Below are 55588 nucleotides of genomic sequence, written 5' to 3' on the forward strand. Positions count from 1 at the left end.
CACTTTATAGAATCTGAAAAGGCGGGGGGGGGGGGGGGGGGGGGGGACAAAAGGGAGGGGAGGCGGAAAGGGGAACCCAACAACAATACATCATGAGGAAGCATATATCAAAAATGTTTATGTTTCTCCAGGGTAAGAGAAAAGTACCCATTGGCAGACAGTGTGACCATGGGGTAAGTAAGGTAACTCCTTAGAGTTTCCTCCCATGTAAAATTGAAATGCTGCTGCACTACTTAACTCACCTTAGTGCTGGGGCGAAATATGCTTTGTAAAAGTGCTTTACAAGTGGCAGCTCTTTTGTTTCATGGGCCCAGGCCGGGGTTGGGGGTGGAGGGGAGGAACAAAAGGAAGGCTTGCCTGAATGTCTTCCCTTTCTGTTCCCCAGGGATCGAGCCCAAGGGTAAGAATAGAGCTGCAGCTCAGCCTAGCAGCTCCTGCCAACCAGCGACTCAAATCCTCCAGGCAGAATGGGAAATAAGGATCAGGTAACATCCCTCTCCACCCCACTCCCTTATCCCTCATCCCTAACCCTCCTCATACTGAAATATTTAAATCTCCCCTGGGTGAGAGAAAAAGCCTGGCTCCGTATATATTCCTTTTCTCTGATCTTAAAGTCAATGTCCTTCCGTAGTAAAGGTTTAGAACACACAAGGAATCCTGTAGGGCGCCTCTATCTGTTTCAGTCGTAATTGCTTAACACCTACGTTACCTGCCATCTCCAGCTTCTGTGTCAGACATGGAATAGTGGTTTCAGCAAGAGGAAGCTTTTTCTAATGATGTTTTCCTTCTGGGTGTGAGAGTCTGGTTTCCTAGAATGAATACTGGATGTGGAGTCAGGAAAGACCTACATTTGAATCCTGCCCCTAACATCTGTAAAATGGGGGGAAAAGAAAGCAAGCATTTATTAAGGGCCTATTATGTGCTGGGCACTTTGTAAATACTATCTCATTTGGTCCCCACAATAACCCTGAGGCATAAGTACTCTTTACGATTGAGGAAACTGAGGCAAATTGAGGTTAAGTGATTCACCCAGGTTCACACAACTAGTAAGTATGTGAGGCTGAATTCTTCTTGACTTCAAGACCAATGCTCTATCCACAGAGTTCCCTAGCTACCTCTGGGGATCATAATATCTGTTGTACTTACCTTACAGGGTTCTCTGAAGATTAAGTGAGCTCATGTTTACCAAGATCACTTTGTAAACTGTGGAGGAGCACTGCCAGTCTACAGATAAGATCGTTATCGTAGAATCACAAAACAGTCCAGTTGGAAAGGACCTTAGGAGATCGTGTAGACTGATTTTCTCATTTAACTGGTGAGGAAACGGCATCCGTATAGTCATCGGCCAGCTCAGCTAGGTCAAGACGATCTGGTTATTTCCAGGCAATCACAATTAATCTGAACAGAGAAGCTGTGACTCTAGTATGCAGAACATGAGACTAGTCAGTGTTAAGACACAATTCTTGCTAATGTGGGTTTTCTGCCTCAATCTTATTTATCCATTTTTACAACCAACCTTAGTTCCTTCTGAATATTTTGGGATAATGATTTATTCATAGAGTCTACTATAAGATGAGAGCTACCATTTATAGAATGCTTTAAGATTTACAAATGCTTTATGTCAAGTAGTCTCATTTGAACTTTATTTTTTTCCTGTCAACTTAACATCTTCAACAAACACAAACATTTCAAGATAAAAAGAACAAGAAAAAGGATTATAGAAGAAACTGAAGGATTATGCACAGTATCTATGTATATATATTATACATATATACATATATATACACATCTATATCTTACCAAGTTAATCACAAAAGTGCTCTCTCTGTGTCCCCTTCTGTGCTTTTTCTTCAGTGAATTTTCAAAAATGTTTTCATCTCTCAGGTCCCAGCTGTGATGTGTATTAGCCTTGTGATCTTGGGCTAGTCACTGAATCCCTAAGACCCGACCTGAATCCTCATCTGTAAAATGAAGATGGTCACCCTCCTGGCTATTGTCAGGAAAGCACTTTGCAAACCTTGCTGGGTGGTATAAATATGTGCTCTCATTTATTTTCATAATCATTTATGGGCAGCTTTAAGGGTTTAGTCAGAGTTCTATATTATAAAATGCTACAATTAAAATCATTTATGCCAATCCTCTCATTTTACAGATAAAGAAACTGAGACCCCAAGAACTGTTGCCCAAGTGTGAGTTGCCCAAGGTCACCGTGGATGTTTGGGGTTTGTTTTGTTTGGTTTGGTTTTGGTTTTGGTTTATTTTTTTTAAAGTGCAACCATTCTTCTGAATGTCAGCCAGATATGGGTGTTTTATGAAGAACAGCCAGATCTCCCTCAGTCTGAGATGGCATTTACGGAAAGTGAGCTGTAATTTTTTTTTTTTTATTATTGTGACTATTGATTGCCTAGAGTCAGGGGGTCAAGAAGAAGGAACTCTGCACTAATGGAGGTAGGAAAGATCCTACAGTCCATCAGGAGGTTTGACAACCCATAAATGACTGTTCTTTTCTCTTCCAAAGAAATGAGATCAGGGTAACCAAAGCACAGAGGAGAGTATAGAGGAAAAGTCAGTCATGTCAAGCAAGGGCTTATGAGATAAAGTCTATAAGAGTTTGGTTTTTTTTTCCATTTTCATTTTTCCTTAGTTTAAATTTAAGCTATAAGAAATATAATGCTAATTTAAATGACCATATGGGAGAGACTAGGAATATGAGCTGGTCTGGTTGTATATCAGAGCCAGGGAAGGGGACAAAGCCATCAGGCTCTGCGTTCTAAGCTAGGGTTATAGGGTTTTACTGAAATTAATGGAATCAAAAAATAAACTGATTATGTATCCATAGGAAAGGCTGTGCTGAAAGTGAACATAAATGATGATACCCTTTAGGTGCTTTCCTGACAACACTCCTATGAGTTGAGCCATATAGTTAGTATTGTCCACATTTCATAGATTAAGAAATTGAGGGTCTGAAACATGAAAGTGACAAGCCTAAGATCCCAAGGCTAGTAAGGATCAGAGCTGAGATTTGAGAGAGGTCACATCCTTTAACTCCATTGTTTTACAGAGGAGGAAGTGAGACACAGAGAGGGTCAATTAGCCAAGTTATTTGGCCAAATCATCCAAGCTAATAAATGACAGAGACAAGATTAGACCCTCCCACCCACCTCACTCCAATTCAGTCCTCTTTGTATTGTGCCTCTGCCTCTCAACAAAAACAATCAATTTATTTAGTAAGTGACTTTTAAATCAACCAATCAATAAGCATTTATTAAGTACCTACTATGTGCCAGGCATTGTGCTAGGTGCTGAGTTTACAAATAAAAGAATAAGGCAATTCCTGCTTTCAGGGAGTTTACATTCTACCAGGGGAGACTAGACGTGCTTGTATGTATAAGTATATGCAGAATAAGTTTAAAGGAAATAAATACAATATAAGGAGAGAGGGTAAGAGCATTTGGGAAGATCAGAAAAGGCATTGTGTAGAAGGTGGCATTTATACCAGGTCTTGGAAGAAGGAAGGGTTCTGTGAATTGGAGGTGAGGAAGGTATGCATTCCAGGCATTGCAGACAGACAGAACAAAAGCACAGAGACAGATGATGTTGTGTGTAAGGAACAAAGAGAAGAGCGGTTTGGATGAACCAAAGAATACAAGAAGAGGGATAATGTATAATCAGGCTAAGAAAAGAGTCAAGATGTGAAGGCCTTTAAAAGTAAACACAGGAGTTTAGATTTAATCCTTAATGTGATAGGGACCCACTGGAGTTTATCATGTTGGGGGGAAGGGGGGATGTGGTTAGAAAAGTCTTTGCTAGTGTGTGAAAAATCAATTGGAGTAGGGAAAGACATAGGAAGGAGAAAAAATTAGGAGGTCATTGCAATAGTTCAGACAAGAAGTGATGAGGGTGGTGTCTGTGTGGGTAGAGAGAAGAGGTCAAATGCAAGAAATGTTGTGGAGATAGAAATGGCAAGATTTAGCAACTTATTTTGCTATGTGGGGTGAGGAAGAGTGAAGATTTGAGGATTACTCCAAGGTTCCAAGCATGGAGAACCACTAGAATGGTGGTACCCTTAATAGAAATAGGGAAATTCAGTTTTGAACATGTTGATTTTCAGCTGTCTCCAGGACATCATCCACTTTGAAATGTCCATAGGCACATAATGATGTCAGACTGAAGACCAAGAGAGAGTTTGACAAGAAGGAGCCTTAGGAAAAGGCCATTGGATTTAGCAATTAGGAGACCATTGGAAACTTTGGGGAGAGCAGCTTTGGTGGAATGATGAAATCAGAAACCAGTTGTAAAGAGTTGAGGAATGAGTAAGAGAAGGAAAGGAAATTGCTTTTTCAAGGAGTTTGGCTAAGAAAGGGAGCTGAGATGCAGGACAATTGCTTGAGGGGCTGATAGAGTCTAGTGAAGATTTTGTAAGGGTGATGAAGGCTTGAACATGTTGGGAGCTACTGCTTTCAATGAGGAGACTGCATTTGTCCTTTGTTCTTGAAGAGGACCGTGACATCAGGGCAATTGACTTTGATTTGAATGAGGGAGGGCTGTGCAAGGTCACCAGCCTCACGTTCTCCTCCAGAGCTATCTGGGTCCAATGGCCAGATATTCATTAGAATGACTGGAGATGGCCCCCAATGAGGAGACAGGGAAGGTTGAAGATGAGAAGGGGGGAGGGGATGTGTTTGAGGGAGTAATCTTCTGGAAAAGACTCAAAGGGACAGAGTCAAGGGCGCGTATAAAGAAGGTTATCCTTGTCAAGGAGATGTGCTACCTCATTATCAGAGGCTGGAGGAAAGTAGGAGAGAATGGGGGATGGTGTCAGGGGGTTTGGGGATGAATAGAAAGAAAGAAGAGCAAGCTCACAGAGGATGGCCTCCATTTTTTCAATAAAGAGGGGAGGTCCTCAGCAGAAAGGGTGAGGAAGGGGGGAGGTATGGGTGACTGGAGAGGAGAAGGGTATAGATTCCATGGGGAGTAGGCTAGGAAAGCACTTGGAAAGGAATAAAAGGATTGATTGACAGTGAGTGCCCATCAAAGTTGGACAGCATACATTTGTAGTATGCCTAGTGGTGGAAGTAATGCAGGGCTAGGATTTCACAAGGAATGAATAGAAATAGGATAAGGAGGTAGGGGATTCAAGAGTAGAACACATTTTTAGCCATAGGTTTAGGGAATAGGGAACAAAATGTGGGTATTTGTATGGGAGGGTTTTCTATCTAACAGAGAAGTAAAAAATCCCCATGGGGACTTCCAACCAGCGACTGATGCGGCCATCTCTCACTGCCGTCTTGTAGCTTATTAGATAGACTTGGGACCCCTGAACTCTATCTCTCCTGTGTCTTAGCCTTGTAAATGGAAACTGATACTAGTGCCCTTCATCCCCTACCTAATAGCTTATATTTATTGAGTACCTACAATGTGCAAATGGGATCATGAACAATCAGACTCTACTGAACAACAACAAAACAATGTGCTAGCTACTTTTCTAGGAACCGTGGATGTAACCACCCACCCTATGGTCCTTGCCCTCTTGGAATTTAAAATCTAGATAATTATATGGAGGAAAGGGTCAATAAATGTTATGGGGCAAAATCCAAATGAGGAATGTAAAAGTCAAGCACCTCTGAGAGGAGGGAGACTTCACATTTGGGTTGGGGTAGTCAGTGTATGGTGCTCGAGAAGAAGCCAGGAAAAATAGAACAGGTAGGAGATGGTCATAAAGTCATAGAATCATAGATTTAGAGCCGAAAGGGACCTTAGGGGCCACTGACTCCAACTCCCTCATTTTACAGATGGGGAAACTAAGGCCCAGACAGGTTGGTTAAGTGACTTTTCCAGGGTCACACAGCTAGTAAACATTGTCGTAGCATCTAAAAAAAAAAAACCAAAAACTATGCAACACAGTCGCTTGTCAATCAATTTTAACTTACAGCAAAGGAATTTGTGTCTTATGTACAAGTTAATTAGATTTTACCGTAAGATTTACAGAAAAGTGGGGGAGAGGGAAGAAGTGCTCATTAGTCTTCTTTTATGATTGGCTGCACTAACAGGTACAGGGGATGCATGGTAGTTGGAAATAAACTAACCACAGAGATTCAAGAGAATATAAGTGATATATGGTATAGACAGTTAATGGCCGCTAATAACACATATCTTGAAACAGGGTAAAGGGTATGGAATGTTTCTGTAGATAAACATTGTCATACATTGTACTTACTTAGCAAATTATATCAGTTCCACACACTTAAAACCAAGATGAAGTCCACTTAGGCTGAAAGTTAGTTAAACCCTATTGCAAAGTCTAAGCAGGATTCTTACTCAGTTCTTCCTGACTCCAAGTCCAGCACTCTAAGACTGTGCCATTGTCTCTCAGGTAATAGGGAAAATTGGGAATAGTGCCCCAGGAACCCCCTCTTGCAACCAACCTCCTTAACTAGGCGGATCCCATGTCTAACTTTAAAATGGAAAGATATGAGGCCCATCCGTTGCAGAATGGCCAAGCAAATTATGGAATATGAATGTAATCGAATCCTTTTGTGCTGAAGGAAATTACGAAAGAAATGGGATGACCAAATGTAAAGTCTTCTGTTTGGCTTTGAAAGCCCATCACAACCTGATGCCTTCCTACCTTTCCAGACTTCTTATATTTGACTCCCCTCTATGTACTCTGTGATCCAGAAATATTTGTTTTCTTGCTTTTCCTCCAACACTACACTCTGTCTCCTGACTCTTTATGTTACCCCCTTCTCTCTTCCCAACATTTCTGTTACTGTCTAGATGGGTCCAACCCACCTAGGCTCCAAATGTCAGTGCCCACTTCGACTCTTCACTAGCACTCATCTGTTGTCAAATCTAATGTCTACCCTCATATCTCTTGTGTGAGTCCCCTCAATGAAATGTGTTTTCATTCACACAACTGCCATGCTGGTGGTGTTGGTGTTGCTATTCGGTCGTTTCAGTTGGGTCTGACTCTTTGTGACTCCATTTGGGGTTTTCTTGGCAAAGATACTGGAGTAGTTTGCAGGTTCCTTCCCCAGCCCATTTTACAGATGTGGAAACTGAGGCAAACAGAATTAAATGACTGGCCCAGGGTCACACAGCTAGTAAGTGCCTGAGGCCAGATTTGAATTCACAAAGATAAGTCGTCCTGACTCCAGGTCCACTGTGCCACCTAGCTGCCCAATGCTAGTACAAGGCCCTAAAATCACCTCACACTTAGACTGTCCCTGCCTCAGATATCTCCACCCTAATCCATTCTCCACTGAGCTGCCCAAAGGATTTCCCTAAAATGCAATCTTACCATGTCTCACACACCCCTCCTTACTTGATTGACTCCTGTGGCTTTTAATTACCACCAGAATCAAACAAAATGCTCAGTTTGACATTTAAAGCCCTTCCCAACCTGGCCCCTTCCTACCTTTCCAATCTTCTTACACTATCATCCCTTCCAAGTCTTCTACAATTCAGTAACCCTGGCCTTTTTAATGTTTTTCACACAGGACACTCCATCTCCCAACTGTGCCTTTTCACTGTCTGTCCCCCACCCCAGGCCTGCTCCACCTCTGTCTCCTGGCTTCCCCACCTTCTTTCTGAACTCAACCCAAATACCACCCTCTTCGAGAGACCTCTGCCCAGTGACCTGCTAATGCCACACTGCATATATTGTGTGTGTGTGTATGTGTGTGTGTGTATAATTGTTGGCATATTAGAATGTAAAGTCTTATATCTCTGGGGCATTACACAGTGCCTGCATGTAATAAGCACTCAATAAATGCTTGCTAACTTGACTTGTTGACTTTTTTTTTTAGGCAGTTGGGGTTAAGTGACTTGCCCAGGGTCACTCAGCTAATAAGTGTTAAATGTTTAGTCTGAGGCCAGATTTGAACCCAGGTTCTCCTGACTTCACGGCCGGTGCTCTATCCATTGCACCACCTAGCTGCCCCTTGACTTGTTGACTTTCCAAGAAACCTGGGAAGACTTCTAGGAACTGATACAAAATGAGGTGAGCAGAACTGGAAGAACAATTTAGACAATGACAACACTAAAAAAATAAACAACTATGAAAGATGTAAAAACTCTGATCATCCCAATGGCCCACCATGATTCCAGAGTCCTGAAGATGAAGAACATTCATTATTCACCTCCTGACAGAGAGGTGGAGGATTCAGTGATTCCTTCGTGTCTTTTTTAGCTTGGCCAGTGTCTCAGTTTGCTTTACTTGACAGTCATATTGGTTTCAAAAGTTTCATTTTTTGTTTTTGCTTTTTAGAGTAGAGGGAAGGGGAGGAGTAAAGGAGAGAAAATAAATGTTTGTTCATTAAAAAAAAATGAAACAAAGTGGTGGTGGACACCTGTAGTGTCTGAGGAGGCTGAGGCTAGTGGATCACTTCAGTTTGGGAATTAGGAGCTGCAGTAGGGCTACAAGTGATCAGGGTTTCCACGCAAAGTCCAACAATATGGTGAGCCCTTAGAAGCAGAGGGCCACCATGCTGTTAGAAACACAGCAGATCAATGCTTCTATAGCAGCGGGTAGTAGGATCAGGCCAGTAAGTGGCTACTGGACATCTAGCCTAGAGGGATAGGGAGACCCAATTAAAAAAAATAATAATAATAATAATAATTTTTAAAATAGAATTTAACCTTTAAAAAGGAAATAATAAGAAGGAGCAAATTTTCTAGGCTTTCCTGATCATCAGAGCCCTTGCAAATTGTGAAGCTTAAATAAAGCATTGTCCTCTCCCCAAAAAGAGAGTTTGTTTATCATTGCTTAGAATCAAATGCAGAGTCAACTTTCTACCTTTGAGTTGAATTATTGAATAGATTTCCCATCCCACATTGGTAAATGAATTTTGGTTTATATATCCTCAAATATACAACAACCTTATTACTCTAAAGCCTAGGCTTACTTTTTTTATGCCTAGTTTTATCTCTGTAAAATTACACAAGTCTGGAAACATAAATTTGAAATAGATGTTTTTTTTAAAAACACAATTTGTTTTACTATTTTGATTGTCTTTTTTCTTTTTTTTAATCCAGGACTCATTCCAGAGATGAGATTCTAACTTTCTGACTTAGCTGAAACGACATATTTTATTGTCTTTCTCCTCATCTGATAATTATATTTTAGCTGGATTCATTGCTAGGCCCCATTTTCCTGGGCAGCTCCACATCTTTCCGTTAAACCAATTGGGACATTAGTTAGAGAAAAGCCTAACGATTTCCCCCTAATTTTATTAGCTGCCGGCCCCATCCCCCTGCCCCCTCCCATGCCCTTTCACCTTTGTTCCTTTAAACCTGCTCCTCCCTGGTGAGTTTCCAGGACCAGCTGCTCAAGGGACGGAATTGAATTTTGTACTAAAACATTCCTTCTTCACTGAGAAGCCTATATTAGTGTTAGTTGGACCCAAAGTCCACCTGCTCTCTCTCCTACTCAGAGGGTTGTCCATAGACGATGAGCATTGAGAGAAAGAAGGGAGAGCAGAAAGTAATCATATCACCACTGAGCTGAGGCTATGTGACTAATGGGATGAATTGCTTTTGGCTTAAGGTTTCAGGAGTTTTTGGGTTTTGCTGTGTAATGATGATGACCACATTCATTCCCGAAAAAAGGGATGAAAAGAATTCATCTTCCCCCATTCTTTGCACAGGGGAGGACCACAGGTATAGAAAAATTGCACATAATGTGACATGTGGTTGATGCATCGGTTAGTTTTGCTGACCTCCTCTTTTTGCTCCTTTTGTTTGTAATATAGGATAGCTCTCTGGGCGGGAGAAGGAGGAGGGGTACGTTTTGAAATGAATGTGATGTAGAAACAAAAAAATCTATAAAAATGTTCTAAAGCCTTTAGTGGTTTGTCTGATCTTGAAAATAACTTTGCATGAAATAGACCGATTCAATTACATAAAATTTAAAAGCTTTTACATGAACAAAATTAACTTAGAATAAAAGAAACTGTTGAGTAGGAAAAAAACACTGAGAAAAGTCAGATTCCAAAATACATAGTTTTATGTATACATAAATATGTATTTGTGTATGTGCACATTCTTTACATATGTGTTCATTTGTAATATATGTATAATACATATATGTGTTTTATCTATTTTCCTATATTCCCTTCCCAGCTCTGCTCCTGACATTCTGGACTTCAAAACTATGTGTCAGTAGCTATCTCATGTTGAAATTTCCCTCAGCATTTGGGGCCTGCTTACCCTGGAACATCCAAACACTTATGGGGCCTTCAAGCCCTGGAATATCCCTCTGACAGGCCTGTTCCCCTTCTTGGATGGGTGAGTTCTTTTTGGAGCCTTCCATTTTAAGGGGTGGCTCAAGCTAGCTAGTCTTCATTCCATTCCTAGCTCTGCTCTTGACTTCCCAGACTTCAAAACCAGCTTTCTCACAGATACCCTCATCTCCCACTTAACAGCCCCTCCTTGCTTTTCAACTCCCTTTTGCCTATGGTCTTCCCCCATTAGCTTCTTTAGGATGGGGTGGGGGTAATGGTGTCTTAAATCCTTTCTTCCTTCCTTTCTCCCTTCTTTCTTTCTTTTTTTTCCTAAAGGGAATTTACACAAATACATAAGACCAAGAACAATTCCCCAATAGATCAGAGGTCAAAGGATATGAAAAATAGTTTTCAAAAAAACTCCAAACTATCAACAACCTAGTGAAAGAAATATGCTCTAAATCAGAGGGATCAAACGCTCCGCCCACAGACCACCAGGGCCAGCAAAACTCCCACGCGGTGCCCAAACCATATTAAAATATTATGGGACATGTTTGACAAAATAAAAATATAATACGACATAGATAATGTCGATTTGTGGTTTTCTAGATTAATATGTTGTCCTTTTCTATTTGAATTTGATACCTCTGCTCTAAATCAATAAAAGTAAAAGAAATTCAAATCAAAACAGTTCTGAGTTGGAAAGAGTCAGTGTTGAAGGGGCTATAGAAGGACATACACTGTTAGTAGAACTGTGAATTAGTATAGCCATTCTGGAAAGCAATGAAGAGTTATGTTAAAAAAAAAAAAAAGAAGTAACTAAACTGCTCATACCTTTTGACCCAGAAATCCCACTTCTAAGCATATATCCCAAAGAGGTAAATGACTGAAAGGAAAAAAAGATCCAATATATATGAAACTATTAATGGCAACTTTTTTTGTGATTAGCAAGGACTGAGAAATAAAGTAGATGTCCATCTATTAGAAAAGGTCTAAATAAATTGTAGTATATGAATTTAATGAAGAAATTATGAATATGAGACATTCAGAGAAACATCAGTAGAGTTGCACAATTTGGTATAGAGTGAAAAAAGCAGACCAGAATAATAATATGTAATGACTACAGTGATGACAATGGGGATGCTATAATTAAGCCAAATTCTAATTTTACGAACTCATTTTCATCCTAGAGAAAGAACATAATAGGTGCTTAATAAATGTTTGTCAATAGATTGACTCAAGTCTAGTGCATTTTCTACCTATTCTCTCCCTTTACTATAGTCAGGCACAATATAAACGCTGAAAAACAGAAATTATTAAAATTACCCTGAGCTAGAGTAGCATTAAAATGGTAAAAGCCAAAAGAAGCATTCCAAAGTCCAGGGCTTGGAAAGGGAGAAGGGCGTGGGGTAAGTATAGACAAGCGGGCCAGACCAGAGATAAACAAAAGGCTTTGTACAGGACGCTGAGGCCTCTAAGAAAACTTTCCAATTAGTACATTGCCCTGATTCCTCAGCCTCTTATTTCCCTGGGACGTGACCTGGGCTAAGTGTCTATGAGCATTAGCACTGTTCACAGCAAAACCAGTCCATGGTGACCCCCAGCTGACCTCATCCATTGATTGTTGTCTGAGCTGGGTGGTTAGCAAAGCTATAAATACCGAGCTCCATTATCACTATGGGAGGTCAGGAAGAGAACCTTTCTCTGTCTTCCAGAAAACCATTTCTGTTTCTAATGGCATTTCCAGTCTTTTGACTGGTAGCTATTTTGGCAAAAATAAAAAGGAAGTTTCTTTTTATCCCAGTATTGCCAGTTCACCCATGAAGGTCAGAGGCTCTGAAAGGACTCAGGTCGCACACGTCCTACTTTCCATGCCCAGAGTACTGACGCATGTTTTGGAATGTTTGGTAGTTTCTGCTTCTAAAAAGAGAATGTTACAGAATTGGACAGGTTTGAGCAATGGATCTGGTGAGAACCTGACCCTTCTGGGGGATAGGGAGGCTAGTTGAAAAGGACAAGGATTCTCAGAGCAGACAATTACTTCAGTGTCCGGATCATCTGGTGTGAGAGAAGAGTGCTGGGTTTGGAGCCAGAGAACCTAGATTTGAACCAGGCCTCTATCATTTCTTCCCTATGTGACCTTCAACAAAGACATGCCTCTTTGACCTCATTTCACCTTCTATAAAATGAGTATAAAATAATCCCCTCTAACCCTAAATCTATAATCCTACAATCCTACAAGAAGACTATAGCCTTAGATTATGACTACATTAAAAAATAAGATTTTTTTAAAACAGCAATAAAACTATTTTAAGTGCCCAGATAGAAAATTGTTGTTGTCCATCCTTCATACTCGAAGAGGACCAGTGACATCAGGATGCTGGGGTCAAGGGACAGTGTGTTCAACAGGCTCTATCACAAGTCGGGCACAAATAGTCCTCTTGAACTTTTGGGTTGGAGATGTCCCTAGATTGGCACAGCTCACGTTTCTCTTGTGCTGCGGCAATTCTGCTTTGCTTGTGGAGCACAGCACCTTCTTGGGTGCAGGCATGCCATTCTGGAGGTCCTGTGCTGCTGTCTCCCATGTCTCACAATCAGTACTAATGTCTTCAGAGAGATCTTGAAAGTGTCTTTGTTCTACTTCTTCTGACCTCCATGTGAGCGCTGCTCTGTGCGAGTTCTCCATAAAGCAGTCTTTTAGGCAAATGTGTTCAGCATTCAGCCCATCAGACTTGCGCTCTCTGCAGTAGAGTTTAAGTGTTTGGCAGTTCAGATTGAGAGAGGACCTTAGTGTCGAGTACCTTAACAAAATCAGTCAACACCATATTTTAAGCCCTTAATATGTTACAGGCTAAATGCTCAATACAAGCAAAAAGGATGGTCCCTACCCTCAAGGAGTTCTCATGGGTGAAGATAATACATCAGCAGTTCTCAAAATCTGATCCAGAAGAGTCCCTCAATCCATTTTGGGGAGTCCACAATATCAAAACTATTTTCATAACAATAATACTAAGTTGTTCTAATTTCTAATATGGTAAATATTGGTAGATATAACCCCCTTTAAAAAAAAAGCTCTTTGAAGGGTCCTCAATAATTTTTTAAAATGTTGGTGTCAATTCCAAAAGACTCATAATGAAAAAAAGAAAAAAAAATTTAAGGAAAAATAAAAGAATTTTGATCTTGAGACCAAAAAGTTTAAGAACCATTGCAATATATAAAAAAGTTCTGAAAAGGGATTGGGCAGGGGTTAATGGGGGTATAGTGGTGAAGTTCCGAAAGCCAGGAGCAGAGCCAGGAAAAGAATGAAAAATGGCTAGCCTAGGCCTTTCCTCTAAATGGAGATTCCAGGAAGAATTCACCAATGGGAGAAGGGGGTCTAAAGGGTAGAGAGACCTCACTCAAGGCAATGTGAGGTCACAGGCACTGAGGAAACTTCCCTGGTGAGACAGCAGCTAAGGCATTGTGGAGAACAGAGTCAGGAGAGGAAACGAAAACAGATTGACCCTTGCTTTGCAACTTATAGTGGTAGAGTATAAGTGGCTTAAGTCACTGAAAGGTTAAGTTACTTGCCCAAGGTCACACAGAGACTGTAAGTCACAGAGAATGTGTGGACATGCATTGGTAGAGAGAAATTCCTTATCAGGTGCTCCCTGATGCAATCACAGGTTCAACGAAAAAAAATAAAAACAAAAACAGTATTATCTTGAGTGGATGCAATCAGCCATGCATTCTGTGCCTGTTCCTTAAAGAGAGATGAGCACCCCAAAGCAAAACCCTAGTATTTAAAATCCCATGGGCTTCATCAACACAGTAACTTCATTGGTTCATGTTTTGAATTGGTTGAAGGCATGAAATTTTCATGTGACTGTCTATAGGTAATGATAGGGATGATTTTTTTCCTCTTAATGGGGAGCTCTTCCTGTGTTTTTATCTAACCCACTTGCAGTAGATATTATTACTGTTTATGAAGAACTTTCTCAGCTTAGATTCTTAAAATCTAGCCATTGCTGGGATTCTTATAATCTAGCCACTGCTCTGATTCTTAGAATCTAGCAATAGGCCACAGATGTTCTGATTCCTTAAGAGTCTAGCTAATATGGCGAATCTTCAATAAACCTTGTTTTTGGCTGCAAGAAGGCTTCAGTTGAATTCTTTCAGGCAGGACACGCGTGTCATGATCTGGGGGTTCCAGGACCCCTAACCTCTAGATCTCATCCCCTAAACCGCATCATTTTGGTGGCCCATAAGGGGAAACTGCCTAACCCCAAGTTCTTCTCCAGCCAAGACTGGAAGGTATGTAAGCCTACTCCCTCCCCTCCTTTCTTGCTCTGCAGTTGGGGTCACTCTTCAAGCATCAAGGCTTGGAGGTGCTTTTCGGGCAGACAGTTACGAGGCTGTCTCGCACTCGGCCTGACACTCTCTGGCTCTCAGTCCACTGGGTCGGCCGTGGACCTGGGTACACCTTCCGCAGCATAGAGGACAAGGACGTCGCCCTATCGGGAAGTGTATCTGTTAATTCCCTTGGCGCTAGGGAATTGGGGAAAACTGCAGTTGCTCTTTGGTTCCCTGAGGCTTACTTACTCCCTTCCTTCTGCACCTCAGAATCCTCCTTCATGGAGGTTACAGGGAAAGTTAGAACAGCTAAAAATATCTTGGCAGATTTTTGAGGTTTTGTGATTGATCATTAAGGAGTTTTGAAACTCCTCCTTACAACGTTGGTCACTCCTTTCTCCCACTCCCTTCCCTTGAGTCAGGAGGGTATGTTAACTCCACTCATAGAAGAGAGTTTCACCCTTTACCCCTCACCTTTGATTTTGCCCTCCCCCACCTGGGAAAGGAGGGAGGGGGGAGGGGCAGCAGCTACAGTGTGGACCCCCCTGGCAATGGCCTTGGGCTGTAGGACAACCTTTGCCTGGAAGCATCACCCAGGTTCAGCACATCCTGCTCAAGGTAATGAAGCTAGCCTCCAAACTTGGGTAAGCACACTCTTCTAAAGTTTTAGTTTTAACTGTTAACGATGAGATGTTGATTCTCTGTGTAAAGTAATTTGGAAATGCATTTAACAAAACTGAAGTCACCTGATTGGTAATGGGTTTGTTTCAAGTTTCAAATTGGTGAACTTTCTGCATCAGTTATGTCAAGCAACTTTTCATAATTTGGTTACCGCTAAAATAATTTAGGTATTGGTTATTTTAATGTGTAAACTAGCCAAAAAGCTTGCTTGGGTTATGTATGACTTGCTGAGAATTTGCAAGTGTATAGAAATCTCTAATGATTGGCTTTTTACACCGGGACAAATTTGAGTTTGAGATGTAAATCCTGGAAAAGTTTTTCCTAAGCTGTGATTAGTAAAACTTGCTGTTTGAAGTAAAAGTTCATAGGATTTTATTTTGAGTTGTCTAATGGGTCATAATCCATTGATAATCAATAATCCACCATCTTGAGAGAAATACCACAAGCTACTCAGAGAAGGTGATACTGGTGGGAAGTCAGCATTGGGAAAAGCTGAGAGGACAATTTTAGCCTCAGTCTAAAATGGGATCCTCCTGGCTCAGTTTCCCCATTATGTTCCTTTTTTTTTTTCCAGTGAAAAACCCTTTTATTTTGCATGAAGAAAAACTTCTATGTAGAGAAGCTCAATTCACATGGCTCAGGCCTGAATGTTGCTTTTGGCACTGAAAGCCATGTAACAGACCAGCATGCCAGTCATCGCAGCCAGCACTTCTGTAGAGACCCAAGGCCCATTCCAGGCACCCCGGTGATCCACACTGACTGTGAACAAGGGTCTATGGCTGAGACATCCTCCTTGCTTCTCTGGGCCGTTCTCAGAAGACTGTAAGATTCTTCATCAAAGAACTGGACTTCATAAGTTCCAGAACGGGCTTTCTTATGTTCCAAGCTCCAAGATACCTGATAACATCCAATATCCTGGCCACGGCTCACTGGGAACTGCCTTCCGTTAACGTCAGCTTAGAGGGCCACGTTCTGTGCCCCATTCTTACATATCAGAGAGATCTCAACAATGAAAACAGTCTCGGTGGAAATGACTGCATCAGAGGTAGTGCGGTAGGAAGGAGTAATCACCGGATCAGTACCGGGCTGCGCTGAGGAGCCCGAGAGCCCGATGAGGAGTGGCAGCAGGACCAGGACCAGGGCTCAGTGGGCACTAGGAAGGCTGCCATCAGCTCCCTCCAGCAGCGGCGGGAGAGAGAGACCGCCCCCATTATGTTCCTTTGAAAGGGAATGTTACCCGCCTAGCCATTCCTGGCTATGACATGGATTTGATGCAGCATGGTTGGAAAACTGAATTATCTGAATTCAAACAGAACTAAGGATGTTTTATCTTCTCAAAGTTGGGCCCTAAATCTAGTCCCTGCTTTATATCTGGGCCCTGCAGTTTTTTTCTGTCAGATTTATGTCTTCCAGACTATGGGTCTTTCACCTACAGTTGGTAGCAAACATCGAGTACTAGCCAATGTCCCCACATCGTTCCCTGGATGCAGCCTGTGCTCAGTTCCAGTCAACCTCTTTGGGACTCCCTCAAGGCAGGGACATCTCTATGCCTCTTGCCAGCAAGAAGCAGTTTCAGAAGCCCAGACCTTTGCCCCTTACTCCAAAAGAATATGGGTCCCATTTGTCTGAGAGGGGAATGATGGGGTTGGGATCTGGGCCCCAGAAAGGAAAAACCCTGGACTGTCCCACATGGCCAAACCTCTGGAGTTCTCCTGAGACTATAATCCCATCAACTGGGCTTTCATTGTGGACCTCCCTATGGCCCCAGATCATTTCTCCATTCTCCCTTGGCCATGTGGTCCAGGTTCCTGGAATTCTATTACATCATAGACTATTTGGCCACTCCTAGATCCCTCCCGTAGTCTTTCTGTATATAAGGTCCATCTTGTCTCCATTGAGATGCTTAAATTCTTAAAATCTAGCCACTGCTGGGATTCTTAAAATCTAGCCACTGCTGGGATTCTTATAATCTAGCCACTTCTGGGATTCTTAAAATCTAGCCACTGCTGGGATTCTTATAATCTAGCCACTGCTTAGATTCTTAAAATCCAGCCACTGCTGAGATTCTTAAAATCTAGTCACTGCTGAGATTCTTAAAATCTAGTCACTGCTGAGATTCTTATAGTCTAGCCACTGCTTACTCTTGTTCAGACTCCTTAAGATTCTGCCCAGTATTATGGATGTTCTAATAAACCTTGTCTTTGGCTGAAAAAAAAATTAAAAAAAAAAAGAAGTTTCTCAAATGAGCTGCCAATGCCCTTGGAATTGCAGGAGAGCTTTTCACCCTCTGCTGAGCTCCACCCAGTAGCTTTTGTTTTCAGCTGGTTTCCAAATTGATGACAAACCTGTAGCAGGATGGATTGGGGCTAAAAGAGGGCCCAGGGATCTAAAAAGTATGGGGCCCTTCAAACTGGTAGTAAAGTCTTGCCTGACCTGGGTCACCATTCCCCATAGTCCCCTGTTTGCAGAGGCGGGAAATTGTTGTTGTTCATTTTTCAAGAGGACCCAGAGACATCACTGGTGATGTTTTGACTCGTACATGAATTGGATTTAAGTGAGGCAGCGTTGTGCAAACTCATCAACCTCGTTCTCTCTTAGAGTTGAGGAAGTCCAGTGGCAGGACGAAAGTCAAGATGACTGGTAATGGCCCAGGATGCACATAGAAGGGGGTCTGGTATAATAGCTCGACAGAAGGCCTTGGAGTCATGAAGACCTGAATTCAAGTCCTAGCTAATTCAAGGGGCCCTGGACAAGATACTTAACTCCTCATAAGATGCAGGGCAGTTGAGCTGAGGCAATTTCCTCTACTAATGAAATCATAGGTCCAGGCCAAAAAAAAAAAAAGGCAGCAATATTATAATGATGGTAATAGCTACTATTTATATACCATTATAAGGCTTCCAAAATACTTTACACATATTCTCTCATCTTATCCTCACAACAAGAAGTGATGCTATTACTATCCCCATTTTACAAATGGGGAAATGGAAGGAGACAGAAGTTAAGTGATTTGCCCAGGGTCACACAACTAGTAAGTGTCTGAGACTAGATTTGAACTCAGGTCTTCTAGCACCCTACCCACCATGCCACCTAGCTGCCTCAGAGCCCTTCCTTCTCTTTTGAAGCTCCCAGAAAGCAATACAGACCATATGTATACTTAGCATCCCTCAACTGTGGGTGTTTCCATTAACTCAACAAATATTTATTGAGTACCTACTATGTGCCCATTATTTAATACTATGTGCTGTGAGGGAGACCACTAGGGCATTAATTAAACTTTTGTTAGTGTTCACTGTATTTGTGGCACCATCCTAGTTTGAATCATAGGATTTCAAAGTTGTTCAGTGACCACCTAGTTTAACCCATAACTGAAAAGAATCCCATGCCCAACTTAGCTAACAGTCATTTAGCTTGAAGATTAAGAAAACTCACTGCCTCCCAAGACAGCTCGTTCCACTTTTGGATAGTTCAAAATTTTGGGAAATCTCTCATTACATCAAGCCTAAATTTGTCTTTGTAACCCTGGAGCTTTGCTCCTGGTTCTGCCTATTTTGGGCAAGCAGAAGAATCAAACAAGTGTTTATTAAGAACCTGCTATGGGCCAGGCACTGTGCTGGGCTCTAGGGATATAGTGGCAAAAATGAAACAGTCTCTTCTTTTGGGGGAAGCAACATATTACACTTATATCAATAAGTCAGTCAAACGTTAAGCGTTTGACTGACTTATTGATATAAGTGTAATATGTTGCTTATGTTTATTAAGCACCTACTATGTGCCAGGCAGTGTGCTAAGCTCTGGGAAATAGGAAAAGAGGCAAAAGACAGTCCTGCCCTCAAGAAGCTTACATTCTATTTGGGGAAACAACATGTACATTTACAAGTATAAACAAACTATATACAAGACAAACCCAAAGTAATTTGGTGGGGGTTGGGGGGGTACTCATAACAGGGAAATCAGGAAAAGATTCATAGAGAAGATGACATGAGCTAAGCTATGAAGGAAACTCAGGATTCTTGTAGATTTTGGTTATAAAGGGAAGGCATTCTAGAAATGGAGAGCGTGTAAAGGTAAAGCAATAGCAGATAGAATATTTTGGGTGAGGAACAGCAAGAAGGCTCATTTGGTTGGACCAAAGAAGTCTAATCTCTGATCCATGTGACAGCCCTTGAAATACTAAACAACGGTTTTCAGAAGTCTCTTCTGCCTTCTCTTCTCCATGCACTGTGTCCCCAGTTCCTGAAGGGGACCCGTTGACTGGTGTGAGGTAGGTTGCAGTTGTGCAGAGCTATATCATATTAAGGTTATAAGATGGCAAAGTTTAAAGATAGTCTAATTTCCCCTCAGTGAAGATTATGGCATTCTCCCCGTGCCTTATGAAGTTAAATGAGACTTATCATGAAAAATGAGATGGTTATGTGAGAACTCTTGGAGGCACTGCTAAATTTAGACCCAAGGACCATTTAGGTTAGACCATTTGCCTGTGCCACTCATTTGCCCTTTGGCATATGTACCACAGTATTGCTGTGAGAAATACTAATACTAAAAAGTTAGGTTTCCACAGGATGTTACAGTTTCAAGGTGATTAAGATGGCAAGCACCATCGACCGATCAGCTTTTAGAAGGAGAAGCTGGCTAGTTGAAGAGTTTCTGATAAAGGGGGTTTAGGCTGAAACTGGCTCAAACTGGTCAGGTTCAAGGGATGGTCATTGACTTTTTGCTAGTATGAAGGCTTAATAAGCCTCATGAATATTACCTTCTCCACCCATGGAGGAGCAGTAACACAATTTTAGGTACAAAATGTATGTTTAGGGGTGGGGATCACATGTATGTAAAATATATGAACAGGGCATATAAGGAAGATTGTAACCCAGAAGGGTTAGGATCAATCCTGATCCAGAAGGGAGGAATTCGGCAATTACTAACTATAAAGCCTGCTCTCACTTCTGTATTCTGATGCTTCTCTTATTAAAGGGAACTCGACAGTACACGTAATTAAACGATTCTTCTTTCTTTCACTCTGGACAACAGTTTTGTTATTGGCCAGGAACTAAGCCTCTTACTTTGAGGGGAGAGGGCTTGGTGGGCATATTTATAACATTGCCATATATCTTTTCATGCATATGTTGTCTCTAAATATATTGCAAGTTAATTAAAGACAGTGGCCGTGTCTAAATCCTTTTCAGTGCTTAGTATAGTTCCTTTAAAAAATTATTTTTCCCAATTGTGTAGCCACTAGCTAGCATGCTCATCTAGTAAAGACAATTTTTAACATTCATTTTTTTTTTAATTTTTGAGTTCCAAAGTGTCTCCCTCTCTCCTTTCATATCCCCCCCCTAAGATAGTAAGCAACTTGATGTAGGTTATATATATTAGTGATGTTGTGAAAGAAGACACAGACCAAAATTTAAAAAAAAAAAACACCAAAAAATATAGAAAGTGACAAATAGTATGCTTTGATCTGCATTCAGACTCCATCAGTTCTTTCTCTGGGTGTGGATAGCATTTTTCACCATGAGTCCTTTGGAATTATCTTGGATCTTTGTACTGCTGAGAGTAGCTAAGTCATTCACAGTTGAGCATTGTTCAATATTGTTGTTACTGTGTATAGTGTTCTCCTGGTTCTGCTCATTTCACTTTGCATCAGCCTACTATAGTTCCTAACATGTTATAGGTGCTTAATATGTTTGTTGATGATAGCATGCATGTCTAACTGTGTGACACACACACTCTCTCTCTCTCTGTCCCTCTCTGTCCCTCTCTCTCCCTTTCTCTCCCTTTCTCCTCTCTCTCAATAAATGTCAGTGGTTTATCTCTAGTAAAGTTTTTCCCATAAAGCTCTTTACACAGGCCCTTCCTTTCCTCTCATTCTAGCCTTCTTACCCCTTACTCTCTTCCATGCACTCTGTGGTACAGCAGAATTGCATACTTGTTCCACTTCCTGTCTCAGGGTCTTTGTACTGGCTTCCACCATACTTAAATGCTGTCCCTCCTAAATAGAATAAGTATTTGTTGGTTGCTTGACAGGTGCTGAGAAACTATGAAGGAAAGGGCAGAGCTAGGCTAGCTAAGCTGTGGATCCACTTTCCAAAGCACTCTCCAATCTCCCACATGCACACAAACAGAACAGACGTGCCTGTCTACTGCCCCTGCCAGTGGCCTCAGACTTAGACAATCATCCAAAATACCTTCTGGAGTCCACTGAGCACGTATGAGTAGAATGAACTTGTGTAGCCACTAACTAGCATGCTCGTCTAGTAATGCAGGATATTGACTTACTAGTTCTAGGAAGAAGGGAACGAATGTACGTGGAAGGGGGAAAGTCCAAGGTACTTGCCCCACTTTCGTAGGGTTGGCACTTGGGCAATCTGGATGAACTGTTCAGACTCATGCATTATAAATCTGTGACCTATCAGGACATCATCTTTCCCTAATAACCATTCTCACATGTGTATCTTTAGCATGTAAACTCTTTGAGGAATGAGTAGGCACTGTCTCACTTTTATATTTGTATTTCCATGGTTCAGCACAGTGCCTGGCGCATAGTAAGTGCTTAATAAATGCCTTTTTTCTTTAGGCAGGGATCTAAAGGTCCTTCCCAAGGCCTATACATATGTAAGTCTCAGCTGTTCTTATATGACTTCCTCTCTGACCACCTTCATTGAAAGCCCTTGTTACAGGCACTGAAAACAGAAGACAAAACCTTGGATGGGCCTAAGATCCTAGAGTCTCAGCTAGGGGACACTTCTCAGAGGTCATCCAGACCACTTTCCTTTCACAGGTGAGAAAACAGACATTACAGAGGTCACTGGACTTGTCCAAGGTCACCTAATGAGTTAAGTGGCAGAGTCAAATTTTTGAACTGTGCACCTCTGGTTCCAAATCTAATCCCTTTCCCTACCTTCCTCTGACCAAATTAAAGGGACTTGTTGAAAAACAAATGGTTTGATTGGAAAATGGGAATCCTCCCATTGGACCTTGTCTCCCACTAAATGAAAGGACATGCACAAGGCAGAGGTATGCATATTCTGTTATGAGTTCTTTCCCATCGCAGTAGCCTCTCCCAATGGGCTCCCCTAGGGTGCTCTGGGCTTCAGGGAGAGCTGGTTCCCGTGATCTGCCCTCAAGCTTTTACAGTGGCTCAAATTGGTGCCTTTTGTTTGTTGTGTATGGAGACAATTTTTATGCCATAAAATTTAGGGTTATTTTTCCACAAATTAATATTTAAAAAAAATTTTTAATGTCTTTTTTCCATCCACTCATTCATTTATCATTCATTCTATGTTATGGTTACAGTGGGTTATAGATCAAAAATAAGTTTATTGTCTGTCATCACTCAACTCATAGGACACCTTTATTTCAAGAAACTCAAAGCTTTCATGTGTATCATCTCATGTAACTTCAAACCAAATTTGTTGGGGGCAGGTAGTTATGGAAGCATATATGAGGACTCTAGACACCTGTCAACCTCAAGTATGTCCCCTGGAGGAAGAGAGCATGGGCTCACAGATCAGATGGAAAACAATGGAAGATGAATTTCACGTGTTTCATGAGGCTCAGCCCTGAGTTTACTGTTGAGCCTGTAGATATGGAAGTAATTAAGGGATGATTCTTACCTGGTTAAAGAGAAAACTCCTACTAATTCTACCTAAAACAAGCAATTCTGTGATTGGACTAAGGCAGCCATTAACAACCTTGACTTCTGTAACTGAAACTAGGTCAAACCATTCTAACCACAGTTAGTAAGAAATACATCGAGGAAGGAAAAAGTCCACTTAGGGATTGAAACAAGAGCCCTTCCTTTTTTCCAGATTCTACAGGGCTCACTGGATGGAATGCTGGGACTAGGGTCAAGAAGACCTGAGTTCAAGTCTGTCTCAGATACTTACTAGCTATGTGGCCCTGCACAAGTCACTTAACCTCTGTTTGCCTCAGTTTCCTTAACTAAAAAATGGGAATAACCCTGTTTCACAGGGTGGTTGTGAAGATCAAATGAGAAAATATTTATAAAGCTCTTAGCAATGCTTGGCACATAATAAATGATATATAAATGCTTATTCATTTCCCTTCTCCTTTCTCCACAGTTAAAGCTAATATTTGCCACTTGTACTCATTCCTCTGGCTACTGCTGTCACCAGCAACAAAACAAATGATGAGCCTTGTGATCTTTTATTTTGTGAGAAAACAAGCTTATTTTCAGTGATTAATTCTCAGCGGATTTCTCCTAACAATCCTTAGCTTTTCATTCTGATAAAGATAGGTTAACCAGAGAATAATAATAATAATATTTACATAGTACTTTGGTTTGCATATATTATTTCATATGATCCTCACAACAACCACGAGAGGTGGATTATTATTATTATACCCATCTTACACTTGAGGAAACTGAGGCAAACAAGTTAAGTGACTTGCCCAGGGTCATATAGCTAGTAAGTATCTCAGCAGGGATTTGAACTCTGGTCTTCTTGACTCCAAGACCCAACTCTCAGTCCACTTGGCCATCTAGAAGCTCAAAGAAGGAAGAGCTCTTGTTCCAATCCCTAAATGGACTTTTTCCTTCCTAGATGTATTTCTTACTAACTGTGGCTAGGATGTTTAGTAACCTAGTTTTAGTTCCAGACGTCAGGGCTGTTAATGGTTCCTGGGAATAATTTTTCAAAATAGTTTCAAGAGACAAAGTTTCAAAACTAAATTCTGTGGCTAGAGAACATTGTTTTCTCCCTATTTCATGGAAATTATCCGTGATGGAATGCTTGTTTTCACAGATTTAAATCAAAGGTCATAGAGTTTTTATTTTGAGCTAAAAGGGACCGTAGAGGTCATCTAGTCAAACACTTTCATTGAATAGATATGGAAACTGAGTCCCAGAGAGGTAAATTACTTGCTTAAGGTCACCTAGATAATATTTTTATCTTATTGACAGTGTGGTTTGGTGGATAAATCAGAGTGAACTCTCCAAGTCTGAACTTGGACTCTGCTTCTAGAAGACATTTAGGGAGTTTGGAATCCCCCTGCCCATCCAGTTTCCATCTGAACCAGACCCACCTCAGAGAAATGTCTATGGGGATGTAACTGAGTCAATATCTAAGGCATTCTTTGCATACAAATGAGAAACCAACACCCATGGTCCTTTCCAGAACCACAGTTTCTCCACACACAGCTGGAAAATCTCCAGATAGGAGCAGCTCTGTTTCCTATAATGCCTGGGTCTTCTGCCAATGACACCACAGAAAACTGTTAATTTTTAGCCACACCAAGATTTCTATCACCAGGTTGGGAAGAGAAATAAAAACTTTCCACTTATGTGTTTTATTATTCTCTCTCTCAGAAGCTCTTATCCTTTAAGATTTTGCCTAATGTATCTTGGGAAGTGGTATTAGACCCAAGACTGCCCAGGTAGTTACCGGATACTGGGAGGCTGGTAAGTGCCCTTCAGAGGCCTATGGCCTCTCATTTCTTTGAATGACATGGTGGCCCACTTACCCCATGGCTCAGTTGTGAGTGAGGAAGGTGAGGATTGGAAGTGATGGATAAGCAATGGGCTTTGCCCTCAGTGACTAGAGATCCTCAAAAGTGGCCCTGCGCTGTATCAAGAATCACTTGGCAGGTTCTGAATAAAAGGCATTGGACTGGATTTGGAGGTGGGAGTCAGAGAAGCCCAACTGTCTATGAGACAACCTGTATTTTTGTGTGTATTTTTAGGCAGTTCAGAGGGAAGAGCAGAATCCTAGGATAATGTTTTCTTGATGGCATGGTGTCATGGAGTTTTTGTCCAACTGTTGTTCAGTCATTCAGTTGTGCCGGACTCTTTGTGACCCCACGGACCACAGAACACCAATACCATCCATGGGATTTTCTTGGCAAAGATATTAGAGTGGTTTGCTATTTCCTTCTAAAGTAGTTTTAGGCAAACAGAGGTTAAGTGATTTGTCCTAGGTCACATAGCTAGTAACTATCTGAAGCCAGATTTGAAGTCAGGTTTTCCTGATTCCAGACCCAGCACTCTATCCACTGAACCATTTACCTGCCTCCTTTGTCCTACTAGCATCTTGAAAGTCCAATGGAGAGAAACGTAGCAGAACTGAGATTTGAATCCAGATCCTCTTACTCCAAATTAATTTTTCTTTCCACTGCTGGTTGAATTGACTTCGAACTGAGGGAACTGCTAAATCAGAGAATTAATTTGACTTATCTTACCAGAATATTCACAGCTACCCACTTTGAAAGTTTTAAGTGACTGTTCCCTATTTTATTCCTCTCATCAGACTGGAGTTCTCTGTTGGATATGATGGAAAACAGGTGAGCTCTTTACAGGGAACATGCAGTAGAACTGAATAATTCACCCTGAATAACACCTTATAGGCACATTGCTGGGCAGAAAGGAATCCAGTCCTGACATGGAAAGCATTGGACATCCTAGAACTGTGTTTGTGTCTACACTGGCTGCCATTACTGCACAGGTCAGGCCAGGCAAGAGGGACTCTTGTTTTAGAGAGAGTGCTGGGTCATCTAAGATGGGGCCCCTGTCAGCTCAGAATCACTTTTCAACAAGCATTTATTAAATGCATATTATGCCAGACAAATAATGTACTAAATAATAGGGATAAAAAGGCAAAAATATGGGGCAGCTAGGTGGTGCAGTGGATAGAGCAGCGACCCTGGATTCAGGAGGACCTGAGTTCAAACCTGGCCTTAGACACATAACACTAACTGTGTGACCCTGGGCAAGTCATTTAACCCCATTGCCTAACCAAAAAATAAAAAAAATAAAAAGGCAACAATAAAATAGTTCTTGTCCTCAAGGAACTTATATTCTACCAGAGGCCAGGGGCAACCAAATGTGCATATATAGATGAATAGCACTTTGCCTTCTAAATGGATGAGGGAGGGGCAGGAGGGAGAAAAGTTGGAGCTCAAAATTTTTTTTAAATGAATGTTTAAAAAATGTTTACATATAACTGGGAAATATTTAATAAAATAAATACAATATATATTTAAATTGGAAAATAATAAGTAAATAGCATGAATACTTGTCTAGTTTCCTAAATTAATTATGCCTGGATGAAATAATACTCTAGTCAAATGAACCCTGCCACCCACAACTTGAATAAAATGGGAAACTATCTCTTGGCACTTGCACTATATTTTTAAAAATACATACATATATTTAAAAATATCTTTATATAAAGACATTTTATATAAATAAACAAAAATGAAATTTAAATATATATTTTAAAATGCTTTATTAGTCCTCTCCCCTCCCATATCTGTCACTGTCTACCATCTCACCTTCCCCCTCACTTATATAACAAATATGGGTAGTGAAGCAATACAAATTAAGATACTGGCCATATATGAGAATGTACATTTGATTCTGTATCTCCAGTTAGCTGTGCTCCCACCAAGAAGTACAAGGTAGATTTCATCACCAGTCTTCTGAAGTCACAATTGGTCACTGTTTCTGAGTGAGTGTTCTGAGATCTTTCAGAGTTGTTTTCCTTCACATTCTGGTCATCATGTAAATTGTTCTCCTGGTTCTGCTCACTTCACTCTGCACCAATCCATACATGTCTTTCTGTATTTCTTTAAATCTGTCATAGTCCTCATTTCTTATGGTGCAATAAAACTCCATTGCATTCATATGCCACAATTTGTTCAACTGCTCTCCAATTGATGGGTACCTGAATTGTTTCCAGTTCTTTGCCACAGCAGAAACAGTCTCTATAAATGTTATTGTTCACGTAGGTCCTGTCCTTGAGTTCATGGGGGTACGTGCCTAAGAGTAGTGCCCAGAAGCATCTGAGCCGAAAGGTATGTATAGTGTTACGACCTTTTGAGTATAGTTCCAAATTGTTTTTCAGAATGGTTGAACCAATTCAAAAGTTCTACCAAGGGAATTCCCACTCCCTAGTAATCCTCCCTTACTATTATCATTTTTTGTCATTTTTGCCAGTCTTATGGATGTAAAGTAGAAACTGAGTTGTTTTGATCTGTTTTTCTCTTGAGAGGATTACTAAATTTTTTTTTCATATGGTTGTTGATAGCTCGCTTTTCTTAATTTGAGAACTCCCTATTTATGTCCTTTAACTACTTATCTATTGGGGAAAACTACACACATATGTGTGTATATGTATATACATATATACACACATATATACACATACACACATGTGTATGTATACACACAAACACACACATATATGAATATGTATATAGGTATACATATAAAGAATATGTGTATATATTCTTTTTATATCTTGGATATTAGACTTTTATCAAAAAAACTTTCTGTGAAGATTTTTTTCCTAATTGTTTCCCTTTTGGTTCTAACTGCATTTATTTTGCTTGTATAGATCTGTTCAATTTTAGGTAACAAATTTTTCATTTTATCTTTTATGATCATCTTTATCCCACGTTTCAGTCAGAATTCTGTTCCAGCCCAATGTAGATTATTGTTGACCTAAAATGTTTTGGGCTTATTTGTGAGACTGGTCTAAGGAAATGATGACTGAGACTAAGGATCATTGTCCTATAGCTAGCCCATTTAATTTGTTTACCTCCTGTGGTAATTATTGGTGATTAAATTAAGCTTAGCTTAGGGAAGGGGTGGGGTGGGGCAGGAGATGTGGTGAGAAATACTGCTGACAAAAAAAGCCAGTACAGGACCTATTAGCACAGTATTTTGCAAAACAGGTACTTAATAAGTGGTGAATGAATGAATGAATGAATGAATGAATGAATGTTGAGAATATCCCAAGTACTATGGTTTGAGGAGCATCTATACAGTCAATCAAAACCAACAATTTGTCAAGTGGGACTAAATAGCTCCATCTAGTGGATAATTCAGCTTTATTTGTGTTGCAACTGATTTTGTGATGCTAAAGCTAAGCAGATCACTTGGCCTTGAAGGTAAAACAACAAAACCCCCAGTAAATTATCTGCTGTTCCTTAAATATAAAAACACCTGAGCATTATCATTTAATCACTACCCTTCCTTGTTCCAGGAGTGGTAATCTAATGAGAAGAGAGGTTTGCACCTAGGTCAGGGAGGCCTAAAAACTGACAGGGAAGTTTTGTGCATTAATCGATTTCATAGTAGCCATGAGAGCAGAGTTCTGGGGGCTCATACTGTTATCAGACCAGAAAAAACATCTGTAGAAAATTTTCCTGTGTTGTATTTTGTTTAAAAAAAAAAGTTATGAATCTTTTTTAACCCACTTACTTTAATTGCTGTTCTCCCACTTACTCCATAACAAACATATATGTAGTTCACTGAAGAAATTATGTTTCTACGACAAAAACTATACCACAGTAACTTCTGAGTCATGTGGGCCCCAGAGCCTGACGCTGCAAACCCAAACGCAATGTTGGAAGAGTCTCTCACAAAATCTCTTAGGCTCGTGTTCCTGCCTTAGATTCCTCTGAGAACATCAGAATTCCCATGGAATTCTGTCTTCAAAAGGCCCTTAGTTCTCCTGTAACATTCAAGGTAATGAGATAATTGACTATGTAACGTATCTTTTTAAACCCCACAGAAAATGTGGAATGGGTTCCCTAGAATCAGGAAAACTCCCTGCTTCTGGAAGGAATCCTGCAACCCTCCCTTCTGGTAGGTAGGTTTACTTTCGTGATAGGCCTCATGACTCAGCTAACAAGTAGACATCTAAGCACTTCCTCGCTGGGCTGGTATTTCTTCCCTTCTAAGGCTACATAGATAGACTGGCCTGTGGGCCTTTCTCCAGATCTAAGTAAGACTGGGCCTCTTGGTCTCCTGGGCAAGACCACCTTCTCTAGTCAAGATTTCAAATCCTTTTTTTCTCATTCTTGTCAAGGCTCCATCTGGTACAACTCCCTAGGTGTATATGTTTCTCCATAGAGTCCAAATATAAAAATAAAATATAAAGAAATATGAAGATATCTTTCCAGGTCTCTATAAAGCATAGCTTCTTGCTCTATTTCTACATCTCTACCCCTGCCTCCTTTTCAAAGAAGGATTTGTTGTGGTTCAGTCATTTCAGTCATATCCGACTCTTCGTGACCCTTTTTGGGGTTTTCTTGGCAAACATATTAGAGTGTTCACCATTTTCTTCTCTAGCTCATTTTGCAGATGAGGAAACTGAAGCAAACAAAGTTAAATGACTTGCCCAGGGTCACACAGCTAGTAAGTTTCTGAGGCTGGATTTGAATTCAGGTCTTCGTAACTCCAGGCCTGATGCTCTAATAAACTGTGCCACCTAGTTGCCCCATCAAAGACAGGAAACAAGCATTTATTAAGTACCAACAATGTGCCAGGTACTATGCCAAGATTTTATAAATAATATTTCATTTAATCCTCACAATAACCCTGGGAGGTAAGTGCTATTATCCCCATTTTACAATCAAGGAAACTGAGGAAAACAGGCTAAGTAACTTGCCCAGTGGTCATAGAGCCATTAAGTGATTGAGACTGGATTTGAACGCAGGTCTTCATGACTCCAGACCCAGGAGTTTATCTACTACCTCACCTAGTTGCCTTTAGGCTAAGTCCAAGGGCCTAGTACCTTATCCCATTTTCCTCGTTCAAGTTCCTTTTTATGGGTTGCTTTTCCCTTCATAATATAAACTTAAGTTCCATGGGGCAGGAACTGTCTTTCTTTTAGCTTGTTTTTGTATTTCCAACATTCAGCACAGTGCCTGGCATGTAGTAAATTCTTAATAAGCGCTTATTGACTCGTTGACTTGACTCCCTTAGGTAAAATAATCAGCTCTATGAGGATATCTCACAGATCAATAGATTCATCCTTAGTCTCTCTCCTGAGCTCCAGTCACGAATCACAAGCTGCCTGTTGTATATTTCACTCAGTATCTCACGAGCATCTCACACTCATCATGTTCAATCAGAATTCATTCTCTTTTCCCCCGAACTTTCCTGTTATTGTTGAGGGAACCACTAACCTCCAAGTTTCCCAGGTTTGCAACCCAAATATTATCCTCAGCTCCTCATTTTTACTCACACTCACCGCACATTAAGTGACCAAATGTTATAATTTCTGTTTGCACAACATTTCTCCTCTCCACTTTCTTGGCCACCTCTCTGGTTTAGACCTTTGTGACCTCTCACTGGACTATTGCAATAGCCTTCGCACTGATCTTCCTGTCTCAAGGCTTTCTCCATTCCAACCCATCCTCCATAAAGCTTTCAAAGTAATTTTTCTTAACTATAAAGGACATATGATGAAAGGTACTCTCTGTATCCAGAGAAAGAACTGATAAATAGAAATAAGAATAGAATAATTTTACATATCTGTATCTATTTGGATCTAATGGTAGCCATTTTGGGGAGGAAATAAAAAAAAAAAAAAGAAATTTACATGATAACTTTATTATATATTTAAAAGGAATAGCAAGTTGTATGTAATAGATTTGCAGCTTCATGCTCAATCTTTTTTTTTTTTTTACTATACCATGTTATGGAAATGTTTGTTTTATTCCGTAAATTAAAAATAAAATATTTTTTTAAGAAGGGCAGATCTGATCATGTTACCCTCATACTCACTAAATACTAGTTGCTCCCTAAAATAGAAATTTTTTAATTAAAATATAAACTCTCTTCAACATTTAAAACTCTTCACAACCTGTCGTTTCCTGTCTTTTTAATCCCGTTACATATTACTGTCCTGCATACACTCAGTGGTCACACATACTCTGCTCTACTTCTGGCTACCCTCTCTACCTGGAGTGCTCTCCATATACCTATTGGAATCCCTGGCTCCCTTGAAGACTCAGCTCAGTTTCTATAAGAGGCCTTTCTTGGTCTCCACTTAGTGATTCCCCCTGTCCAGCAACTAATGGCTTTCCCTTTAAGGTTACCTTGTACCAACTCTGTATGTGTCTTGTATTTTCCTATATATGTACATGTGGTCTCCCTATTACAGTAAGATTGTATTCACTTTAAAATAGACGTTGCTGTATTTGGAACTATGCTCAAAGGACTATAACCTATGTATACCCTTTGACCCAGCAATACCACTACTAGATTTTTATCCCAAAGAGATTAAAAATAAAAGAAAAGGAACTATATATACAAAAATATTTATAGCAACTCTTTTCATGGTGGCAAAAGAACTGGAAATTGAAAGAAAAATAGCTGAACAAGTTGTGGTATATGATTGTGATGGAATACTATAGTACTATAAGAAATGATGAGCAGGATAGTTTCAGAAAAACCTGAGAAGACTTATATGAACTGATGCAAAGTGAAGTGAGCAGAACAAGGAGGACATTTTACACAGTAACAGCAATATTGTAGGATGGTCAGTTGTAAATAATATAGCTATTCTCAGCAATACAATGATTCTAAGACAATTCCAAAAGACTTATAATAAAAATTGTTATCCACCTTCAGAGAAAAAACTGATGGAGTCTGAATGCAGATTTTTTTTTACTTTCTTTATTTTTCTTGTCTTTTTTTTGGTCTGTGTTTTCTTTTACAACATGGCTAATATGGAAATATGTTTTGCATGACTGAACATGTATAATTTGTATCAAATTGCTTGCCTTTTAAAGGACAGGGGAGGGGCAGGCAGGAGGAAAAGAATGTGGAACTCAAAATTTTAAGAAAATGAATGTTAAAAATTGTTTTTACATGTAACTGGAAAAAATATATAAAAAACTAATTTAAAAACAAAACAAAAAGAATGAGGGAGAGCAGATTTTAAAATATTCTGAGGGAGGATATGTAAGATATCATGTACTAAATTTCTACAGAGGAAGATAGCCCAGAAGGGATGGAAAACTTTCAGAAATGAAGTCCTAACGATACGAAGGAAAACAATTTCTATGAAGAAGAAAGGGGGAAGTTGTATAAAAAAATCAATGTGAATACACAGGGAACTTGTTGACCAGCTTAGTTTTTTAAAATATATGTATCGAATGCAAGAAACAATCTAAGAATAAAGACATGTGAAAAGTAAAATAAAATAGCCCTTGCTCTCTGGTCCACTGTTTATAGTGAAAGTATAAGAAAATAAAAGCCACGCAGACAGCCCAATAAGATCCTTGAGTACAGGGTTGATTTTCACCTTTCTTTGTATACCCCCAAGACTTAGTGCAGTGCCTGGCTTATAATAAGAGCCGATTCATTGGTTGATTGTCAGCACTTTCCATGAGGGCAGAATCCAATATGCCTTCTCATCCTGGGTGATTGCTGTCCATGGTCTTCCATAAATCTTCCATAAAGGAATATATAAGGCACAAATATAAATACTGCAGCATTTCCTCTGCCGGGGCCAGCACTGAAAGTAGTAGGATGGTGTCATAGTAGAATGTCCAGAGAGGCGTGCATTCAGATCCCATCTCCAACACTTAGTAGCTGTGTGACTATGGGACATTACCTTTCTGGGTCTCAGCTTCATCATCTACAATATAGGGGTGGTGAGACCTGTTGCGCCTTCCTCAGGGAAGGATCAAGTGGGCTGTTGGGAAGATCAAGTGAAGTAGTATTTATAAAGTGTTATTTAAAATGTCAATTATTATTATTATCATTATTAGAAGGGAGTTGGGTCGCAGACCTGCCATGCACACACTCTCCTCCCTGTGTTCCCCCCCAAAAAAGCACTCATTGTTTGCATACATCAGGCACACACATTAAATAGTATGGACAATATAATCAGCACTGGACTTGGTATTAGGAAAACATGGGTTTTGATCTGGACTCAGATAGGGTTGTGTAACCCTGGACACTTGACCTTTCTGAGCCTCAATGCCCTCATCTGTAAAATGCAGATAATGATAACACCTGCCTTATAATGCACAGGTAGATGATTGTTGGGAGGAGCAAATGAGATAATGTCTCTCAAGCACTTTGCAAACATTAAAAGAATATATAAATGTGTACTATTAATATTCTTATGCTGTTGTGATAGTTTCTATTCAAACATGAATTTAATTTTTTATACCCTGCCATGTCCGTGGGCATGAGAAATGAGAAGGCATGGTATAAAAATGCCAAAAACCTAATCTCATCTCTGCAGGCTCTTTCCTAATCATAACTATGTCTATTATCTTATCAGTAAGCTGAGAGAAGAAAGCATCGTTTGTAATCAGAGGCTTTTAGAAAGTACTCATAAATGCCAGGTACAGCATACTAATGTTATTTTATAATAAAGATGATGATAATAACTTTCAGTTAGCCAATAAAAAGAAGAAATATCTTATATAATCCCTTTGGGGTATGTGTATTTGGAGAAAGGGGGGGGAGAAAGAGAGAGAGAGAGAGAATGTGCATTTGCATATATATACATATGTATGTATATATATATATTAGCATTGACGATTTCTTTTATACCATAGGTATAAATGGTATAATAGGTATGCCTATTTATGCTTCTCACAAGCATATTTCTCATCCTGCAAGTTTTTTAGATCTTGGATAGATAAATTACAGAAAGGGACTTCTAAAAAGTTGTAGTTTACTTTGGAAACAGCAAAAGAGCTCATGACTGTAACAGTTACAGCAAAGTAATCTATCTTCTTCTTTTTCATTCTAAAGTATAATATAATTCTAGGAGGGTGGTAAATGAATCTCTGGTCCCTTCCAATGCTGTAATTCTGTGGTTCTATAATTATTTCTATTTGTTCCACTATTTTCCAACTTGTACATTGATAGTTGAAAATTTTTTGCTTTCTGACGCCCAGATAACTTTTCATAGACAAAACAAAAATGGAAGATGGCCTTGGAGTCAGAAAGCACTGGCTTCAGATCTTTCCTCTGATGCATACCAGCTATGTAACCATGGGCAATCCTTTAACCTCTAAGTGCCTCAGACAACTTTCCAAGAGCGTACTTTATAGCTGAATTGCCATGGATAAAATCACGGGTCTGGACCAAACCAAAAATCCAAACAGTATGGTATTTCAAATTTTGGTTTTGCATAACAGCATTAAAAAGATAGCTGTCTAGAGACCTGGGGTCACAGTTGGACACAACTGAACAACATTTGGTGTTCTCTTGGCAAAGATATTGGAGTGGTTTGCCATTTCCTTTTGTAGCTCATTTTGCAGACAAGGAGACTGAATCGAACAGGGTTAAGTGACTTGTCCAGGGACACACAACTAGTAAGTGTCTAAGGTTGGATTTGAACTCAGAAAGATGAGCCTTTCTGACTCCAAGCTTGGTGCTTTATCTTCCGTGCCACCTAGCTGCCCTTTGTCATTTGTTCTTATATTTATTATCCCTAAAAACACCCTTGCCAGGTATTCTTTCTATCTTGGACATGACTGAGGTGCCATGGAATAGACCAACTGAATCACTCCATAAAGAGAGACTAAGCTACTGAAAAAAGCCTGGAAGGCCTTTGCTGACTTCCAGGGCTCGAATCAAAGCATGCTGCTTTCAGTGTCCTACCCCTGAATCCCAATAAATACAACAGATTCCAATTCATTAGCTGGAAAAGATGAATGGATGACCAGCAAAGTGTTTCCCTAATGATCCAGCAGCCTGTTGGTGGAGTCCAGCTTTTCAGCTTTATTTTTCTTGCGCATTTGAGTTAAGAGCACAAAAGTCACTGTTCAGTAAGTAGGCACCCTGGAAAAGACAAAGATCTCCAAACATCTAAACAAATAGCTAAGATCACCTGGCTCCTCACAAAGGGAAGGCAAGAGATTAGGTGGTACCAGAGACTTTACCAGGGCTTTCAGCTTGATGCAAAGATCAAAGGAATTCCTTCCTCATTTCTGCTTTCTAAATTATTAGATTTAATACTGATCTCAAATCTGTAACTACAAATAACAGAACAGTTCTGTATTGTTTTGGCCAGAGTTAAAGGAGTATACAAACACACCCCATTTACTATTTACATCAGTGCAGAAGCAATATGGGATAGAGAAGAGAATCCATCGGTGAAGATCTTTAAGCAAGCACCTATTGGCTTGGCCTAGACATCTCTCCAGTCTCTCCTAACTCAAAAACTCTAGGGATTCTTTACCTCCATCATCTATAGGGTCAGGGTCACTAGAGTCACAAGAGACTGAAAGATGTGATTGGCTTTTGGCATGATGTCCTTCTACTCCATTAAAAGAGCTAATGGCTAAGCAGAACCAAGTAGAGATTTCTGTAATCCCCCAACTAAATTCTACTAATCAACTCCTTTCTTAACATCAGTCCACACTGCATAGTAACAAGTATCAAATGGATTCACAGGAACAGCCTCGACTCTCTGCTTAGACAATTAACCACATGTCCATAGGATAGACATGAGATGACCGTCTGTAATGACTGTACCAAGTTAGAATACTTTCTGATCTGCAAATGATAAGACATTTTGATTCTGCTGCTCTGATCTTCAGTGGACTGGAACTGGGCAGGGATTACACAGTGAGCATCTGAACAAGCTTGCAGTTAGAAATAGGATTTGAGGTATTAGGCTAAAATGCTTTGCCCTTAAAAATAAAGTCACTTGGGGGGCAGAGTCAAGGTGGTGGAGTCAAAGCAGTGACGTGCTTGAGCTCTCCCCCAAACCCCTCCAAATACCTGTAAAAATGGCTCTAAACAAATTCTAGAGCAGCAGAACCCACAAAAAGACAGAATGAAACAAATTTCCAGTCCAAGACAGCCTGGATGGTTGACAGGAAAGGTCTGTTTTGCCAGGCTGGGAGAGGAGTGCAGTTCCGCATGGGCCACGTATGCAAAGACCAGGCCTCAGCAAAACCTGCAGCAGGCCTCAGGGGACTGAATCACAGGCAACCGTGGTGGTTTCTAGACTTCTCAACCTACAAATTCCAAAGACAACTTAGAAGGTCAGTGGGAAACGTCTGTCAGACCTGAGTGAGAGAGGAACACCTGTTCACAGCCCTGGTGCAACACCAGACGGCAGTGGGGGCAGCTGCTTCTGGAGCTCTAAGCCCACATAAGGTGGGGGTATCAAGTGGCTGATCAGAGGGGGACTGCAGGGATCTCTTTGCTGGTGCTGAGGCAGGATTCTCTTGCTTTGCTTGTGCTTGGATCTGGGTCGCAGTCCTAGGGGGCAGACCAGGGGCAAGGAGGAGTGCTGGCTTGGAGGAGTTTGTGGCAGCAGTGAAGAAGGAATCCTCCTCACAGTTCCAAGGCAGAAAAGAGTGTTTGTGGTCATTCACAGACCAGAGCACAGGCCAGAAAAGGAATAAACACATCTCCTTCGATCATACCATCTTGGAAGAACTGAAAATTTGCAGGTTCTTAGAAGTACCTCTGAAAATAGCTGCACAAAACCCCTGAAGCTTGGGACAGTACACACTCCACACTGGAAGCAGAGCCCTACCTTAACAAAGAATTTAAAAGTCAAGTAATTGGCTAGGAACATGAGCCAACAGCATAAAAAAACTCAGACTATAGAATCTTACTTTGGTCACAAAGAAGATCAAAACATACAACCAAAAGAAGACAACAAAGTCAAAGCTCCTACATCCAAAGCCTCCAAGAAAAATATGAATTATTCTCAGGCCATGGAAGAGCTCAAAAAGGATTTTGAAAAGCAAGTAAGAGAAGTAGAGGAAAAACTGAAAGTGACGCAAGAAAATCATGAAAAACAAGTCAACAGCTTGCTAAAGGAGACCCAAAAAAATACTAAAGAAAATAGCACCTTAAAAAACAGACTAACCCAAATGTCAAAAGAGGTCCAGAAAGCAAATAAGGAGAAAAATGCCTTCAAAAACAGAATTGGTCAAATGGAAAAGGAAGTCCAAAAGCTTACTGAAGAAAATACTTCCTTAAAAATTAGAATGGAACAAATGGAAGGTAGTGACTTTATGAGAAATCAAGAAATGAAAAACAGAAGGCAATGTGAAATATCTTATTGGAAAAACAACTGATCTGGAAAATAGATCCAGAAGAAATAATTTAAAAATTATCGGACTACCTGAAAATGAAAAAAGATCCTAGACATCATCTTTCCAGAAATTATCCATGAAAACTGCCCTGATATTCTAGAACTAGAAGATAAAATAGAAATTGAAATAATCCACTGATCAATTCCTGAAAGAGATCCCCGAAGGAAAACTCCCAGGAATATTATAGCCAAATTCCAGAGTTCCCAGGTCAAGGAGAAAATATTGCAAGCAGCCAGAAAGAAACAATTCAAATATTGTGGAAACATAATCAGCATAACACAAGATTTAGCAGTTTCTACATTAAGGGATCAGAGGGTTTGGAATATAATATTCCGGAGGGCAAAGGAGATAGGATTACAACCAAGAATCACCTACCCAGCAAAATTAAGTATAATCCTTCAAGGGGAAAAATGGATATTCAATGAAATAGAGGACTTTCAAGCATTCTTGATGAAAAGACCAGAACTGAATAGAAAATTTGACTTTCAAATACAAGACTCAAGAGAAGCATGAAAAGGTAAACAAGAAAGAGAAATCATAAGAGATTTATTAAAGTTGAATTGTTTACATTCCTACATGGAAAGATGATATTTGTAACTCATGAGACCTTTCTCAGTACTTGTGTAGTTGGAAGGAATATACGTAGACAGAGGGCACAGGGTGAGTTGAATATGAAGCGATGATATGTAAAAAATAAAATTAAGGAGTAAGAGAGAATTATACTGGGAGGAAGAGAAAGGGAGAGGTAGAATGGGGTAAATTATTTCACATAAAAGAGGCAAGAAAAAGCTTTTACAGTGGAGAGGAAGAGGGAGGAGGTGAGAGGGAATGAATGAATCTTACTCTCATCAGATTTGGCTTAAAGAGGGAATAACACACACTCAATGGGGTATGGAAGTCTATCTTACCCTTCAGGAAAACCGGGGGGAAGGGGATAAGAGAGGGAGGACAATAGAAGGGAGGGCAAATTGGGGTAGGGGGTAATCAGAAGCAAACACTTTTGAGAATGGACAGGGTCAAAGGAAAGAATAGAAGAAATGGGGGGCAGGATAGGATAAAGGGAAATATAGTTAGTTTTTCACAACATGACTATTATGGAAGTGTTTTGCATGACTACACATGTATAACCTATATTGAGTTGCTTGCCTTCTCAATGAGGGTAGGTAGGGAAGGAGGAAGGGAGAGAATTTGGAACCCAAAGTTTTAAAAACAAATGTTAAAAATTGTTTTTACATGCAACTGGGAAATAAAATATAGGTGATGAGGTATAGAAATCTATCCTGCCCTACAGGAAAATAGAAGGGGAAGGGGATAAGAGAACAGGGGGCATGATAGAAGGAAGGGCAGATTGGGGGGAGGCGTATTCAGAATCCACGCCATGTTGGGGTGGGGGAGGGGAGAGATGAGAAGAAAATTTGGAACTCAAAATCTTGTGGAAGTGAATGTTGAAAACTAAAAATAAATAAGTTAATTTTAAAAATAAATAAATATAATTTTTGCCAAAAAAAATAAAATGACTGGGGTTCTTCCCAGTGTATACAGAAAAATAAATAAACTCACTTATTGAGGTCCTCCACTCAATGCTGCTGGGCAGTCAGACAGCATGCCCCAAAGGATACAATCACAGAGAAAGCAGGGATAGAAGAAAGCCACTTGGAGAAGAAGGAGAAACACAAGCTAAAAGCTTCACCACTCCCCAGATTTTTTTATTTCTATCTTGATTGAAGCCCTATATGGAAGAAATGACACTTGTTCCAAAAGAATTCCGTGTTCCTGGAAAATTCTAGGATCTGGCTATAAACAAGATAATTAAACTGTATAGATCCAGAGACAAATCAAACCTCTCTGACACTGGTCATAAAAAATGTTTTACTGAAAACCTATTTCATCAAAGCTCAGGTAAATCTATTGTTTTCCCAGCATTTAACAACTGCCAAAAATACAGAAAAAGGAAAGACAATAAAACTTGGAGGGGAGGTGGGAGTACTTATAACTGGCATCCTCTCTATCAGTGGTTTAAACTAAAGAGTTTACCTTTACTATATTCCTAAGACACAGGTCAGGCCACATCACTCTATGCTAAAAATTCTTCAGTGACTTTTTATTGCTTTTAGGATAAAATGCCAGCCTGGCATTTAAGATTCTCAATTATCTAGACCTCCCCACCTACCTTTCAGACTTATTCCATAGTGCTTCTCTTCACATGCTCTATGTTCCAGCCAAACTAGATGACTAGTTTTTCCCTGAATTTGATATGCTAAGTCCCATCCCTGTACCTTTGTACATGCTATTCATCCTTTGTGAATCTTATCTACATCCTGTGATAAGTTCAAGACAGGAGATTCACCATTGCAATGTCTTCTTTGGGTGATGTTCAGTTTCAATCCTTTGGAGACTCTAGTGCCATGTGACTTCAGTTATGTAACACACTGGAAAAATACTGTCATTAAAATTCTGAGCCTTTGTTTCAGGAAGAAACTTGGAGATGTTAAAAGAACTTCTCAATTTTCCATAGGCAACCCAGGCCCATTCTTCTTCTGTTCAATTTTGGGCCCAACTCACTGCGTATTTGCTGTATCAAAGATAGAAGGATAGACAGACAGACAGACAGATAGATAAGCAGATAGAAATAATATACATACATGTTATATATATACACATATATACACACACGTAGTTATATAGAGATATATGTCTAGGTAGAGACTATCTATGGGTTTATGACATTATTGCAGACCACATCTTTATCTAGACATATCTCTCTATCTACCTATCCTGACTATGTCAGTGCTAACTCTCCTTGCTGCAACTAGGTGGGACAGTGGATAGAGTGGCTTGGAGTCAAGAAGACTCATCTTTCTGAGTTCAGATTTGGCCTCAGACACTTACTCAGCTATATGACCCTAGGCAGGCCATCACCAGTCGTCCTGATTTATATCCTGCCACTGGACCCAGATGGCTTCTGAGGAGAAAGTGAGGCTAGTGACTTTGCACAGCCCTCCTTCACTTAAATCCAATTCACTTGCAAATCATGGCATCACCTTTCTGATGCCGTGGTCCTCTTTGAGAATGAAAGACAAACAACAACCTGTGAGTAGTATGGGCTGCTCCACTGGGGACCCAACTGGCCAGTTCCAGTAGGGCAACAAAGTTCCTGCCTCCCGTCCTTTCTTCTTTCTTCCCTTCCCTTCCCTTCCCTTCCCTTCCCTTCCCTTCCCTTCCCTTCCCTTTCCTTTCCTTTTCCTCTTCTCTTTCCTCTCCCTCTGTCCACATAGGGTAGCATACCTTTACCTTGGGGTGCTCTGCCCAAAGGAATGTAAATTTTGATCACTGAAACCTCACAAGATATCTTAGGGTTTATGGGCTTGCAAGTCATGGCACCACCTTCCTGATGCCACGGTCCTCTTCTAGAGCAAAGAACAAACAACAACAACAATCACCAGTTTAGAAGTTCAGTTCTCCTGCTAATCACTGTTCTAGTCTTGCCTCAAGGAACTCTGTTGTCCTTGAGGGATGCAGGTAGAAACCAGGGAGTCTGGTCCAACATCTAACCTCACAAATGGATTCAAACAATGAATATTTCTTAATCACAGGACTTCAACTTCCCCTCTGAGTAGTTAAAAGAAAATGTGTTATCCCGCATACCTTCAGCTCCCAGATAATCCCGTGATGTATTTTCTATCTTTGAAGGCTTACAAGCTGACTTGGTACATTTCCACAATATATATTGTCCATCCTTGCTGGTCCTTGTACAATTTTTTTTATAAATAAATTTATTTATTTTTAGTTTTCAACAATTATTTCCATAAGGTTATGAGTTCCAAATTTTCTCCCCATCTCTCCCCTCCCCCCAGTCCAAGATGGCATGTAAATTGATATAGGTTCAACATATACATTCATATTAACCCTATTTTCACATTAGTCACATTGTAAAGAAGAATTAGAACCAATGGGATAAACCATGAAAAAGAAGAAACAAAAAAAGAGAGAGAAAGCAAATAATTGCTTTGATCTGCATTTAGACTCCATAGTTCTTTTTCTGGGTGTGGAAGGAATTTTCCATCATGAGTCTTTTGGAGTTGTCTTAGATCCTTGAATTGCTGAGAAGAGCTAAGTCTATCAAAGTTAGTCATCACACAATGTGGCAATTACTGTGTACAATGTTTTCCTGATTCTGCTTACTTCATTCAACATCAGATCATATAAGTCTTTCCAGGTTTTTCTGAAGTTGGCCTGCTCATCATTTCTTACAGCACAATAGTATTCCATTATGTTCATATACCACAACTTGTTCAGCCATTTCCCAAATGATGGACATCCCCTCAGTTTCCAACTCTTTGCCACCACAAAAAGAGCTGCTATAAATATTTTTGTATATGTGGGCCTTTTTTCCATTTTTATGATCTCTTTGGGATACAGCTCTAGAAGTGCTATTGCTGGGTCACAGAGTATGCACAGTTTTATAGCCCTTTCTCCATAGTTCCAAATTGCTCTCCAGAATGGTTGGATCAGTTCACAACTTCACCAACAATGCATTAGTGTTCCAATTTTCCCACATCTTCTCTATTATTTATCATTTTCCTGGTTTGTCATGTTAGCCAATCCTGACGGGTGTAATGTGGTACCTCAGAGTTGTTTTGATTTGCATTTCTCAAATCAATAGTGATTTAGAACATTTTTTCATATGACTATAGATAGCTTTAATTTCTTTATCTGAAAACTTCCTGTTCCTATCCTTTGACCATTTACCAATTGGCGAATGTCTGTCCTTGTACAATTAAAGAGGGTCTTATCTCCCTCATAGGAGCCATGGAATCTGTTATCTCTGGTCCACTTTCAATGGCCTCAGGATGCAAATGGGTCCCATAAATCAACCAAGCATTCTTCTAAGACAGAGAGAAGGGTAGTTGTTAGCCCCACATGGGTGCTAGTTTGCTCTTCTTAATGTAACCAATCATGTCACCCCCATCATGCTGTCAACCCTATAACCAATATTATTTTCTTTACCTAGTCAATTCTGTTCTTTATTCTATGCTTATAAAAAGGAGCTGTACTTCCTCCTCTGGGTCATTGGCCTATCTGAGGTAGCCATTTGACTATTTAATTAACAGGTTTACACCCTGCTAATAAACTGATAAAGCTCAGAATTTTGTGCCTTAATTTATCTTTATTAAGTTCTATGGAGACATTAATAGGCATTTGTTTTAAAAAACACCTTCCCAGGGTTAGTACAGATTAAATTCCATCTTCTATACTTCCCACATTAATTCTTGTATTTGAGATCTGGTATTCAGCATCATGACCTAGAGGTGCTGAAAAATTGTCACTATTATAAAGATGTGGGAGAAGCCTTTTCAGAAAAAATTTTCAACAAGAGCTGAAACAAAGAGATTCTTACTTTTAAACCTTGGCTTATATTATTTCTATCCCATTGCCCTTTCTCTTTCTTTCCATCTATTTAGATCCTACCTGTCCTTCAGCTCAATTGGTCCCATGAAATCTTCCAGGCCTAATGCAAGCCACTCAGTCAATGGCCTAAGAGGCCACATAGTACAATCTATATTTGTATAGAAATTATCTCCACAACATACTAAATAGTTTCACAGTCTTTGCTTGAAGATTTCTAGTGAGGGTGGAACACATTATTCTATGCTACTTCTTATCTTTTGGCTACCTCTAATCATTAATCTTTCCCCTACATAGCTCTAGGGCTGGAATACACTTCCTCCTGTTTTTTCTCATAAAAACTTTAGCTTCTTTTAATGTTCCACTCAGGAACGATGCATAGAAGACTATCCTAGTTGTTAGTTTTCTTTCCCTCCTCAAATTACATTAGATTATTTATCATGTTGTAAACCCCAGCAGAATATAAAATTCTTGAAAGCAAAGACTATTTTTTGGTTTTATATTCACAATGCCCAGAACAATGTCTTTAAGAACTTAATAAATATTTGTTGAATTTTCACTTTATTCCCATGACACTCATTTTAGCACTTTAATTTTATGTATTGTTTTATAATGCCTTTAACTTTTTAATGGGTGAATGTCCTGTCTCACCAACAAAATCTAAAGTTGAGGCTCTTGCCTCCATTGTTTAATCTATAAACTCAACTCAGCAAATATTTAAGTGCCTTCTGAGTGAAACCATTGGTCTAGGAACTGTGAGAAACAGAATTTTGATAAGATCTCTGCTTCTGGAGCTTGCAGTATAGGAAGCGCCTATGATTCCCTACTAGGCTTCAGCAAAACAGCTGACAAAATCTTTCATGACATCTTTTTGGACAAGATAGAGAAATAAAAGTAGCGAGGAAGATTTTTTTAAAAGATATTTATTATTATTGTCCTTTTAAATTTAAATTTTCTCTTTTATTATGAACTTAATAGTCATCAATAAACATGAAGATATCAGCATACAAAGAAGAAATGCATATGATCCTGGGCTTACAAAGCCCTTCTTTGTAATGATCAAGCAAAAACAATCCAATGCATTAGTTATATCTAAAAATGTCTTATTCTGTACTACTAGTACATCATCTCTGCTAATACTTTGTTTTCACTTTACCTTCATTACATGAGTATATCCCCCCTTGCATCTTGTGAGTCATTCCTTGTAACAAAGTTTTAAAAAAGAGAAAAATAAAGCAGTTCAGCAAAATTAACTAATATATCAACAGAAATTGTAATGTCCTAATAGGCTCTAGTTCTCCCCTGCAAAGAAAAGAGGGAACTGGATGTTCTCTTTTCTGGGACCAAGTTTAGTTATTATGATTACTAATTATTCAGTTTTGTTATTTTCCTTTCCTTTTACATTGTTGTAGTCATTGTGCATATTACGTAGATTCTTAACTTCTTGAATGACTGTACCCAAAGACTTGTCATTAATGGCTTGTAGTTAACTTGGTTCATAGTACCCCAGGGATCTATGCTTGGCCCTGATTTACATTTTTATCCATGACAGATAAATGAATAGATAGCATGATTATCAAATTTGTGGATGACAAAGTTAGAAGAATAGCTAAAGTGATGGATGACAGAATTCAGGTTTCAAAAAGATCTCAACAGGCTAGAACAGGGGTGGGGAACCTGTTGTGACCTCAAGGCCACATATGGCCCTCTAGGTCCTCAGGTTCCCCACCCCTGGGCTAGAACAACAACCTAAGAGTTTGAAGTTTGATAGGGATACATGTAAAGTTCTATATTTGGATTCAGATAACTAGCTTCACAAATACAAGGTGGAGGAAGTGTAGTTAGATAATACTTCGTTTGAAAAAAATCTGGGCATTTTAGTAGACTGCAAGTTCAATGAATCAACAGTACAACTTGGCAGACAAAAATCAAAATAGAATCTAAGTGAATCCTAGACTGCATTGAAGGACACAATGTCCTACCCAGGATTAGGGAAGTGATATTATACTTTGCCCTGGTCAGACCACCTACAACTAGAATAGTGTATTCATTAAACATTTATTAAGTTCCTGCTATGTACTAGGCACTACCAAACTAAAAGCTTTGCAAAGGATGTTCCAACTAAAATATCCTTTGAAAGGAGGTGGGCATTTTAAAAGGCGGTATAAGGTGGGAATGCATTCCAGGCATGGGGATAGTCCCTAGGTTCAAAAGCATGGAAGTGGCAGATGGTAAGTTTTTAGGAAAAAGTCAATAGGCCAAAATGACTGGGGTACATTGTATATGGAAGTAATATGAAATAAGAGGAGAAAAGCAGGTAGGGCCCATCTTATAGAAGGCTTTAAATGCCAGGCTGAGTTTATGTTGTCTTTGTCACAATTGAAATGTAACAAAAAAGGTAAACCAAGGCATATTCTCTCCAAGCAAGATAACATTTATTAACAGTGATGGGTATAGCTATGTATACAACAGTATGCCTCAGTTTATGCCAAAGATCCTAAGCAAAAGGATGGCTCCCCTTTTATGTATTTTTGGGGTATACAAAACAAAGAACTGAACAGGGTTGGTGACATCATGGGATTAAGGACAATATGACTGGTTGGAAGTTTGGTAATGAGAGACTAGCAATGACCTCCTCCTTCTCTCCTGAGACTAAGTGTTCATTGTCTGAGTTCACCTGCGAGATAGTAGCCCAGACTTTTTGGACAGCAAACTAAATATCCTTGAAAGATAGCTTGGTGGTGTAAAGATATTAGGCTCCTCTCCTTTATGACAAATTGCATCCCCCAAGGACAACAAAATTCCTTGATTCAAGAATAGAACAATGATTAGCAGGAGAGCTGGATTTTTAAACTTAACCCATTATAGGCCAGCTGAGTTCTGAACTAAGTTCAGAGACAGAGAACTATGACTTACACAGTTGAAGGACAAAATCAATTAATTGTAAATAGAATCAATAAGAAAATTATACAGGACTGCTTTTAATTTTTCTCAGTCCTACAGGCAAAAGGGAGCCCCTGAAGATTTTTTTAGAAGGGTAATGGCATGGTCAGATCTATGTTTTTAGGAATATAAATTTGACAGCTGTGTAGAAGATAGATTGGAGAGGAGAGATCACCTAGCCTCTGCTTTGATGACCTCTAGAGAAGAGGAATCTACCACCTGTAAGTCAGTCCATTCTGCATTAGGATAGCTCTGATTGTTGGGTGACATCTCTAGTTGTCCTGATCTATATCTTGCAACTGGACTGGTGACTTTGCATAGCCCTCTCTCACTGAAATCCAATTCACTTGCAAATCATGGCATCATTGTCCTGATGTCATGGTCCTCTTTGAGAACAAAGGATAAACAACAGCTCTAATTGTTAGAAAGTTTTTCCTTATGTAGATCTAAATTTAGAGGTAGCTAGATTGCACAGTGGATAGTCTTGGACTTGGAGTCAGGAAGACTCAAGTTTAAATTTTGCTTCAGGCACTTACTAGCTGTGTAATCCTGGGTAAGTTACTTAACTTCTGACTGTCTCAGTTTCCTCATGTATAAAATGGGGATAATAATAGCATCTATCTCCCAGGATTGTTGTAAGGATAAAATAATATTTGTAAAGCAATAAGAAGGGCCTGCCTGGCACAAAGCACACCCTTAATAAATGCTTGTTAGACAGAAAATCCAAAGTACAGCTTGGAGATGAATGAATATACAGAAAACTCAAAATTGATTGGACATTCCTAATATGAAGAAGTCAAGATTTCTACCCTGATGGTAAAAGTTTTCTTTCTAAATGTATAAACAGGCAGGATTGAAGGCAGAAATCAAAAAGAATTTTTGATAGAGTACTACATAAAAAGAAGTGAGAACCAGGTTTCCCAAGAACTAAGCATTTATTGTGTCAAGTCTCCAAAGGATGAACAAGAAAGAGAAAATTTTGAGATCCGAGAAAAGAAGTTTTACAGTGGAGGAAGAGTTTGAAAAAAGCATCTCTTCACAATCTGTTTGCTGCCCAAACAGATTCTGCTGAATTAAATTGTGATTCACAGACATATATACCTTATGAAAAACACATTTATGAAAGAAAACACCAAAGAATAAATAGATAATTAAATAAATAAATGAATAAATGAATGAATAAATAAATAAATGAATGCTCGTTGGAAGAAATCTGCCACTATAATTTCCACCCGTGACTCCTACTTTTTTTGTTCTCTTGTACCAAATAGACAAAGCTTAATTGCCTCATATACATGGAAGTCTACTTTGGCACCTGTGTGGAAAAGGGATTAGAAAAGGGAGAAACTGGAGATAAGAGAGACCTAGGCTATTTCAGTAGTCCAGGTGAAGATCTGTGTGGATGTAGACCCTTGGATGTCAGTACCTCTGAGACTCAATGTCCTCATCTGAACACTGTAAAATATGGGAAATAATACTTTATTTATTTATTTCACATGGGTGTTATGGGCAAGGAAATCTGTAAACCTTAGAGGACTTTATGAATGTGCATTGTTATTTTTTTCTGTTATTTTGTTTTTCTCAATTACATGTGAAAAAAATTTAACATTCTTTTTTCTAAAATTTTGAGTTCCAAATTCTCTCCCTTTGTTATTCCCCATCTCTCTCCCTGAGATGGCAAGTGGTTTGATAAAGATTATACATGTGCAGTCATGCAAAACATTTCCATATTAGCCATGTTGCAAAAGAAAACACAGACCCCTCCTCAAAAGAAAAAGAAAAGAAAAATTTTTTAAAGTATGCTTCGATTTGTACTCAGAGTTCATTATTTCTCTCTCTGAAGGTGGATGGCATTTTTCATCACAAGTCTTTCAGAACTGTCTTAGACCACTGTATTGCTGATAATAGCTAAGTCATTAATGCTGTTACTGTGTACAGTGTTCTCCTGGTTCTGCTCACTTCACTTTGTATCAGTTCATATAAGTCTTTCTAGTTGGCTCATCATTCTTAGAGCACAATAGTATTCCATCACAATCACATACCACAACTTGTTCAGCCATTCCCCAATTGATGGACATCCCTTCAATTTCCAATTCTTTGCCACTACAAAAAGAGCTGCTATAAATAGTTTAGTACATAAAGGTACTTTAGCTTTTATCTCTTTGACACACAGATCTACTTGTGGTATTACTGGGTCAAAGTTTTGCAAAGTTCCAAATTGCTCTCCAGAATACTTGGATCAATTTACAACTCCACCAGCAGTGCATTAGTGTCCCTATTTTTCCACATCTCCTCTAACATTTGTCATTTTTATTTTCTGTCATTTTAGCCAAATTAGGTGTGAAGTGGTACCTCAGAGTTGTTTTAATTTGCATTTCTCTAATCAATAGTGATTTAGGGGGCAGCTAGGTGGTATAATGGATGGAGCACCAGCCTTGGAGTCAGAAGGACCTGAGTTCAAATACAGCCTCAGACACTTGACACTAGCTGTGGGACCCTGGACAAGTCACTTAACCCTGATTGCCTTGCCAAAAAAAAAAAATACCATCTAAATCTATCTCCTCCACTTCCTCTCCTCTCCTTCACTTCTCAAACCTTTCAAGTCTGGCTTCTAACCTCATCACTTATTTGAAATTGCTCTCTCCCAAGTTACCAACAAAAGGATTCTAATATACAGCAACAAATTTCCATTTTAAGAAAGCCTATATAATAAATACTACACATTGTGTTCAGAGCTGTCTTTGCTTCCTTTTAAGTTTTCTTTTGTTCTCTGCTGTGCACTTTTTACTTTGTTCTTTCTCCCCCCTTCCTTCCCCTCCCCATTCCCCAAGAAGGCCCTAATTGAGTATACATACATATATACACACACATATATTTTATACACATATGTATGTATGTATATGTATATACACACATATATGTGCATGTACATGTGTGTATATACATACACATATCTACACACAAACATATCTACATACCTACACATACATATACTTAAATATCTATAATCATACTTATATAGACATATACATTCATATGCATCTATGTAAGACCATACTATACTTGTTTTTCCTATTTCTCTGAGGGTAGATAACATCTTCCTTCATAAGTCCAAGTCTTTCCATGTTTTTCTAAGTCCACTAACTCATTTCCTATACCACAGCAATATTCCAACTTTATACTGTCAAGGTATTTTAAATAGTCTAAAATAATATTAATTAATATGGCTGACACGTAGTATAGTTTCCCTATTTTTCTCTTTTGATTAAATCTATTTTAGCTTTAACTTTGTCTGAGATCATGATTACTACCCCTGCTTTTTTTCCCTAATAAATTCTACTGCTGATCTTTGTTTTATGTTTGTATCTCTTATTTCCTATCCCTCCTAACCCCTCTACTTTATTTCTACCTGCTACCTTGCCCTATTACTTAACCTGCTCCCCCTCCAAAGATCCTTCCCTTATCCTCTCTCCCCCTTCCCCTCGTTTCTATGAGTTTAGAAGACCTTTATAGCCTTCCAAATATGTTATTCCCTCTTATCCCATTCTCATTAATCTAGACACCCTTCTATACCCCCCTTATCCTATTCCCTCACTCTTTTATTTCTTTATAAATCAGAAGACTTTTATTCCCTTCTAGATGTATGTATTGTTCTCTCTTGAACCCATTCCCAGTGAGAGCAGGGTTCCAGAACTACCAGCCCTCCTCCCCCATCTAATTCCTCTGCGGCAGTTCTTCCTCCTTCACCTCATTTATGTAAGATTACTCTTTTTCTCTTTTCCTAAAGAGTTTTACTTTTTAGAATCACACCATACTCAGGTCTACCCCAATGCTTCTTTCGAACTATTAGACATCAGTTTTACATTTCCTCCTATAAAAAGCAAACAGTCTATCCTTATTGAATCCCTCGTAGTTAGTCTTTGATGTGTACCTTATATTTCTCCTGGATCTTGTATGTCAAATTTTCTATGAAGTTCAGGTTTTGGGGTTTGTTTTTTGTTTTTTTTTAAACAAAATCTTAAAAGTGTGACAATTTATTGAACATCGATTTTTTTTTCATTCAGGATTATGCTTAATTTTGCTAGATATGATCTTTTCAGCCACAACCTCAGTTCTTTAGCTCTTTGATATATAATAATCCAAGACCTGTCTTAATAAAATGGATGGGCCGGAGCAGTTGGAAAAACAGATTCTGACAATGAAGAAGAAAGTAGATTTCAAGGAGAATCTCATTACACCCCCCCATCTTAGAGTAAGGGCTGGGGGAGGATTAAGAAGTTGTGCCCATGAACCCATTAGAAATGTTGCCTTTGGAGCCCTCCTACTGCTGACCCCACAATCATGAATGAAACTATAAAGGAATGAAAATTGACCTGTAGGTTTTCCTCATAGGATCTCTTTAAGTGGTGATCAGTGGATTTTTTCTATTTCTACTTTTTCCTTTTGTTCTAACACTGCAGGACAATTTTCTTTAATTATTTCTTGTATTATTGCACCACGATTCTTTTTTTTTTATTGTAGCTTTTAGGTAGTCTGATTTTTCTTATATTTCCTCTTCTTGATCTGTTCTCTAGATCAGTTGTTTTTCTTATGAAATGTTTCATATTCTCTTCTATTTTTTCATTCTTTATATTTTATTATTTCTTGGTCTCTTATGACTTCTCTTGCCTAATTCTAATTTTCAAAGAGTCATTTTCTTCCTTAAGATTCTGAATCTCCTTTTCCAATTGTTGGAGTTTCTTTTCATAATCTTATTATTCTTGGATTGTGTTGTTTTTTTTTTAATTTTTCCTCAATCTCTGTCATTTGATTTTTAAAGTCTTTTTAAAGTTCTTCTATGAATTATTTTTGGGCAGGTGACCATGTGACATTACTCTTTGGGGTAAGAGAGGCTTTTTTGTTTCAATATCCTCCTCTGAAAATGAACCCCAGTCTTCTCTATTTCCGTGGTAACTTTCTATAGTTGGGTTCTTTCTCCTTGCCTACTTTTTTTTTTTATTTGTAGCAGCTTATTACTGTAATCACCTCTAGTTCTGGGGTACGGTGGATGGTGCCTTTAACATCAGATTCTCCTTCATTTCTCCCCTCTGGCCTGGAACCAAAACCAAGAACTCTACCCTCCTGTAAGTGCCCACAGCCAGTGGTGTCCCTGCCCTACTGCATCTGCACTCAGTGGGCATGTGCTGGTTCTTTCTTGCCCAGGGCAGTGTCTTGGCAGCACAGCTGGGTCTGGCATCCTTTATCAGCAGAGGTTCTCCCAATCTTCCTCCACTCGGATGCCTGACTCCCCACACTGTCTAAGAGGTGAAAATTTCTGTGGCTGGGGCTGAGGCTACCTCCCAACCCAGCTAGCCCCAGGGCTCATTGCTGGCTGTTTCAGGAGAACTAGCCTGGAGGTGTTTGTACTTCACAGGGACCAAACATTGTTCTTGGGATTTTTCTTTAGATCTTCTCCAGTTGTCCCAGGAGGACCACTGTTCTGCCCCAACTCTTGTTTATTTTTATGACTCTATGGTTGATCTGAGGTGCTATTTTGACTTGTTTGTGGTAGAAATCTGGTGAGCTTGGAATTTTCTGATCTACCCCACCACCTTCCCAGAATCCTCTCCCACCACTATATTTCTTAGCCAGTATCAGATTATTTTCATAATTACCACTTTGTCATACAGCTTGAGATCTGGAACTACTAGGCCACCTTCCTTCAAAATTTTTTTTCATTAATTCCCTTGACATTATTAACTTTTTTGTTCTTCCAGATGAATGTTATTATTTTTTCTACCTCTGTAAAATAATTTTTGGTAGTCTGATTAGGATGGCACTGAATAAATTAATTTAGGTAGAATTGTCATTTTTATTATATTGGCTTGGCCTACCCATGAACAGTTAATATTTCTCCAATTATTTAAAGCTGACTTTGTGTGAAAAGTGTGTTGTAATTGTGTTCATATGGTTCCTGGGTTTATCTTGGAAGGTAGATTCTCAAGTATTTTTTATTGTCTGCAGTTATATTGAATTGTAGTTCTCTTTTTATCCCTTCTTGCTGGACTTTGTTGATAATGTGTAGGAAATGCTGATGATTTATGTGGCATTATTTTATATCCTGCAACTCTGCTAAAGTAGTTAATTATTTCAACTAGTTTTAGTTGATTCTCTAGGATTATCTAAGTATTGCATCATATCATCTGCAAAGAGTGATAGTTTTGTTTCCTCATTCTCTATTTTAATTCCTTCAATCTCTTGTTCTTCTCTTATTGCTATAGCGAGCATTTCTAGTACAGTATTGAATGACAGTGGCAATAATGGACATCCTTGCTTCACCCCTGATCATAATGAAAAGGCTTCTAGTTTATACCAATTACAGAAAATACCTGCTAATGGTTCCACATGGATACTACTTATCATTTTAAGGAAAGTTGTTTATTCATATGCTTTCTAGTGTTTTTAATAGGAATGAGTGTTATATGTTGTCAAAAACTTTTTTTGCATCTATTGAGATATGATTTTGTTGCTTTTGTTACTGATATGGTCAATTCTACCAATAATTTTCCTAATATTTAACCAACCCTCTATTCCTGGTACAAATTTCACCTGGTCATAGTGTATGATCTTTGTGATATGTTGCTGTAATCTCCTTGCTAGTGTTTTATTTAAGATTTTTGCATTAGTATTCATTAGGGAAATAGGTCTAGAGTTTTCTTTTTTTGTTTTTGCTCTTCCTGATTTAGGTATCAGTACTATATTTGTGTCATAAAAGGAATTTGGTAGGACTCCTTCTTTGCCTATTTTCCCAAATAGTTTATATAGTATTGGAATTAATTGTTCTTTAAAGAATTCATTTGTGAATCCGTCTGGTCCTGGGGATTTTTTCTTAGGGAGCTCATTGATGGCTTGTTAATTTCTTTTTCTAATATAGAGTTATTTAAGTTTTCTATTTCTTCTGGGCAGTTTACATTTTTGTAAATGTTCATCAGTTTCACTTTGATTGTTAGATTTATTGGCATATAATTAAGCAAAATAGCTCCTAATAATTGTTTTAATTTCCCCTTCGTTGGTGGTGAATTCACTCTTTTCATTTTTGATCCTTGTAATTCTGTTTTTTCAATCAAGTTAACCAATAGTTTCTCTATTTATTATCTAGTTTTATTTATTAGTTCAATGATCGTTTTATTTTCGGTTTTATTAATCTCTCCTTTGATTTTCAGGATTTCCAATTTGGTGTTTAAATGGGGATTTTTAATTTGTTCTTTTTCTGGTGGTTTTTTTTTTAGTTGCATGCCTTATTTATTGATCAGCTTTCTCTATTTTATTGATATAAGAATTTAGAGCAATAAATTTCCACTAAATATCGTTTTTGATGCAGTCAATAAATTTTATTATGTTGTCTCATTGTTGTCAATCTCTTTAATGAAATTGTTTTGTTCTTTAATCCACTCATTTTTTAGCATTTGACTAGTTTCCAATTAACTTTTAATCTATGTTTTCAAGGCCCTTTATTGAATGTAATTTTTTATTGCAGTATGGTGTGAAAAGGATGCATTTAATATTTCTGCTTCTCTGCATGTGGTTGTGAGATTTTTATGTCCTACTACGTGGCCAATTTTTGTGAAAGAAAAATTATACTCCTTTCTATTCCCATTCAATTTTCTCCAGAGGTCTAGTACATGTAACTTTTCTAAAATTCTATTTACCACCTTAACTTCTTTCTTGTTTATTTTACAGTTAGATTTATCTAGTTCTGAGAATGTAAAAATTGAGGTCCCCCACTAGTATAGTTTTTCTCCTATAACTCATTTAATTTTCCTTTAAGAATTTGGATGCTATACCATTTGGTGCATATGTTTAATATTGATATTACTTTATTTTCTATGGTACATTTTAATAAAATGTAGTTTCCCCATTTATCTCTTTAAATTAAATCTATTTTACCTTTGTCTGAGGTCATGATTGCTACCCTTCCTTTTTTCTTATTTCAGCTCAAGCATAATAAATTCTGCTCCAGCACCTTATTTTTATTCTGTGTGTCTCTCTGTTTCAGGTGTGTTTCTGGTAAACAATATATTGCTGGATTCTGGTTTTTAATCTATTACTTTATCCAATTCTATTTTATGAGTGAGGTCATCTCATTCATATTCACAGTTATGACTATTTCCTTCCATCATATTTTTCCCTGTTTATCCTTCTCTATCTTTTTACCCTGCTCCCTCTCAAAAGTCTGTTTTGCTTCTGACCACTGCCTCCCTTAATTCACCCTCCTTTTGACCATTCCCTCCTCCCTTTACCACTCCTTCCTCTCCCACTCTTATTCCCTTCTTCTCCTACTTCCCTGTCGGCTAAGATCGATTTCGATGCCCAACTAATTGTGTATGTTACTCCTTCTCTGAGCCAATTCCATAAAAGCTGCCCACCACTGCTGTTCATCTTTCCCTCCATTGTAAAAGAACTTTTCACGCCTCTTTTATGTGAGAAAATTATCCCCATTTTACCTCTCCCTTCCCCCTTCTCCCATTGTATCCCTCGTTCTTACCCCTTTATTTTTTTAAATTATCCCATCACAATTAACCCACGTCCAAACCCTCTATCTATATACACTCCTTCTAACTGCCCTAACTATAGTTCTTAGCAGTTACAAATATTACCTTTCCATATAGGAATATAAACAGTTTAACCTTATCGAATCCCTTATGATTTCTCTTTCCTCTTTACTTTTTTACGCTTCTCTTGAGTCTTGTATTTGAAAGTTAAATTTTCTATTCAGCTCTGGTCTTTTCATCAGAATGCTTGTACATCCTCTATTTCATTAAATATCCATTTTTTCCCCTGAAGGATTATACTCAGTTTTGCTGGGTAGGTTATTCTTGGTTGTAACCCTAGCACCTTTGCCATCCAGAATACCATATTTCAAGTCTTTAATTTAATCCTTGCATGTAGAAGCTGCTAAATTTTGTGTCATTCTATAGGTCTATTATATTTGAATTGTTTCTTTCTGGCTGCTTGCAACATTTTATCCTTAACCTAAGAGTGCTGCAATTTGGCTATGATATTCCTGGGAGTTTTCATTTTGGGATCTCTTTCGGGAGGTGATCGGTGAATTCTTTTAATTTTTATTTTACCCTTTGGTTCTAGGATATTGGGGCAGTTTTCCTTGATAATTTCTTGAAAGATAATGTCTAGGCTCATTTTTTTTGGTCATGACTTTTAGGTAGTCCAATAATTCTTAAATTATCTCTCTTCAATCTATTTTCCAGTTCTAGTTATTCCACTGAGGTATTTCAATGTGCATTATTATTAATGAATATTTTCCCTCCTCTTCTAAAAAACATACTCCAACTTACTACAGTGGAGTGCAAGTGAGTAATGGTAGTACAGGGATTTTTAACCTGGTGTCTGTGAACTTCTTAAAAAATATTTTTATAAAAAAATAGACGGCCTCTAACATACTTTTTCACTCAAGATCTAGGATCCTATGACTTATCAAAGTCACACAGCTGGTAAGTGTTAGAGATAGGATTTCAACTCAGGTCTTTCATGAGGCCAGGCCCTAACCTCTGAATCATAAATTAGAAGAGACTTTAATATATGATTTTCTAAAATAATAATATAAATTTATTATTTTCTTTTACATTCTTTGTTTTAAATTTTGAGTTCCAAATTCTCTCCCACTCTCCCATGCCTCCCCCACTTATCGAGAAGGCAAGAAATGTGACTCAACTGTACATGTGAAATCATGCAAAACCTATTTCCATATTAGCCATGTTACAAAGAAAGCAAGAAAAATAAGGTGAGAAAAATTATGCTTCAAAGATATTTTATAACTGCATTTTAATATAATTATTTAAACATCAGAGGTCAGCTACATGGTACAATGAATACAGCACCTACTCTGGAGTCAGGAGGACCTGAATTCAAATCCAGCCTCAGACACATACTACCGGTGTGACCTGGACAAGTCACTTAACCCCAACTGCTTCCTAAAAATATATATAAAAAAGAAAAATAAATAAGAAACATTATTCTGAGGCTTCATTAGATTGCCAAAGGGAGGTCCATTTTAAAAAAAAAAAAGGTAAGAACACCTGTACTAGATTCTCAAAAGCATCTACATCAATAGAGAGAGCACAAACTCTAGGATGTTTAATTATGATGAAAAAGTTCTATATATG

The 55588-nt window shown here is 38.9% G+C and overlaps 1 pseudogene; it reads right to left on the reverse strand.

Moving 5' to 3' along the window:
- Positions 1-15801: 15801 nt before the first annotated feature.
- Positions 15802-16447, reverse strand: LOC114049557 (annotated as a pseudogene).
- Positions 16448-55588: the final 39141 nt, after the last annotated feature.

Source organism: Vombatus ursinus, unplaced genomic scaffold, assembly GCF_900497805.2.
Source record: "Vombatus ursinus unplaced genomic scaffold, bare-nosed wombat genome assembly UNPS02014798.1, whole genome shotgun sequence".
NCBI lineage: Eukaryota > Metazoa > Chordata > Mammalia > Diprotodontia > Vombatidae > Vombatus > Vombatus ursinus.